The sequence below is a fragment of the Ascaphus truei genome, chromosome 4, assembly GCF_040206685.1.
Source record: "Ascaphus truei isolate aAscTru1 chromosome 4, aAscTru1.hap1, whole genome shotgun sequence".
Classification (NCBI taxonomy): Eukaryota; Metazoa; Chordata; class Amphibia; order Anura; family Ascaphidae; genus Ascaphus; species Ascaphus truei.
In genome coordinates this window covers 183,457,905-183,529,993 of record NC_134486.1, presented here as the reverse complement: position 1 = coordinate 183,529,993, position 72,089 = coordinate 183,457,905, and positions in this window count along the sequence as shown.

Sequence of the window (72,089 nt, the reverse complement as noted above, 5' to 3'; positions counted from 1 at the left end):
GTTTCAGAGTTGCTTCTAATGTACCAAAGCTGGAATTAGACATAATTTCACTCTCACAACATTATGGCTGGTTGGAGACAGTCCGAACCACAAGTACCGGGTCCATGGTTCTGGGCGTATACTGGGGGGACGGGGACGACTCCCATTAACCCCTGACTATACCGGGGATACGCTTATCACAATGCCTTTCTGGTCTGTGCTGAAGCAGGGCATTCTGGCAGCCAAGTGGCTTGACCTTTATTAGTGAGCCTGGTTACCCCCTCTCGGAACAACAGACTTAGAAATCGCCAGCTCATATACAGTGCATAAAATATATTTATATATATACCCTTATACACCATTTTAATAAAAAAATCACAAAATTCTTCTAAGTCCCTCGGGAAGAGTGAAAGACGCGCACGTTCATTTTCAGAGCTCCTAGACCTTCCCATAAGAAGTTAGCCAAAAAGTAGCTTCGAAAAACGCTTAGGTGAAGTTTCAGAGTTGCTTCTAATGTACCGAAGCTGGACTTAGACATAATTTCACTCTCACAACATTATGGCTGGTTGGAGACAGTCCGAACCACAAGTACCGGGTCCATGGTTCTGGGCGTATACTGGGGGGACGGGGACGACTCCCATTAACCCCTGACTATACCGGGGATACACTTATCACAATGCCTTTCCTGTCTGTGCTGAAGCAGGGCATTCTGGCAGCCAAGTGGCTTGACCTTTATTAGTGAGCCTGGTTACCCCCTCTCGGAACCACAGACTTAGAAATCGCCAGCTCATATACAGTGCATAAAATATATTTATATATATACCCTTATACACCATTTTAATAAAAAATATCACAAAATTCTTCTAAGTCCCTCGGGAAGAGTGAAAGACGCGCACGTTCATTTTCAGAGCTCCTAGACCTTCCCATAAGAAGTTTGCCAAAAAGTAGCTTCGAAAAACGCTTAGGTGAAGTTTCAGAGTTGCTTCTAATGTACCAAAGCTGGACTTGGACATAATTTCACTCTCACAACATTATGGCTGGTTGGAGACAGTCCGAACCACAAGTACCGGGTCCATGGTTCTGGGCGTATACTGGGGGGACGGGGACGACTCCCATTAACCCATGACTATACCGGGGATACGCTTATCACAATGCCTTTCTGGTCTGTGCTGAAGCAGGGCATTCTGGCAGCCAAGTGGCTTGACCTTTATTAGTGAGCCTGGTTACCCCCTCTCGGAACAACAGACTTAGAAATCGCCAGCTCATATACAGTGCATAAAATATATTTATATATATACCCTTATACACCATTTTAATAAAAAATATCACAAAATTCTTCTAAGTCCCTCGGGAAGAGTGAAAGACGCGCACGTTCATTTTCATGGCTCCTAGACCTTCCTATAAGAAGTTAGGCAAAAAAAGTAGCTTCGAAAAACGCTTAGGTTAAGTTTCAGAGTTGCTTCTAATGTACCGAAGCTGGACTTAGACATAATTTCACTCTCACAACATTATGGCTGGTTGGAGACAGTCCGAACCACAAGTACCGGGTCCATGGTTCTGGGCGTATACTGGGGGGATGGGGGGGACTCCCATTAACCCCTGACTATACCGGGGATACGCTTATCACAATGCCTTTCTGGTCTGTGCTGAAGCAGGGCATTCTGGCAGCCAAGTGGCTTGACCTTTATTAGTGAGCCTGGTTACCCCCTCTCGGAACCACAGACTTAGAAATCGCCAGCTCATATACAGTGCATAAAATATATTTATATATATACCCTTATACACCATTTTAATAAAAAATATCACAAAATTCTTCTAAGTCCCTCGGGAAGAGTGAAAGATGCGCACGTTCATTTTCAGAGCTCCTAGACCTTCCCATAAGAAGTTAGCCAAAAAGTAGCTTCGAAAAACGCTTAGGTGAAGTTTCAGAGTTGCTTCTAATGTACCAAAGCTGGACTTAGACATAATTTCACTCTCACAACATTATGGCTGGTTGGAGACAGTCCGAACCACAAGTACCGGGTCCATGGTTCTGGGCGTATACTGGGGGGACGGGGACGACTCCCATTAACCCCTGACTATACCGGGGATACGCTTATCACAATGCCTTTCTGGTCTGTGCTGAAGCAGGGCATTCTGGCAGCCAAGTGGCTTGACCTTTATTAGTGAGCCTGGTTACCCCCTCTCGGAACCACAGACTTAGAAATCGCCAGCTCATATACAGTGCATAAAATATATTTATATATATACCCTTATACACCATTTTAATAAAAAATATCACAAAATTCTTCTAAGTCCCTCGGGAAGAGTGAAAGACGCGCACGTTCATTTTCAGAGCTCCTAGACCTTCCCATAAGAAGTTAGCCAAAAAGTAGCTTCGAAAAACGCTTAGGTGAAGTTTCAGAGTTGCTTCTAATGTACCAAAGCTGGACTTAGACATAATTTCACTCTCACAACATTATGGCTGGTTGGAGACAGTCCGAACCACAAGTACCGGGTCCATGGTTCTGGGCGTATACTGGGGGGACGGGGACGACTCCCATTAACCCCTGACTATACCGGGGATACACTTATCACAATGCCTTTCCTGTCTGTGCTGAAGCAGGGCATTCTGGCAGCCAAGTGGCTTGACCTTTATTAGTGAGCCTGGTTACCCCCTCTCGGAACCACAGACTTAGAAATCGCCAGCTCATATACAGTGCATAAAATATATTTATATATATACCCTTATACACCATTTTAATAAAAAATATCACAAAATTCTTCTAAGTCCCTCGGGAAGAGTGAAAGACGCGCACGTTCATTTTCAGAGCTCCTAGACCTTCCCATAAGAAGTTTGCCAAAAAGTAGCTTCGAAAAACGCTTAGGTGAAGTTTCAGAGTTGCTTCTAATGTACCAAAGCTGGACTTGGACATAATTTCACTCTCACAACATTATGGCTGGTTGGAGACAGTCCGAACCACAAGTACCGGGTCCATGGTTCTGGGCGTATACTGGGGGGACGGGGACGACTCCCATTAACCCATGACTATACCGGGGATACGCTTATCACAATGCCTTTCTGGTCTGTGCTGAAGCAGGGCATTCTGGCAGCCAAGTGGCTTGACCTTTATTAGTGAGCCTGGTTACCCCCTCTCGGAACAACAGACTTAGAAATCGCCAGCTCATATACAGTGCATAAAATATATTTATATATATACCCTTATACACCATTTTAATAAAAAATATCACAAAATTCTTCTAAGTCCCTCGGGAAGAGTGAAAGACGCGCACGTTCATTTTCATGGCTCCTAGACCTTCCTATAAGAAGTTAGGCAAAAAAAGTAGCTTCGAAAAACGCTTAGGTTAAGTTTCAGAGTTGCTTCTAATGTACCGAAGCTGGACTTAAACATAATTTCACTCTCACAACATTATGGCTGGTTGGAGACAGTCCGAACCACAAGTACCGGGTCCATGGTTCTGGGCGTATACTGGGGGGATGGGGGGGACTCCCATTAACCCCTGACTATACCGGGGATACGCTTATCACAATGCCTTTCTGGTCTGTGCTGAAGCAGGGCATTCTGGCAGCCAAGTGGCTTGACCTTTATTAGTGAGCCTGGTTACCCCCTCTCGGAACCACAGACTTAGAAATCGCCAGCTCATATACAGTGCATAAAATATATTTATATATATACCCTTATACACCATTTTAATAAAAAATATCACAAAATTCTTCTAAGTCCCTCGGGAAGAGTGAAAGACGCGCACGTTGATTTTCAGAGCTCCTAGACCTTCCTATAAGAAGTTAGCCAAAAAGTAGCTTCGAAAAACGCTTAGGTTATGTTTCAGAGTTGCTTCTAATGTACCAAAGCTGGACTTAGACATAATTTCACTCTCACAACATTATGGCTGGTTGGAGACAGTCCGAACCACAAGTACCGGGTCCATGGTTCTGGGCGTATACTGGGGGGACGGGGGGGACTCCCATTAACCCCTGACTATACCGGGGATACGCTTATCACAATGCCTTTCTGGTCTGTGCTGAAGCAGGGCATTCTAGCAGCCAAGTGGCTTGACCTTTATTAGTGAGCCTGGTTACCCCCTCTCGGAACAACAGACTTAGAAATCGCCAGCTCATATACAGTGCATAAAATATATTTATATATATACCCTTATACACCATTTTAATAAAAAATATCACAAAATTCTTCTAAGTCCCTCGGGAAGAGTGAAAGACGCGCACGTTCATTTTCAGAGCTCCTAGACCTTCCCATAAGAAGTTAGCCAAAAAGTAGCTTCGAAAAACGCTTAGGTGAAGTTTCAGAGTTGCTTCTAATGTACCAAAGCTGGACTTAGACATAATTTCACTCTCACAACATTATGGCTGGTTGGAGACAGTCCGAACCACAAGTACCGGGTCCATGGTTCTGGGCGTATACTGGGGGGACGGGGACGACTCCCATTAACCCCTGACTATACCGGGGATACGCTTATCACAATGCCTTTCTGGTCTGTGCTGAAGCAGGGCATTCTGGCAGCCAAGTGGCTTGACCTTTATTAGTGAGCCTGGTTACCCCCTCTCGGAACAACAGACTTAGAAATCGCCAGCTCATATACAGTGCATAAAATATATTTATATATATACCCTTATACACCATTTTAATAAAAAATATCACAAAATTCTTCTAAGTCCCTCGGGAAGAGTGAAAGACGCGCACGTTCATTTTCAGAGCTCCTAGACCTTCCCATAAGAAGTTAGCCAAAAAGTAGCTTCGAAAAACGCTTAGGTGAAGTTTCAGAGTTGCTTCTAATGTACCAAAGCTGGACTTAGACATAATTTCACTCTCACAACATTATGGCTGGTTGGAGACAGTCCGAACCACAAGTACCGGGTCCATGGTTCTGGGCGTATACTGGGGGGACGGGGGGGACTCCCATTAACCCCTGACTATACCTGGGATACGCTTATCACAATGCCTTTCTGGTCTGTGCTGAAGCAGGGCATTCTGGCAGCCAAGTGGCTTGACCTTTATTAGTGAGCCTGGTTACCCCCTCTCGGAACAACAGACTTAGAAATCGCCAGCTCATATACAGTGCATAAAATATATTTATATATATACCCTTATACACCATTTTAATAAAAAATATCACAAAATTCTTCTAAGTCCCTCGGGAAGAGTGAAAGACGCGCACGTTCATTTTCATGACTCCTAGACCTTCCTATAAGAAGTTAGGCAAAAAAAGTAGCTTCGAAAAACGCTTAGGTTAAGTTTCAGAGTTGCTTCTAATGTACCAAAGCTGGACTTAGACATAATTTCACTCTCACAACATTATGGCTGGTTGGAGACAGTCCGAACCACAAGTACCGGGTCCATGGTTCTGGGCGTATACTGGGGGGACGGGGGGGACTCCCATTAACCCCTGACTATACCGGGGATACGCTTATCACAATGCCTTTCTGGTCTGTGCTGAAGCAGGGCATTCTGGCAGCCAAGAGCCTTGACCTTTATTAGTGAGCCTGGTTACCCCCTCTCGGAACAACAGACTTAGAAATCGCCAGCTCATATACAGTGCATAAAATATATTTATATATATACCCTTATACACCATTTTTATAAAAAATATCACAAAATTCTTCTAAGTCCCTCAGGAAGAGTGAAAGACGCGCACGTTCATTTTCAGAGCTTCTAGACCTTCCTATAAGAAGTTAGGCAAAAAAAGTAGCTTCGAAAAACGCTTAGGTTAAGTTTCAGAGTTGCTTCTAATGTACCGAAGCTGGACTTAGACATAATTTCACTCTCACAACATTATGGCTGGTTGGAAACAGTCCGAACCACAAGTACCGGGTCCATGGTTCTGGGCGTATACTGGGGGGACGGGGGGGACTCCCATTAACCCCTGACTATACCGGGGATACGCTTATCACAATGCCTTTCTGGTCTGTGCTGAAGCAGGGCATTCTGGCAGCCAAGTGGCTTGACCTTAATTAGTGAGCCTGGTTACCCCCTCTCGGAACCACAGACTTAGAAATCGCCAGCTTATATACAGTGCATAAAATATATTTATATATATACCCTTATACACCATTTTAATAAAAAATATCACAAAATTCTTCTAAGTCCCTCGGGAAGAGTGAAAGACGCGCACGTTCATTTTCAGAGCTCCTAGACCTTCCCATAAAAAGTTAGCCAAAAAGTAGCTTCGAAAAACGCTTAGGTGAAGTTTCAGAGTTGCTTCTAATGTACCAAAGCTGGACTTAGACATAATTTCACTCTCACAACATTATGGCTGGTTGGAGACAGTCCGAACCACAAGTACCGGGTCCATGGTTCTGGGCGTATACTGGGGGGACGGGGACGACTCCCATTAACCCCTGACTATACCGGGGATACGCTTATCACAATGCCTATCCTCTCTGTGCTGAAGCAGGGCATTCTGGCAGCCAAGTGGCTTGACCTTTATTAGTGAGCCTGGTTACCCCCTCTCGGAACCACAGACTTAGAAATCGCCAGCTCATATACAGTGCATAAAATATATTTATATATATACCCTTATACACCATTTTTATAAAAAATATCACAAAATTCTTCTAAGTCCCTCGGGAAGAGTGAAAGACGCGCACGTTCATTTTCAGAGCTCCTAGACATTCCCATAAGAAGTTAGCCAAAAAGTAGCTTCGAAAAACGCTTAGGTGAAGTTTCAGAGTTGCTTCTAATGTACCAAAGCTGGACTTAGACATAATTTCACTCTCACAACATTATGGCTGGTTGGAGACAGTCCGAACCACAAGTACCGGGTCCATGGTTCTGGGCGTATACTGGGGGGACGGGGACGACTCCCATTAACCCCTGACTATACCGGGGATACGCTTATCACAATGCCTTTCTGGTCTGTGCTGAAGCAGGGCATTCTGGCAGCCAAGTGGCTTGACCTTTATTAGTGAGCCTGGTTACCCCCTCTCGGAACAACAGACTTAGAAATCGCCAGCTCATATACAGTGCATAAAATATATTTATATATATACCCTTATACACCATTTTAATAAAAAAAATCACAAAATTCTTCTAAGTCCCTCGGGAAGAGTGAAAGTAGCGCACGTTCATTTTCATGGCTCCTAGACCTTCCTATAAGAAGTTAGGCAAAAAAAGTAGCTTCGAAAAACGCTTAGGTTAAGTTTCAGAGTTGCTTCTAATGTACCGAAGCTGGACTTAGACATAATTTCACTCTCACAACATTATGGCTGGTTGGAGACAGTCCGAACCACAAGTACCGGGTCCATGGTTCTGGGCGTATACTGGGGGGACGGGGGGGACTCCCATTAACCCCTGACTATACCGGGGATACGCTTATCACAATGCCTTTCTGGTCTGTGCTGAAGCAGGGCATTCTGGCAGCCAAGTGGCTTGACCTTAATTAGTGAGCCTGGTTACCCCCTCTCGGAACCACAGACTTAGAAATCGCCAGCTTATATACAGTGCATAAAATATATTTATATATATACCCTTATACACCATTTTAATAAAAAATATCACAAAATTCTTCTAAGTCCCTCGGGAAGAGTGAAAGACGCGCACGTTCATTTTCAGAGCTCCTAGACCTTCCCATAAGAAGTTAGCCAAAAAGTAGCTTCGAAAAACGCTTAGGTGAAGTTTCAGAGTTGCTTCTAATGTACCAAAGCTGGACTTAGACATAATTTCACTCTCACAACATTATGGCTGGTTGGAGACAGTCCGAACCACAAGTACCGGGTCCATGGTTCTGGGCGTATACTGGGGGGACGGGGGGGACTCCCATTAACCCCTGACTATACCGGGGATACGCTTATCACAATGCCTTTCTGGTCTGTGCTGAAGCAGGGCATTCTGGCAGCCAAGAGGCTTGACCTTAATTAGTGAGCCTGGTTACCCCCTCTCGGAACCACAGACTTAGAAATCGCCAGCTTATATACAGTGCATAAAATATATTTATATATATACCCTTATACACCATTTTAATAAAAAATATCACAAAATTCTTCTAAGTCCCTCGGGAAGAGTGAAAGACGCGCACGTTCATTTTCAGAGCTCCTAGACCTTCCCATAAGAAGTTAGCCAAAAAGTAGCTTCGAAAAACGCTTAGGTGAAGTTTCAGAGTTGCTTCTAATGTACCAAAGCTGGACTTAGACATAATTTCACTCTCACAACATTATGGCTGGTTGGAGACAGTCCGAACCACAAGTACCGGGTCCATGGTTCTGGGCGTATACTGGGGGGACGGGGACGACTCCCATTAACCCCTGACTATACCGGGGATACGCTTATCACAATGCCTTTCCTCTCTGTGCTGAAGCAGGGCATTCTGGCAGCCAAGTGGCTTGACCTTTATTAGTGAGCCTGGTTACCCCCTCTCGGAACCACAGACTTAGAAATCGCCAGCTCATATACAGTGCATAAAATATATTTATATATATACCCTTATACACCATTTTAATAAAAAATATCACAAAATTCTTCTAAGTCCCTCGGGAAGAGTGAAAGACGCGCACGTTCATTTTCAGAGCTCCTAGACCTTCCTATAAGAAGTTAGGCAAAAAAAGTAGCTTCGAAAAACGCTTAGGTTAAGTTTCAGAGTTGCTTCTAATGTACCGAAGCTGGACTTAGACATAATTTCACTCTCACAACATTATGGCTGGTTGGAAACAGTCCGAACCACAAGTACCGGGTCCATGGTTCTGGGCGTATACTGGGGGGACGGGGGGGACTCCCATTAACCCCTGACTATACCGGGGATACGCTTATCACAATGCCTTTCTGGTCTGTGCTGAAGCAGGGCATTCTGGCAGCCAAGTGGCTTGACCTTTATTAGTGAGCCTGGTTACCCCCTCTCGGAACCACAGACTTAGAAATCGCCAGCTCATATACAGTGCATAAAATATATTTATATATATACCCTTATACACCATTTTAATAAAAAATATCACAAAATTCTTCTAAGTCCCTCGGGAAGAGTGAAAGACGCGCACGTTCATTTTCAGAGCTCCTAGACATTCCCATAAGAAGTTAGCCAAAAAGTAGCTTCGAAAAATGCTTAGGTGAAGTTTCAGAGTTGCTTCTAATGTACCAAAGCTGGACTTAGACATAATTTCACTCTCACAACATTATGGCTGGTTGGAGACAGTCCGAACCACAAGTACCGGGTCCATGGTTCTGGGCGTATACTGGGGGGACGGGGACGACTCCCATTAACCCCTGACTATACCGGGGATACGCTTATCACAATGCCTTTCTGGTCTGTGCTGAAGCAGGGCATTCTGGCAGCCAAGTGGCTTGACCTTTATTAGTGAGCCTGGTTACCCCCTCTCGGAACCACAGACTTAGAAATCGCCAGCTCATATACAGTGCATAAAATATATTTATATATATACCCTTATACACCATTTTAATAAAAAAAATCACAAAATTCTTCTAAGTCCCTCGGGAAGAGTGAAAGTAGCGCACGTTCATTTTCATGGCTCCTAGACCTTCCTATAAGAAGTTAGGCAAAAAAAGTAGCTTCGAAAAACGCTTAGGTTAAGTTTCAGAGTTGCTTCTAATGTACCGAAGCAGGACTTAGACATAATTTCACTCTCACAACATTATGGCTGGTTGGAGACAGTCCGAACCACAAGTACCGGGTCCATGGTTCTGGGCGTATACTGGGGGGACGGGGGGGACTCCCATTAACCCCTGACTATACCGGGGATACGCTTATCACAATGCCTTTCTGGTCTGTGCTGAAGCAGGGCATTCTGGCAGCCAAGTGGCTTGACCTTAATTAGTGAGCCTGGTTACCCCCTCTCGGAACCACAGACTTAGAAATCGCCAGCTTATATACAGTGCATAAAATATATTTATATATATACCCTTATACACCATTTTAATAAAAAATATCACAAAATTCTTCTAAGTCCCTCGGGAAGAGTGAAAGACGCGCACGTTGATTTTCAGAGCTCCTAGACCTTCCTATAAGAAGTTAGCCAAAAAGTAGCTTCGAAAAACGCTTAGGTTAAGTTTCAGAGTTGCTTCTAATGTACCAAAGCTGGACTTAGACATAATTTCACTCTCACAACATTATGGCTGGTTGGAGACAGTCCGAACCACAAGTACCGGGTCCATGGTTCTGGGCGTATACTGGGGGGACGGGGACGACTCCCATTAACCCCTGACTATACCGGGGATACGCTTATCACAATGCCTATCCTCTCTGTGCTGAAGCAGGGCATTCTGGCAGCCAAGTGGCTTGACCTTTATTAGTGAGCCTGGTTACCCCCTCTCGGAACCACAGACTTAGAAATCGCCAGCTCATATACAGTGCATAAAATATATTTATATATATACCCTTATACACCATTTTAATAAAAAATATCACAAAATTCTTCTAAGTCCCTCGGGAAGAGTGAAAGTAGCGCACGTTCATTTTCATGGCTCCTAGACCTTCCTATAAGAAGTTAGGCAAAAAAAAGTAGCTTCGAAAAACGCTTAGGTTAAGTTTCAGAGTTGCTTCTAATGTACCGAAGCTGGACTTAGACATAATTTCACTCTCACAACATTATGGCTGGTTGGAGACAGTCCGAACCACAAGTACCGGGTCCATGGTTCTGGGCGTATACTGGGGGGACGGGGGGGACTCCCATTAACCCCTGACTATACCGGGGATACGCTTATCACAATGCCTTTCTGGTCTGTGCTGAAGCAGGGCATTCTGGCAGCCAAGTGGCTTGACCTTAATTAGTGAGCCTGGTTACCCCCTCTCGGAACCACAGACTTAGAAATCGCCAGCTTATATACAGTGCATAAAATATATTTATATATATACCCTTATACACCATTTTAATAAAAAATATCACAAAATTCTTCTAAGTCCCTCGGGAAGAGTGAAAGACGCGCACGTTCATTTTCAGAGCTCCTAGACCTTCCCATAAGAAGTTAGCCAAAAAGTAGCTTCGAAAAACGCTTAGGTGAAGTTTCAGAGTTGCTTCTAATGTACCAACGCTGGACTTAGACATAATTTCACTCTCACAACATTATGGCTGGTTGGAGACAGTCCGAACCACAAGTACCGGGTCCATGGTTCTGGGCGTATACTGGGGGGACGGGGACGACTCCCATTAACCCCTGACTATACCGGGGATACGCTTATCACAATGCCTTTCTGGTCTGTGCTGAAGCAGGGCATTCTGGCAGCCAAGTGGCTTAACCTTTATTAGTGAGCCTGGTTACCCCCTCTCGGAACAACAGACTTAGAAATCGCCAGCTCATATACAGTGCATAAAATATATTTATATATATACCCTTATACACCATTTTAATAAAAAAAATCACAAAATTCTTCTAAGTCCCTCGGGAAGAGTGAAAGTAGCGCACGTTCATTTTCATTTCTCCTAGACCTTCCTATAAGAAGTTAGGCAAAAAAAGTAGCTTCGAAAAACGCTTAGGTTAAGTTTCAGAGTTGCTTCTAATGTACCGAAGCAGGACTTAGACATAATTTCACTCTCACAACATTATGGCTGGTTGGAGACAGTCCGAACCACAAGTACCGGGTCCATGGTTCTGGGCGTATACTGGGGGGACGGGGGGGACTCCCATTAACCCCTGACTATACCGGGGATACGCTTATCACAATGCCTTTCTGGTCTGTGCTGAAGCAGGGCATTCTGGCAGCCAAGTGGCTTGACCTTAATTAGTGAGCCTGGTTACCCCCTCTCGGAACCACAGACTTAGAAATCGCCAGCTTATATACAGTGCATAAAATATATTTATATATATACCCTTATACACCATTTTAATAAAAAATATCACAAAATTCTTCTAAGTCCCTCGGGAAGAGTGAAAGACGCGCACGTTGATTTTCAGAGCTCCTAGACCTTCCTATAAGAAGTTAGCCAAAAAGTAGCTTCGAAAAACGCTTAGGTTAAGTTTCAGAGTTGCTTCTAATGTACCAAAGCTGGACTTAGACATAATTTCACTCTCACAACATTATGGCTGGTTGGAGACAGTCCGAACCACAAGTACCGGGTCCATGGTTCTGGGCGTATACTGGGGGGACGGGGACGACTCCCATTAACCCCTGACTATACCGGGGATACGCTTATCACAATGCCTATCCTCTCTGTGCTGAAGCAGGGCATTCTGGCAGCCAAGTGGCTTGACCTTTATTAGTGAGCCTGGTTACCCCCTCTCGGAACCACAGACTTAGAAATCGCCAGCTCATATACAGTGCATAAAATATATTTATATATATACCCTTATACACCATTTTAATAAAAAATATCACAAAATTCTTCTACTGTAAGTCCCTCGGGAAGAGTGAAAGTAGCGCACGTTCATTTTCATGGCTCCTAGACCTTCCTATAAGAAGTTAGGCAAAAAAAAGTAGCTTCGAAAAACGCTTAGGTTAAGTTTCAGAGTTGCTTCTAATGTACCGAAGCTGGACTTAGACATAATTTCACTCTCACAACATTATGGCTGGTTGGAGACAGTCCGAACCACAAGTACCGGGTCCATGGTTCTGGGCGTATACTGGGGGGACGGGGGGGACTCCCATTAACCCCTGACTATACCGGGGATACGCTTATCACAATGCCTTTCTGGTCTGTGCTGAAGCAGGGCATTCTGGCAGCCAAGTGGCTTGACCTTAATTAGTGAGCCTGGTTACCCCCTCTCGGAACCACAGACTTAGAAATCGCCAGCTTATATACAGTGCATAAAATATATTTATATATATACCCTTATACACCATTTTAATAAAAAATATCACAAAATTCTTCTAAGTCCCTCGGGAAGAGTGAAAGACGCGCACGTTCATTTTCAGAGCTCCTAGACCTTCCCATAAGAAAATAGCCAAAAAGTAGCTTCGAAAAACGCTTAGGTGAAGTTTCAGAGTTGCTTCTAATGTACCAAAGCTGGACTTAGACATAATTTCACTCTCACAACATTATGGCTGGTTGGAGACAGTCCGAACCACAAGTACCGGGTCCATGGTTCTGGGCGTATACTGGGGGGACGGGGGGGACTCCCATTAACCCCTGACTATACCGGGGATACGCTTATCACAATGCCTTTCTGGTCTGTGCTGAAGCAGGGCATTCTGGCAGCCAAGAGGCTTGACCTTAATTAGTGAGCCTGGTTACCCCCTCTCGGAACCACAGACTTAGAAATCGCCAGCTTATATACAGTGCATAAAATATATTTATATATATACCCTTATACACCATTTTAATAAAAAATATCACAAAATTCTTCTAAGTCCCTCGGGAAGAGTGAAAGACGCGCACGTTCATTTTCAGAGCTCCTAGACCTTCCCATAAGAAGTTAGCCAAAAAGTAGCTTCGAAAAACGCTTAGGTGAAGTTTCAGAGTTGCTTCTAATGTACCAAAACTGGACTTAGACATAATTTCACTCTCACAACATTATGGCTGGTTGGAGACAGTCCGAACCACAAGTACCGGGTCCATGGTTCTGGGCGTATACTGGGGGGACGGGGACGACTCCCATTAACCCCTGACTATACCGGGGATACGCTTATCACAATGCCTTTCCTCTCTGTGCTGAAGCAGGGCATTCTGGCAGCCAAGTGGCTTGACCTTTATTAGTGAGCCTGGTTACCCCCTCTCGGAACCACAGACTTAGAAATCGCCAGCTCATATACAGTGCATAAAATATATTTATATATATACCCTTATACACCATTTTAATAAAAAATATCACAAAATTCTTCTAAGTCCCTCGGGAAGAGTGAAAGACGCGCACGTTCATTTTCAGAGCTCCTAGACCTTCCTATAAGAAGTTAGGCAAAAAAAGTAGCTTCGAAAAACGCTTAGGTTAAGTTTCAGAGTTGCTTCTAATGTACCGAAGCTGGACTTAGACATAATTTCACTCTCACAACATTATGGCTGGTTGGAAACAGTCCGAACCACAAGTACCGGGTCCATGGTTCTGGGCGTATACTGGGGGGACGGGGGGGACTCCCATTAACCCCTGACTATACCGGGGATACGCTTATCACAATGCCTTTCTGGTCTGTGCTGAAGCAGGGCATTCTGGCAGCCAAGTGGCTTGACCTTTATTAGTGAGCCTGGTTACCCCCTCTCGGAACCACAGACTTAGAAATCGCCAGCTCATATACAGTGCATAAAATATATTTATATATATACCCTTATACACCATTTTAATAAAAAATATCACAAAATTCTTCTAAGTCCCTCGGGAAGAGTGAAAGACGCGCACGTTCATTTTCAGAGCTCCTAGACATTCCCATAAGAAGTTAGCCAAAAAGTAGCTTCGAAAAATGCTTAGGTGAAGTTTCAGAGTTGCTTCTAATGTACCAAAGCTGGACTTAGACATAATTTCACTCTCACAACATTATGGCTGGTTGGAGACAGTCCGAACCACAAGTACCGGGTCCATGGTTCTGGGCGTATACTGGGGGGACGGGGACGACTCCCATTAACCCCTGACTATACCGGGGATACGCTTATCACAATGCCTTTCTGGTCTGTGCTGAAGCAGGGCATTCTGGCAGCCAAGTGGCTTGACCTTTATTAGTGAGCCTGGTTACCCCCTCTCGGAACCACAGACTTAGAAATCGCCAGCTCATATACAGTGCATAAAATATATTTATATATATACCCTTATACACCATTTTAATAAAAAAAATCACAAAATTCTTCTAAGTCCCTCGGGAAGAGTGAAAGTAGCGCACGTTCATTTTCATGGCTCCTAGACCTTCCTATAAGAAGTTAGGCAAAAAAAGTAGCTTCGAAAAACGCTTAGGTTAAGTTTCAGAGTTGCTTCTAATGTACCGAAGCAGGACTTAGACATAATTTCACTCTCACAACATTATGGCTGGTTGGAGACAGTCCGAACCACAAGTACCGGGTCCATGGTTCTGGGCGTATACTGGGGGGACGGGGGGGACTCCCATTAACCCCTGACTATACCGGGGATACGCTTATCACAATGCCTTTCTGGTCTGTGCTGAAGCAGGGCATTCTGGCAGCCAAGTGGCTTGACCTTAATTAGTGAGCCTGGTTACCCCCTCTCGGAACCACAGACTTAGAAATCGCCAGCTTATATACAGTGCATAAAATATATTTATATATATACCCTTATACACCATTTTAATAAAAAATATCACAAAATTCTTCTAAGTCCCTCGGGAAGAGTGAAAGACGCGCACGTTGATTTTCAGAGCTCCTAGACCTTCCTATAAGAAGTTAGCCAAAAAGTAGCTTCGAAAAACGCTTAGGTTAAGTTTCAGAGTTGCTTCTAATGTACCAAAGCTGGACTTAGACATAATTTCACTCTCACAACATTATGGCTGGTTGGAGACAGTCCGAACCACAAGTACCGGGTCCATGGTTCTGGGCGTATACTGGGGGGACGGGGACGACTCCCATTAACCCCTGACTATACCGGGGATACGCTTATCACAATGCCTATCCTCTCTGTGCTGAAGCAGGGCATTCTGGCAGCCAAGTGGCTTGACCTTTATTAGTGAGCCTGGTTACCCCCTCTCGGAACCACAGACTTAGAAATCGCCAGCTCATATACAGTGCATAAAATATATTTATATATATACCCTTATACACCATTTTAATAAAAAATATCACAAAATTCTTCTAAGTCCCTCGGGAAGAGTGAAAGTAGCGCACGTTCATTTTCATGGCTCCTAGACCTTCCTATAAGAAGTTAGGCAAAAAAAAGTAGCTTCGAAAAACGCTTAGGTTAAGTTTCAGAGTTGCTTCTAATGTACCGAAGCTGGACTTAGACATAATTTCACTCTCACAACATTATGGCTGGTTGGAGACAGTCCGAACCACAAGTACCGGGTCCATGGTTCTGGGCGTATACTGGGGGGACGGGGGGGACTCCCATTAACCCCTGACTATACCGGGGATACGCTTATCACAATGCCTTTCTGGTCTGTGCTGAAGCAGGGCATTCTGGCAGCCAAGTGGCTTGACCTTAATTAGTGAGCCTGGTTACCCCCTCTCGGAACCACAGACTTAGAAATCGCCAGCTTATATACAGTGCATAAAATATATTTATATATATACCCTTATACACCATTTTAATAAAAAATATCACAAAATTCTTCTAAGTCCCTCGGGAAGAGTGAAAGACGCGCACGTTCATTTTCAGAGCTCCTAGACCTTCCCATAAGAAGTTAGCCAAAAAGTAGCTTCGAAAAACGCTTAGGTGAAGTTTCAGAGTTGCTTCTAATGTACCAACGCTGGACTTAGACATAATTTCACTCTCACAACATTATGGCTGGTTGGAGACAGTCCGAACCACAAGTACCGGGTCCATGGTTCTGGGCGTATACTGGGGGGACGGGGACGACTCCCATTAACCCCTGACTATACCGGGGATACGCTTATCACAATGCCTTTCTGGTCTGTGCTGAAGCAGGGCATTCTGGCAGCCAAGTGGCTTAACCTTTATTAGTGAGCCTGGTTACCCCCTCTCGGAACAACAGACTTAGAAATCGCCAGCTCATATACAGTGCATAAAATATATTTATATATATACCCTTATACACCATTTTAATAAAAAAAATCACAAAATTCTTCTAAGTCCCTCGGGAAGAGTGAAAGTAGCGCACGTTCATTTTCATTTCTCCTAGACCTTCCTATAAGAAGTTAGGCAAAAAAAGTAGCTTCGAAAAACGCTTAGGTTAAGTTTCAGAGTTGCTTCTAATGTACCGAAGCAGGACTTAGACATAATTTCACTCTCACAACATTATGGCTGGTTGGAGACAGTCCGAACCACAAGTACCGGGTCCATGGTTCTGGGCGTATACTGGGGGGACGGGGGGGACTCCCATTAACCCCTGACTATACCGGGGATACGCTTATCACAATGCCTTTCTGGTCTGTGCTGAAGCAGGGCATTCTGGCAGCCAAGTGGCTTGACCTTAATTAGTGAGCCTGGTTACCCCCTCTCGGAACCACAGACTTAGAAATCGCCAGCTTATATACAGTGCATAAAATATATTTATATATATACCCTTATACACCATTTTAATAAAAAATATCACAAAATTCTTCTAAGTCCCTCGGGAAGAGTGAAAGACGCGCACGTTGATTTTCAGAGCTCCTAGACCTTCCTATAAGAAGTTAGCCAAAAAGTAGCTTCGAAAAACGCTTAGGTTAAGTTTCAGAGTTGCTTCTAATGTACCAAAGCTGGACTTAGACATAATTTCACTCTCACAACATTATGGCTGGTTGGAGACAGTCCGAACCACAAGTACCGGGTCCATGGTTCTGGGCGTATACTGGGGGGACGGGGACGACTCCCATTAACCCCTGACTATACCGGGGATACGCTTATCACAATGCCTATCCTCTCTGTGCTGAAGCAGGGCATTCTGGCAGCCAAGTGGCTTGACCTTTATTAGTGAGCCTGGTTACCCCCTCTCGGAACCACAGACTTAGAAATCGCCAGCTCATATACAGTGCATAAAATATATTTATATATATACCCTTATACACCATTTTAATAAAAAATATCACAAAATTCTTCTAAGTCCCTCGGGAAGAGTGAAAGTAGCGCACGTTCATTTTCATGGCTCCTAGACCTTCCTATAAGAAGTTAGGCAAAAAAAAGTAGCTTCGAAAAACGCTTAGGTTAAGTTTCAGAGTTGCTTCTAATGTACCGAAGCTGGACTTAGACATAATTTCACTCTCACAACATTATGGCTGGTTGGAGACAGTCCGAACCACAAGTACCGGGTCCATGGTTCTGGGCGTATACTGGGGGGACGGGGGGGACTCCCATTAACCCCTGACTATACCGGGGATACGCTTATCACAATGCCTTTCTGGTCTGTGCTGAAGCAGGGCATTCTGGCAGCCAAGTGGCTTGACCTTAATTAGTGAGCCTGGTTACCCCCTCTCGGAACCACAGACTTAGAAATCGCCAGCTTATATACAGTGCATAAAATATATTTATATATATACCCTTATACACCATTTTAATAAAAAATATCACAAAATTCTTCTAAGTCCCTCGGGAAGAGTGAAAGACGCGCACGTTCATTTTCAGAGCTCCTAGACCTTCCCATAAGAAGTTAGCCAAAAAGTAGCTTCGAAAAACGCTTAGGTGAAGTTTCAGAGTTGCTTCTAATGTACCAACGCTGGACTTAGACATAATTTCACTCTCACAACATTATGGCTGGTTGGAGACAGTCCGAACCACAAGTACCGGGTCCATGGTTCTGGGCGTATACTGGGGGGACGGGGACGACTCCCATTAACCCCTGACTATACCGGGGATACGCTTATCACAATGCCTTTCTGGTCTGTGCTGAAGCAGGGCATTCTGGCAGCCAAGTGGCTTAACCTTTATTAGTGAGCCTGGTTACCCCCTCTCGGAACAACAGACTTAGAAATCGCCAGCTCATATACAGTGCATAAAATATATTTATATATATACCCTTATACACCATTTTAATAAAAAAAATCACAAAATTCTTCTAAGTCCCTCGGGAAGAGTGAAAGTAGCGCACGTTCATTTTCATTTCTCCTAGACCTTCCTATAAGAAGTTAGGCAAAAAAAGTAGCTTCGAAAAACGCTTAGGTTAAGTTTCAGAGTTGCTTCTAATGTACCGAAGCTGGACTTAGACATAATTTCACTCTCACAACATTATGGCTGGTTGGAGACAGTCCGAACCACAAGTACCGGGTCCATGGTTCTGGGCGTATACTGGGGGGACGGGGGGGACTCCCATTAACCCCTGACTATACCGGGGATACGCTTATCACAATGCCTTTCTGGTCTGTGCTGAAGCAGGGCATTCTGGCAGCCAAGTGGCTTGACCTTAATTAGTGAGCCTGGTTACCCCCTCTCGGAACCACAGACTTAGAAATCGCCAGCTTATATACAGTGCATAAAATATATTTATATATATACCCTTATACACCATTTTAATAAAAAATATCACAAAATTCTTCTAAGTCCCTCGGGAAGAGTGAAAGACGCGCACGTTCATTTTCAGAGCTCCTAGACCTTCCCATAAGAAGTTAGCCAAAAAGTAGCTTCGAAAAAAGCTTAGGTGAAGTTTCAGAGTTGCTTCTAATGTACCAAAGCTGGACTTAGACATAATTTCACTCTCACAACATTATGGCTGGTTGGAGACAGTCCGAACCACAAGTACCGGGTCCATGGTTCTGGGCGTATACTGGGGGGACGGGGACGACTCCCATTAACCCCTGACTATACCGGGGATACGCTTATCACAATGCCTTTCCTCTCTGTGCTGAAGCAGGGCATTCTGGCAGCCAAGTGGCTTGACCTTTATTAGTGAGCCTGGTTACCCCCTCTCGGAACCACAGACTTAGAAATCGCCAGCTCATATACAGTGCATAAAATATATTTATATATATACCCTTATACACCATTTTAATAAAAAATATCACAAAATTCTTCTAAGTCCCTCGGGAAGAGTGAAAGACGCGCACGTTGATTTTCAGAGCTCCTAGACCTTCCTATAAGAAGTTAGCCAAAAAGTAGCTTCGAAAAACGCTTAGGTTAAGTTTCAGAGTTGCTTCTAATGTACCAAAGCTGGACTTAGACATAATTTCACTCTCACAACATTATGGCTGGTTGGAGACAGTCCGAACCACAAGTACCGGGTCCATGGTTCTGGGCGTATTCTGGGGGGACGGGGGGGACTCCCATTAACCCCTGACTATACCGGGGATACGCTTATCACAATGCCTTTCTGGTCTGTGCTGAAGCAGGGCATTCTGGCAGCCAAGTGGCTTGACCTTTATTAGTGAGCCTGGTTACCCCCTCTCGGAACAACAGACTTAGAAATCGCCAGCTCATATACAGTGCATAAAATATATTTATATATATACCCTTATACACCATTTTTATAAAAAATATCACAAAATTCTTCTAAGTCCCTCAGGAAGAGTGAAAGACGCGCACGTTCATTTTCAGAGCTCCTAGACCTTCCCATAAGAAGTTAGCCAAAAAGTAGCTTCGAAAAACGCTTAGGTGAAGTTTCAGAGTTGCTTCTAATGTACCAAAGCTGGACTTAGACATAATTTCACTCTCACAACATTATGGCTGGTTGGAGACAGTCCGAACCACAAGTACCGGGTCCATGGTTCTGGGCGTATACTGGGGGGACGGGGACGACTCCCATTAACCCCTGACTATACCGGGGATACGCTTATCACAATGCCTTTCCTCTCTGTGCTGAAGCAGGGCATTCTGGCAGCCAAGTGGCTTGACCTTTATTAGTGAGCCTGGTTACCCCCTCTCGGAACCACAGACTTAGAAATCGCCAGCTCATATACAGTGCATAAAATATATTTATATATATACCCTTATACACCATTTTAATAAAAAATATCACAAAATTCTTCTAAGTCCCTCGGGAAGAGTGGAAGACACGCACGTTGATTTTCAGTGCTCCTAGACCTTCCTATAAGAAGTTAGCCAAAAAGTAGCTTCGAAAAACGCTTAGGTTAAGTTTCAGAGTTGCTTCTAATGTACCGAAGCTGGACTTAGACATAATTTCACTCTCACAACATTATGGCTGGTTGGAGACAGTCCGAACCACAAGTACCGTGTCCATGGTTCTGGGCGTATACTGGGGGGACGGGGGGGACTCCCATTAACCCCTGACTATACCGGGGATACGCTTATCACAATGCCTTTCTGGTCTGTGCTGAAGCAGGGCATTCTGGCAGCCAAGAGGCTTGACCTTAATTAGTGAGCCTGGTTACCCCCTCTCGGAACCACAGACTTAGAAATCGCCAGCTTATATACAGTGCATAAAATATATTTATATATATACCCTTATACACCATTTTAATAAAAAATATCACAAAATTCTTCTAAGTCCCTCGGGAAGAGTGAAAGACGCGCACGTTCATTTTCAGAGCTCCTAGACCTTCCCATAAGAAGTTAGCCAAAAAGTAGCTTCGAAAAACGCTTAGGTGAAGTTTCAGAGTTGCTTCTAATGTACCAAAGCTGGACTTAGACATAATTTCACTCTCACAACATTATGGCTGGTTGGAGACAGTCCGAACCACAAGTACCGGGTCCATGGTTCTGGGCGTATACTGGGGGGACGGGGACGACTCCCATTAACCCCTGACTATACCGGGGATACGCTTATCACAATGCCTTTCCTCTCTGTGCTGAAGCAGGGCATTCTGGCAGCCAAGTGGCTTGACCTTTATTAGTGAGCCTGGTTACCCCCTCTCGGAACCACAGACTTAGAAATCGCCAGCTCATATACAGTGCATAAAATATATTTATATATATACCCTTATACACCATTTTAATAAAGAATATCACAAAATTCTTCTAAGTCCCTCGGGAAGAGTGAAAGACGCGCACGTTCATTTTCAGAGCTCCTAGACCTTCCTATAAGAAGTTAGGCAAAAAAAGTAGCTTCGAAAAACGCTTAGGTTAAGTTTCAGAGTTGCTTCTAATGTACCGAAGCTGGACTTAGACATAATTTCACTCTCACAACATTATGGCTGGTTGGAAACAGTCCGAACCACAAGTACCGGGTCCATGGTTCTGGGCGTATACTGGGGGGACGGGGGGGACTCCCATTAACCCCTGACTATACCGGGGATACGCTTATCACAATGCCTTTCTGGTCTGTGCTGAAGCAGGGCATTCTGGCAGCCAAGTGGCTTGACCTTTATTAGTGAGCCTGGTTACCCCCTCTCGGAACAACAGACTTAGAAATCGCCAGCTCATATACAGTGCATAAAATATATTTATATATATACCCTTATACACCATTTTTATAAAAAATATCACAAAATTCTTCTAAGTCCCTCGGGAAGAGTGAAAGACGCGCACGTTCATTTTCAGAGCTCCTAGACCTTCCCATAAGAAGTTAGCCAAAAAGTAGCTTCGAAAAACGCTTAGGTGAAGTTTCAGAGTTGCTTCTAATGTACCAAAGCTGGACTTAGACATAATTTCACTCTCACAACATTATGGCTGGTTGGAGACAGTCCGAACCACAAGTACCGGGTCCATGGTTCTGGGCGTATACTGGGGGGACGGGGACGACTCCCATTAACCCCTGACTATACCGGGGATACGCTTATCACAATGCCTTTCCTCTCTGTGCTGAAGCAGGGCATTCTGGCAGCCAAGTGGCTTGACCTTTATTAGTGAGCCTGGTTACCCCCTCTCGGAACCACAGACTTAGAAATCGCCAGCTCATATACAGTGCATAAAATATATTTATATATATACCCTTATACACCATTTTAATAAAAAATATCACAAAATTCTTCTAAGTCCCTCGGGAAGAGTGAAAGACGCGCACGTTCATTTTCAGAGCTCCTAGACCTTCCTATAAGAAGTTAGGCAAAAAAAGTAGCTTCGAAAAACGCTTAGGTTAAGTTTCAGAGTTGCTTCTAATGTACCGAAGCTGGACTTAGACATAATTTCACTCTCACAACATTATGGCTGGTTGGAAACAGTCCGAACCACAAGTACCGGGTCCATGGTTCTGCGCGTATACTGGGGGGACGGGGGGGACTCCCATTAACCCCTGACTATACCGGGGATACGCTTATCACAATGCCTTTCTGGTCTGTGCTGAAGCAGGGCATTCTGGCAGCCAAGTGGCTTGACCTTTATTAGTGAGCCTGGTTACCCCCTCTCGGAACAACAGACTTAGAAATCGCCAGCTCATATACAGTGCATAAAATATATTTATATATATACCCTTATACACCATTTTTATAAAAAATATCACAAAATTCTTCTAAGTCCCTCGGGAAGAGTGAAAGACGCGCACGTTCATTTTCAGAGCTCCTAGACCTTCCCATAAGAAGTTAGCCAAAAAGTAGCTTCGAAAAACGCTTAGGTGAAGTTTCAGAGTTGCTTCTAATGTACCAAAGCTGGACTTAGACATAATTTCACTCTCACAACATTATGGCTGGTTGGAGACAGTCCGAACCACAAGTACCGGGTCCATGGTTCTGGGCGTATACTGGGGGGACGGGGACGACTCCCATTAACCCCTGACTATACCGGGGATACGCTTATCACAATGCCTTTCCTCTCTGTGCTGAAGCAGGGCATTCTGGCAGCCAAGTGGCTTGACCTTTATTAGTGAGCCTGGTTACCCCCTCTCGGAACCACAGACTTAGAAATCGCCAGCTCATATACAGTGCATAAAATATATTTATAAATATACCCTTATACACCATTTTAATAAAAAATATCACAAAATTCTTCTAAGTCCCTCGGGAAGAGTGAAAGACACGCACGTTGATTTTCAGTGCTCCTAGACCTTCCTATAAGAAGTTAGCCAAAAAGTAGCTTCGAAAAACGCTTAGGTTAAGTTTCAGAGTTGCTTCTAATGTACCAAAGCTGGACTTAGACATAATTTCACTCTCACAACATTATGGCTGGTTGGAGACAGTCCGAACCACAAGTACCGGGTCCATGGTTCTGGGCGTATACTGGGGGGACGGGGGGGACTCCCATTAACCCCTGACTATACCGGGGATACGCTTATCACAATGCCTTTCTGGTCTGTGCTGAAGCAGGGCATTCTGGCAGCCAAGTGGCTTGACCTTTATTAGTGAGCCTGGTTACCCCCTCTCGGAACCACAGACTTAGAAATCGCCAGCTCATATACAGTGCATAAAATATATTTATATATATACCCTTATACACCATTTTAATAAAAAATATCACAAAATTCTTCTAAGTCCCTCGGAAAGAGTGAAAGACGCGCACGTTGATTTTCAGAGCTCCTAGACCTTCCTATAAGAAGTTAGCCAAAAAGTAGCTTCGAAAAACGCTTAGGTTAAGTTTCAGAGTTGCTTCTAATGTACCAAAGCTGGACTTAGACATAATTTCACTCTCACAACATTATGGCTGGTTGGAGACAGTCCGAACCACAAGTACCGGGTCCATGGTTCTGGGCGTATACTGGGGGGACGGGGACGACTCCCATTAACCCCTGACTATACCGGGGATACGCTTATCACAATGCCTATCCTCTCTGTGCTGAAGCAGGGCATTCTGGCAGCCAAGTGGCTTGACCTTTATTAGTGAGCCTGGTTACCCCCTCTCGGAACCACAGACTTAGAAATCGCCAGCTCATATACAGTGCATAAAATATATTTATATATATACCCTTATACACCATTTTAATAAAAAATATCACAAAATTCTTCTAAGTCCCTCGGGAAGAGTGAAAGTAGCGCACGTTCATTTTCATGGCTCCTAGACCTTCCTATAAGAAGTTAGGCATAAAAAGTAGCTTCGAAAAACGCTTAGGTTAAGTTTCAGAGTTGCTTCTAATGTACCGAAGCTGGACTTAGACATAATTTCACTCTCACAACATTATGGCTGGTTGGAGACAGTCCGAACCACAAGTACCGGGTCCATGGTTCTGGGCGTATACTGGGGGGACGGGGGGGACTCCCATTAACCCCTGACTATACCGGGGATACGCTTATCACAATGCCTTTCTGGTCTGTGCTGAAGCAGGGCATTCTGGCAGCCAAGTGGCTTGACCTTTATTAGTGAGCCTGGTTACCCCCTCTCGGAACAACAGACTTAGAAATCGCCAGCTCATATACAGTGCATAAAATATATTTATATATATACCCTTATACACCATTTTTATAAAAAATATCACAAAATTCTTCTAAGTCCCTCGGGAAGAGTGAAAGACGCGCACGTTGATTTTCAGAGCTCCTAGACCTTCCTATAAGAAGTTAGCCAAAAAGTAGCTTCGAAAAACGCTTAGGTTAAGTTTCAGAGTTGCTTCTAATGTACCAAAGCTGGACTTAGACATAATTTCACTCTCACAACATTATGGCTGGTTGGAGACAGTCCGAACCACAAGTACCGGGTCCATGGTTCTGGGCGTATACTGGGGGGACGGGGGGGACTCCCATTAACCCCTGACTATACCGGGGATACGCTTATCACAATGCCTTTCTGGTCTGTGCTGAAGCAGGGCATTCTGGCAGCCAAGTGGCTTGACCTTTATTAGTGAGCCTGGTTACCCCCTCTCGGAACCACAGACTTAGAAATCGCCAGCTCATATACAGTGCATAAAATATATTTATATATATACCCTTATACACCATTTTAATAAAAAATATCACAAAATTCTTCTAAGTCCCTCGGGAAGAGTGAAAGTAGCGCACGTTCATTTTCATGGCTCCTAGACCTTCCTATAAGAAGTTAGGCATAAAAAGTAGCTTCGAAAAACGCTTAGGTTAAGTTTCAGAGTTGCTTCTAATGTACCGAAGCTGGACTTAGACATAATTTCACTCTCACAACATTATGGCTGGTTGGAGACAGTCCGAACCACAAGTACCGGGTCCATGGTTCTGGGCGTATACTGGGGGGACGGGGGGGACTCCCATTAACCCCTGACTATACCGGGGATACGCTTATCACAATGCCTTTCTGGTCTGTGCTGAAGCAGGGCATTCTGGCAGCCAAGTGGCTTGACCTTTATTAGTGAGCCTGGTTACCCCCTCTCGGAACAACAGACTTAGAAATCGCCAGCTCATATACAGTGCATAAAATATATTTATATATATACCCTTATACACCATTTTTATAAAAAATATCACAAAATTCTTCTAAGTCCCTCGGGAAGAGTGAAAGACGCGCACGTTCATTTTCAGAGCTCCTAGACCTTCCCATAAGAAGTTAGCCAAAAAGTAGCTTCGAAAAACGCTTAGGTGAAGTTTCAGAGTTGCTTCTAATGTACCGAAGCTGGACTTAGACATAATTTCAATCTCACAACATTATGGCTGGTTGGAGACAGTCCGAACCACAAGTACCGGGTCCATGGTTCTGGGCGTATACTGGGGGGACGGGGACGACTCCCATTAACCCCTGACTATACCGGGGATACGCTTATCACAATGCCTTTCCTCTCTGTGCTGAAGCAGGGCATTCTGGCAGCCAAGTGGCTTGACCTTTATTAGTGAGCCTGGTTACCCCCTCTCGGAACCACAGACTTAGAAATCGCCAGCTCATATACAGTGCATAAAATATATTTATATATATACCCTTATACACCATTTTAATAAAAAATATCACAAAATTCTTCTAAGTCCCTCGGGAAGAGTGAAAGACGCGCACGTTGATTTTCAGAGCTCCTAGACCTTCCTATAAGAAGTTAGCCAAAAAGTAGCTTCGAAAAACGCTTAGGTTAAGTTTCAGAGTTGCTTCTAATGTACCAAAGCTGGACTTAGACATAATTTCACTCTCACAACATTATGGCTGGTTGGAGACAGTCCGAACCACAAGTACCGGGTCCATGGTTCTGGGCGTATACTGGGGGGACGGGGGGGACTCCCATTAACCCCTGACTATACCGGGGATACGCTTATCACAATGCCTTTCTGGTCTGTGCTGAAGCAGGGCATTCTGGCAGCCAAGTGGCTTGACCTTTATTAGTGAGCCTGGTTACCCCCTCTCGGAACAACAGACTTAGAAATCGCCAGCTCATATACAGTGCATAAAATATATTTATATATATACCCTTATACACCATTTTTATAAAAAATATCACAAAATTCTTCTAAGTCCCTCAGGAAGAGTGAAAGACGCGCACGTTCATTTTCAGAGCTCCTAGACCTTCCTATAAGAAGTTAGGCAAAAAAAGTAGCTTCGAAAAACGCTTAGGTTAAGTTTCAGAGTTGCTTCTAATGTACCGAAGCTGGACTTAGACATAATTTCACTCTCACAACATTATGGCTGGTTGGAAACAGTCCGAACCACAAGTACCGGGTCCATGGTTCTGGGCGTATACTGGGGGGACGGGGGGGACTCCCATTAACCCCTGACTATACCGGGGATACGCTTATCACAATGCCTTTCTGGTCTGTGCTGAAGCAGGGCATTCTGGCAGCCAAGTGGCTTGACCTTTATTAGTGAGCCTGGTTACCCCCTCTCGGAACCACAGACTTAGAAATCGCCAGCTCATATACAGTGCATAAAATATATTTATATATATACCCTTATACACCATTTTAATAAAAAATATCACAAAATTCTTCTAAGTCCCTCGGGAAGAGTGAAAGTAGCGCACGTTCATTTTCATGGCTCCTAGACCTTCCTATAAGAAGTTAGGCATAAAAAGTAGCTTCGAAAAACGCTTAGGTTAAGTTTCAGAGTTGCTTCTAATGTACCGAAGCTGGACTTAGACATAATTTCACTCTCACAACATTATGGCTGGTTGGAGACAGTCCGAACCACAAGTACCGGGTCCATGGTTCTGGGCGTATACTGGGGGGACGGGGGGGACTCCCATTAACCCCTGACTATACCGGGGATACGCTTATCACAATGCCTTTCTGGTCTGTGCTGAAGCAGGGCATTCTGGCAGCCAAGTGGCTTGACCTTTATTAGTGAGCCTGGTTACCCCCTCTCGGAACAACAGACTTAGAAATCGCCAGCTCATATACAGTGCATAAAATATATTTATATATATACCCTTATACACCATTTTTATAAAAAATATCACAAAATTCTTCTAAGTCCCTCGGGAAGAGTGAAAGACGCGCACGTTCATTTTCAGAGCTCCTAGACCTTCCCATAAGAAGTTAGCCAAAAAGTAGCTTCGAAAAACGCTTAGGTGAAGTTTCAGAGTTGCTTCTAATGTACCGAAGCTGGACTTAGACATAATTTCAATCTCACAACATTATGGCTGGTTGGAGACAGTCCGAACCACAAGTACCGGGTCCATGGTTCTGGGCGTATACTGGGGGGACGGGGACGACTCCCATTAACCCCTGACTATACCGGGGATACGCTTATCACAATGCCTTTCCTCTCTGTGCTGAAGCAGGGCATTCTGGCAGCCAAGTGGCTTGACCTTTATTAGTGAGCCTGGTTACCCCCTCTCGGAACCACAGACTTAGAAATCGCCAGCTCATATACAGTGCATAAAATATATTTATATATATACCCTTATACACCATTTTAATAAAAAATATCACAAAATTCTTCTAAGTCCCTCGGGAAGAGTGAAAGACGCGCACGTTGATTTTTAGAGCTCCTAGACCTTCCTATAAGAAGTTAGCCAAAAAGTAGCTTCGAAAAACGCTTAGGTTAAGTTTCAGAGTTGCTTCTAATGTACCAAAGCTGGACTTAGACATAATTTCACTCTCACAACATTATGGCTGGTTGGAGACAGTCCGAACCACAAGTACCGGGTCCATGGTTCTGGGCGTATACTGGGGGGACGGGGGGGACTCCCATTAACCCCTGACTATACCGGGGATACGCTTATCACAATGCCTTTCTGGTCTGTGCTGAAGCAGGGCATTCTGGCAGCCAAGTGGCTTGACCTTTATTAGTGAGCCTGGTTACCCCCTCTCGGAACAACAGACTTAGAAATCGCCAGCTCATATACAGTGCATAAAATATATTTATATATATACCCTTATACACCATTTTTATAAAAAATATCACAAAATTCTTCTAAGTCCCTCAGGAAGAGTGAAAGACGCGCACGTTCATTTTCAGAGCTCCTAGACCTTCCTATAAGAAGTTAGGCAAAAAAAGTAGCTTCGAAAAACGCTTAGGTTAAGTTTCAGAGTTGCTTCTAATGTACCGAAGCTGGACTTAGACATAATTTCACTCTCACAACATTATGGCTGGTTGGAAACAGTCCGAACCACAAGTACCGGGTCCATGGTTCTGGGCGTATACTGGGGGGACGGGGGGGACTCCCATTAACCCCTGACTATACCGGGGATACGCTTATCACAATGCCTTTCTGGTCTGTGCTGAAGCAGGGCATTCTGGCAGCCAAGTGGCTTGACCTTTATTAGTGAGCCTGGTTACCCCCTCTCGGAACAACAGACTTAGAAATCGCCAGCTCATATACAGTGCATAAAATATATTTATATATATACCCTTATACACCATTTTTATAAAAAATATCACAAAATTCTTCTACAGTAAGTCCCTCGGGAAGAGTGAAAGACGCGCACGTTCATTTTCAGAGCTCCTAGACCTTCCCATAAGAAGTTAGCCAAAAAGTAGCTTCGAAAAACGCTTAGGTGAAGTTTCAGAGTTGCTTCTAATGTACCAAAGCTGGACTTAGACATAATTTCACTCTCACAACATTATGGCTGGTTGGAGACAGTCCGAACCACAAGTACCGGGTCCATGGTTCTGGGCGTATACTGGGGGGACGGGGACGACTCCCATTAACCCCTGACTATACCGGGGATACGCTTATCACAATGCCTTTCTGGTCTGTGCTGAAGCAGGGCATTCTGGCAGCCAAGTGGCTTGACCTTTATTAGTGAGCCTGGTTACCCCCTCTCGGAACCACAGACTTAGAAATCGCCAGCTCATATACAGTGCATAAAATATATTTATATATATACCCTTATACACCATTTTTATAAAAAATATCACAAAATTCTTCTAAGTCCCTCAGGAAGAGTGAAAGACGCGCACGTTCATTTTCAGAGCTCCTAGACCTTCCTATAAGAAGTTAGGCAAAAAAAGTAGCTTCGAAAAACGCTTAGGTTAAGTTTCAGAGTTGCTTCTAATGTACCGAAGCTGGACTTAGACATAATTTCACTCTCACAACATTATGGCTGGTTGGAAACAGTCCGAACCACAAGTACCGGGTCCATGGTTCTGGGCGTATACTGGGGGGACGGGGGGGACTCCCATTAACCCCTGACTATACCGGGGATACGCTTATCACAATGCCTTTCTGGTCTGTGCTGAAGCAGGGCATTCTGGCAGCCAAGTGGCTTGACCTTTATTAGTGAGCCTGGTTACCCCCTCTCGGAACAACAGACTTAGAAATCGCTAGCTCATATACAGTGCATAAAATATATTTATATATATACCCTTATACACCATTTTTATAAAAAATATCACAAAATTCTTCTACACTGGCGACACACTTTATTCGAGCTTGGCTAGTCCCACGAATTCGGGTATACCCGGGTGTATTGAGGTTTGTGACTGTTTTCTGCCCGAGTGCATTGAGTTATTTTCCAAGCAGGGATTGAAGCATTTTATTCCCGCTGGCTGCAATACTGCACAGTATATATATATATACTGCATTACAATTCATGAATTTATGCCATCTGGTAGACACGCGAAGCATTGCAGCCTATTAAATCCTAATCATTATCATTTAACAGATAAGCCGCCCATCAGCCAGGCATGAACCCAGGCTGGGAAGGCAAATGCAACGGGGCTTGTCAGAGGTGAGGAGTGGCGCATTCCAGGTATCTGCCAGGTACATACCGGGTATTTGCTCGAATAAAGTGTGTCGGTGCAGTAAGTCCCTCGGGAAGAGTGAAAGACGCGCACGTTCATTTTCAGAGCTCCTAGACCTTCCCATAAGAAGTTAGCCAAAAAGTAGCTTCGAAAAACGCTTAGGTGAAGTTTCAGAGTTGCTTCTAATGTACCAAAGCTGGACTTAGACATAATTTCACTCTCACAACATTATGGCTGGTTGGAGACAGTCCGAACCACAAGTACCGGGTCCATGGTTCTGGGTGTATACTGGGGGGACGGGGACGACTCCCATTAACCCCTGACTATACCGGGGATACGCTTATCACAATGCCTTTCCTCTCTGTGCTGAAGCAGGGCATTCTGGCAGCCAAGTGGCTTGACCTTTATTAGTGAGCCTGGTTACCCCCTCTCGGAACCACAGACTTAGAAATCGCCAGCTCATATACAGTGCATAAAATATATTTATATATATACCCTTATACACCATTTTAATAAAAAATATCACAAAATTCTTCTAAGTCCCTCGGGAAGAGTGAAAGACGCGCACGTTGATTTTCAGTGCTCCTAGACCTTCCTATAAGAAGTTAGGCAAAAAAAGTAGCTTCGAAAAACGCTTAGGTTAAGTTTCAGAGTTGCTTCTAATGTACCGAAGCTGGACTTAGACATAATTTCACTCTCACAACATTATGGCTGGTTGGAAACAGTCCGAACCACAAGTACCGGGTCCATGGTTCTGGGCGTATACTGGGGGGACGGGGGGGACTCCCATTAACCCCTGACTATACCGGGGATACGCTTATCACAATGCCTTTCTGGTCTGTGCTGAAGCAGGGCATTCTGGCAGCCAAGTGGCTTGACCTTTATTAGTGAGCCTGGTTACCCCCTCTCGGAACAACAGACTTAGAAATCGCTAGCTCATATACAGTGCATAAAATATATTTATATATATACCCTTATACACCATTTTTATAAAAAATATCACAAAATTCTTCTACAGTAAGTCCCTCGGGAAGAGTGAAAGACGCGCACGTTCATTTTCAGAGCTCCTAGACCTTCCCATAAGAAGTTAGCCAAAAAGTAGCTTCGAAAAACGCTTAGGTGAAGTTTCAGAGTTGCTTCTAATGTACCAAAGCTGGACTTAGACATAATTTCACTCTCACAACATTATGGCTGGTTGGAGACAGTCCGAACCACAAGTACCGGGTCCATGGTTCTGGGCGTATACTGGGGGGACGGGGACGACTCCCATTAACCCCTGACTATACCGGGGATACGCTTATCACAATGCCTTTCTGGTCTGTGCTGAAGCAGGGCATTCTGGCAGCCAAGTGGCTTGACCTTTATTAGTGAGCCTGGTTACCCCCTCTCGGAACCACAGACTTAGAAATCGCCAGCTCATATACAGTGCATAAAATATATTTATATATATACCCTTATACACCATTTTAATAAAAAATATCACAAAATTCTTCTAAGTCCCTCGGGAAGAGTGAAAGACGCGCACGTTGATTTTCAGTGCTCCTAGACCTTCCTATAAGAAGTTAGCCAAAAAGTAGCTTCGAAAAACGCTTAGGTTAAGTTTCAGAGTTGCTTCTAATGTACCAAAGCTGGACTTAGACATAATTTCACTCTCACAACATTATGGCTGGTTGGAGACAGTCCGAACCACAAGTACCGGGTCCATGGTTCTGGGTGTATACTGGGGGGACGGGGACGACTCCCATTAACCCCTGACTATACCGGGGATACGCTTATCACAATGCCTTTCCTCTCTGTGCTGAAGCAGGGCATTCTGGCAGCCAAGTGGCTTGACCTTTATTAGTGAGCCTGGTTACCCCCTCTCGGAACCACAGACTTAGAAATCGCCAGCTCATATACAGTGCATAAAATATATTTATATATATACCCTTATACACCATTTTAATAAAAAATATCACAAAATTCTTCTAAGTCCCTCGGGAAGAGTGAAAGACGCGCACGTTGATTTTCAGTGCTCCTAGACCTTCCTATAAGAAGTTAGGCAAAAAAAGTAGCTTCGAAAAACGCTTAGGTTAAGTTTCAGAGTTGCTTCTAATGTACCGAAGCTGGACTTAGACATAATTTCACTCTCACAACATTATGGCTGGTTGGAAACAGTCCGAACCACAAGTACCGGGTCCATGGTTCTGGGCGTATACTGGGGGGACGGGGGGGACTCCCATTAACCCCTGACTATACCGGGGATACGCTTATCACAATGCCTTTCTGGTCTGTGCTGAAGCAGGGCATTCTGGCAGCCAAGTGGCTTGACCTTTATTAGTGAGCCTGGTTACCCCCTCTCGGAACAACAGACTTAGAAATCGCTAGCTCATATACAGTGCATAAAATATATTTATATATATACCCTTATACACCATTTTTATAAAAAATATCACAAAATTCTTCTACAGTAAGTCCCTCGGGAAGAGTGAAAGACGCGCACGTTCATTTTCAGAGCTCCTAGACCTTCCCATAAGAAGTTAGCCAAAAAGTAGCTTCGAAAAACGCTTAGGTGAAGTTTCAGAGTTGCTTCTAATGTACCAAAGCTGGACTTAGACATAATTTCACTCTCACAACATTATGGCTGGTTGGAGACAGTCCGAACCACAAGTACCGGGTCCATGGTTCTGGGCGTATACTGGGGGGACGGGGACGACTCCCATTAACCCCTGACTATACCGGGGATACGCTTATCACAATGCCTTTCTGGTCTGTGCTGAAGCAGGGCATTCTGGCAGCCAAGTGGCTTGACCTTTATTAGTGAGCCTGGTTACCCCCTCTCGGAACCACAGACTTAGAAATCGCCAGCTCATATACAGTGCATAAAATATATTTATATATATACCCTTATACACCATTTTAATAAAAAATATCACAAAATTCTTCTAAGTCCCTCGGGAAGAGTGAAAGACGCGCACGTTGATTTTCAGTGCTCCTAGACCTTCCTATAAGAAGTTAGCCAAAAAGTAGCTTCGAAAAACGCTTAGGTTAAGTTTCAGAGTTGCTTCTAATGTACCAAAGCTGGACTTAGACATAATTTCACTCTCACAACATTATGGCTGGTTGGAGACAGTCCGAACCACAAGTACCGGGTCCATGGTTCTGGGCGTATACTGGGGGGACGGGGGGGACTCCCATTAACCACTGACTATACCGGGGATACGCTTATCACAATGCCTTTCTGGTCTGTGCTGAAGCAGGGCATTCTGGCAGCCAAGTGGCTTGACCTTAATTAGTGAGCCTGGTTACCCCCTCTCGGAACCACAGACTTAGAAATCGCCAGCTTATATACAGTGCATAAAATATATTTATATATATACCCTTATACACCATTTTAATAAAAAATATCACAAAATTCTTCTAAGTCCCTCGGGAAGAGTGAAAGACGCGCACGTTGATTTTCAGAGCTCCTAGACCTTCCTATAAGAAGTTAGCCAAAAAGTAGCTTCGAAAAACGCTTAGGTTAAGTTTCAGAGTTGCTTCTAATGTACCAAAGCTGGACTTAGACATAATTTCACTCTCACAACATTATGGCTGGTTAGAGACAGTCCGAACCAAAAGTACCGGGTCCATGGTTCTGGGCGTATACTGGGGGGACGGGGGGGACTCCCATTAACCCCTGACTATACCGGGGATACGCTTATCACAATGCCTTTCTGGTCTGTGCTGAAGCAGGGCATTCTGGCAGCCAAGTGGCTTGACCTTTATTAGTGAGCCTGGTTACCCCCTCTCGGAACAACAGACTTAGAAATCGCCAGCTCATATACAGTGCATAAAATATATTTATATATATACCCTTATACACCATTTTTATAAAAAATATCACAAAATTCTTCTAAGTCCCTCAGGAAGAGTGAAAGACGCGCACGTTCATTTTCAGAGCTCCTAGACCTTCCTATAAGAAGTTAGGCAAAAAAAGTAGCTTCGAAAAACGCTTAGGTTAAGTTTCAGAGTTGCTTCTAATGTACCGAAGCTGGACTTAGACATAATTTCACTCTCACAACATTATGGCTGGTTGGAAACAGTCCGAACCACAAGTACCGGGTCCATGGTTCTGGGCGTATACTGGGGGGACGGGGGGGACTCCCATTAACCCCTGACTATACCGGGGATACGCTTATCACAATGCCTTTCTGGTCTGTGCTGAAGCAGGGCATTCTGGCAGCCAAGTGGCTTGACCTTTATTAGTGAGCCTGGTTACCCCCTCTCGGAACAACAGACTTAGAAATCGCTAGCTCATATACAGTGCATAAAATATATTTATATATATACCCTTATACACCATTTTTATAAAAAATATCACAAAATTCTTCTACACTGGCGACACACTTTATTCGAGCTTGGCTAGTCCCACGAATTCGGGTATACCCGGGTGTATTGAGGTTTGTGACTGTTTTCTGCCCGAGTGCATTGAGTTATTTTCCAAGCAGGGATTGAAGCATTTTATTCCCGCTGGCTGCAATACTGCACAGTATATATATATATACTGCATTACAATTCATGAATTTATGCCATCTGGTAGACACGCGAAGCATTGCAGCCTATTAAATCCTAATCATTATCATTTAACAGATAAGCCGCCCATCAGCCAGGCATGAACCCAGGCTGGGAAGGCAAATGCAACGGGGCTTGTCAGAGGTGAGGAGTGGCGCATTCCAGGTATCTGCCAGGTACATACCGGGTATTTGCTCGAATAAAGTGTGTCGGTGCAGTAAGTCCCTCGGGAAGAGTGAAAGACGCGCACGTTCATTTTCAGAGCTCCTAGACCTTCCCATAAGAAGTTAGCCAAAAAGTAGCTTCGAAAAACGCTTAGGTGAAGTTTCAGAGTTGCTTCTAATGTACCAAAGCTGGACTTAGACATAATTTCACTCTCACAACATTATGGCTGGTTGGAGACAGTCCGAACCACAAGTACCGGGTCCATGGTTCTGGGTGTATACTGGGGGGACGGGGACGACTCCCATTAACCCCTGACTATACCGGGGATACGCTTATCACAATGCCTTTCCTCTCTGTGCTGAAGCAGGGCATTCTGGCAGCCAAGTGGCTTGACCTTTATTAGTGAGCCTGGTTACCCCCTCTCGGAACCACAGACTTAGAAATCGCCAGCTCATATACAGTGCATAAAATATATTTATATATATACCCTTATACACCATTTTAATAAAAAATATCACAAAATTCTTCTAAGTCCCTCGGGAAGAGTGAAAGACGCGCACGTTGATTTTCAGTGCTCCTAGACCTTCCTATAAGAAGTTAGGCAAAAAAAGTAGCTTCGAAAAACGCTTAGGTTAAGTTTCAGAGTTGCTTCTAATGTACCGAAGCTGGACTTAGACATAATTTCACTCTCACAACATTATGGCTGGTTGGAAACAGTCCGAACCACAAGTACCGGGTCCATGGTTCTGGGCGTATACTGGGGGGACGGGGGGGACTCCCATTAACCCCTGACTATACCGGGGATACGCTTATCACAATGCCTTTCTGGTCTGTGCTGAAGCAGGGCATTCTGGCAGCCAAGTGGCTTGACCTTTATTAGTGAGCCTGGTTACCCCCTCTCGGAACAACAGACTTAGAAATCGCTAGCTCATATACAGTGCATAAAATATATTTATATATATACCCTTATACACCATTTTAATAAAAAATATCACAAAATTCTTCTAAGTCCCTCGGGAAGAGTGAAAGACACGCACGTTGATTTTCAGTGCTCCTAGACCTTCCTATAAGAAGTTAGCCAAAAAGTAGCTTCGAAAAACGCTTAGGTTAAGTTTCAGAGTTGCTTCTAATGTACCAAAGCTGGACTTAGACATAATTTCACTCTCACAACATTATGGCTGGTTGGAGACAGTCCGAACCACAAGTACCGGGTCCATGGTTCTGGGCGTATACTGGGGGGACGGGGGGGACTCCCATTAACCCCTGACTATACCGGGGATACGCTTATCACAATGCCTTTCTGGTCTGTGCTGAAGCAGGGCATTCTGGCAGCCAAGTGGCTTGACCTTTATTAGTGAGCCTGGTTACCCCCTCTCGGAACAACAGACTTAGAAATCACCAGCTCATATACAGTGCATAAAATATATTTATATATATACCCTTATACACAATTTTAATAAAAAATATCACAAAATTCTTCTAAGTCCCTCGGGAAGAGTGAAAGACGCGCACGTTCATTTTCAGAGCTCCTAGACCTTCCTATAAGAAGTTAGGCAAAAAAAGTAGCTTCGAAAAACGCTTAGGTTAAGTTTCAGAGTTGCTTCTAATGTACCGAAGCTGGACTTAGACATAATTTCACTCTCACAACATTATGGCTGGTTGGAGACAGTCCGAACCACAAGTACCGGGTCCATGGTTCTGGGCGTATACTGGGGGGACGGGGACGACTCCCATTAACCCCTGACTATACCGGGGATACGCTTATCACAATGCCTTTCCTCTCTGTGCTGAAGCAGGGCATTCTGGCAGCCAAGTGGCTTGACCTTTATTAGTGAGCCTGGTTACCCCCTCTCGGAACCACAGACTTAGAAATCGCCAGCTCATATACAGTGCATAAAATATATTTATATATATACCCTTATACACCATTTTAATAAAAAATATCACAAAATTCTTCTAAGTCCCTCGGGAAGAGTGAAAGACACGCACGTTGATTTTCAGTGCTCCTAGACCTTCCTATAAGAAGTTAGCCAAAAAGTAGCTTCGAAAAACGCTTAGGTGAAGTTTCAGAGTTGCTTCTAATGTACCAAAGCTGGACTTAGACATAATTTCACTCTAACAACATTATGGCTGGTTGGAGACAGTCCGAACCACAAGTACCGGGTCCATGGTTCTGGGCGTATACTGGGGGGACGGGGGGGACTCCCATTAACCCCTGACTATACCGGGGATACGCTTATCACAATGCCTTTCTGGTCTGTGCTGAAGCAGGGCATTCTGGCAGCCAAGTGGCTTGACCTTTATTAGTGAGCCTGGTTTCCCCCTCTCGGAACAACAGACTTAGAAATCGCCAGCTCATATACAGTGCATAAAATATATTTATATATATACCCTTATACACCATTTTTATAAAAAATATCACAAAATTCTTCTAAGTCCCTCAGGAAGAGTGAAAGACGCGCACGTTCATTTTCAGAGTTCATAGACCTTCCTATAAGAAGTTAGGCAAAAAAAGTAGCTTCGAAAAACGCTTAGGTTAAGTTTCAGAGTTGCTTCTAATGTACCGAAGCTGGACTTAGACATAATTTCACTCTCACAACATTATGGCTGGTTGGAAACAGTCCGAACCACAAGTACCGGGTCCATGGTTCTGGGCGTATACTGGGGGGACGGGGGGGACTCCCATTAACCCCTGACTATACCGGGGATACGCTTATCACAATGCCTTTCTGGTCTGTGCTGAAGCAGGGCATTCTGGCAGCCAAGTGGCTTGACCTTAATTAGTGAGCCTGGTTACCCCCTCTCGGAACCACAGACTTAGAAATCGCCAGCTTATATACAGTGCATAAAATATATTTATATATATACCCTTATACACCATTTTAATAAAAAAAATCACAAAATTCTTCTAAGTCCCTCGGGAAGAGTGAAAGACGCGCACGTTCATTTTCATGGCTCCTAGACCTTCCTATAAGAAGTTAGGCAAAAAAAGTAGCTTCGAAAAACGCTTAGGTTAAGTTTCAGAGTTGCTTCTAATGTACCGAAGCTGGACTTAGACATAATTTCACTCTCACAACATTATGGCTGGTTGGAGACAGTCCGAACCACAAGTACCGGGTCCATGGTTCTGGGCGTATACTGGGGGGACGGGGGGGACTCCCATTAACCCCTGACTATACCGGGGATACGCTTATCACAATGCCTTTCCTCTCTGTGCTGAAGCAGGGCATTCTGGCAGCCAAGTGGCTTGACCTTTATTAGTGAGCCTGGTTACCCCCTCTCGGAACCACAGACTTAGAAATCGCCAGCTCATATACAGTGCATAAAATATATTTATATATATACCCTTATACACCATTTTAATAAAAAATATCACAAAATTCTTCTAAGTCCCTCGGGAAGAGTGAAAGACACGCACGTTGATTTTCAGTGCTCCTAGACCTTCCTATAAGAAGTTAGCCAAAAAGTAGCTTCGAAAAACGCTTAGGTTAAGTTTCAGAGTTGCTTCTAATGTACCAAAGCTGGACTTAGACATAATTTCACTCTCACAACATTATGGCTGGTTGGAGACAGTCCGAACCACAAGTACCGGGTCCATGGTTCTGGGCGTATACTGGGGGGATGGGGGGGACTCCCATTAACCCCTGACTATACCGGGGATACGCTTATCACAAAGCCTTTCTGGTCTGTGCTGAAGCAGGGCATTCTGGCAGCCAAGTGGCTTGACCTTTATTAGTGAGCCTGGTTACCCCCTCTCGGAACAACAGACTTAGAAATCGCCAGCTCATATACAGTGCATAAAATATATTTATATATATACCCTTATACACCATTTTTATAAAAAATATCACAAAATTCTTCTAAGTCCCTCAGGAAGAGTGAAAAACGCGCACGTTCATTTTCAGAGCTCCTAGACCTTCCTATAAGAAGTTAGGCAAAAAAAGTAGCTTCGAAAAACGCTTAGGTTAAGTTTCAGAGTTGCTTCTAATGTACCGAAGCTGGACTTAGACATAATTTCACTCTCACAACATTATGGCTGGTTGGAAACAGTCCGAACCACAAGTACCGGGTCCATGGTTCTGGGCGTATACTGGGGGGACGGGGGGGACTCCCATTAACCCCTGACTATACCGGGGATACGCTTATCACAATGCCTTTCTGGTCTGTGCTGAAGCAGGGCATTCTGGCAGCCAAGTGGCTTGACCTTAATTAGTGAGCCTGGTTACCCCCTCTCGGAACCACAGACTTAGAAATCGCCAGCTTATATACAGTGCATAAAATATATTTATATATATACCCTTATACACCATTTTAATAAAAAATATCACAACATTCTTCTAAGTCCCTCGGGAAGAGTGAAAGACACGCACGTTGATTTTCAGTGCTCCTAGACCTTCCTATAAGAAGTTAGCCAAAAAGTAGCTTCGAAAAACGCTTAGGTTAAGTTTCAGAGTTGCTTCTAATGTACCAAAGCTGGACTTAGACATAATTTCACTCTCACAACATTATGGCTGGTTGGAGACAGTCCGAACCACAAGTACCGGGTCCATGGTTCTGGGCGTATACTGGGGGGACGGGGGGGACTCCCATTAACCCCTGACTATACCGGGGATACGCTTATCACAATGCCTTTCTGGTCTGTGCTGAAGCAGGGCATTCTGGCAGCCAAGTGGCTTGACCTTTATTAGTGAGCCTGGTTACCCCCTCTCGGAACAACAGACTTAGAAATCGCCAGCTCATATACAGTGCATAAAATATATTTATATATATACCCTTATACACCATTTTAATAAAAAAAATCACAAAATTCTTCTAAGTCCCTCGGGAAGAGTGAAAGTAGCGCACGTTCATTTTCATGGCTCCTAGACCTTCCTATAAGAAGTTAGGCAAAAAAAGTAGCTTCGAAAAACGCTTAGGTTAAGTTTCAGAGTTGCTTCTAATGTACCAAAGCTGGACTTAGACATAATTTCACTCTCACAACATTATGGCTGGTTGGAGACAGTCCGAACCACAAGTACCGGGTCCATGGTTCTGGGCGTATACTGGGGGGACGGGGGGGACTCCCATTAACCCCTGACTATACCGGGGATACGCTTATCACAATGCCTTTCTGGTCTGTGCTGAAGCAGGGCATTCTGGCAGCCAAGTGGCTTGACCTTAATTAGTGAGCCTGGTTACCCCCTCTCGGAACCACAGACTTAGAAATCGCCAGCTTATATACAGTGCATAAAATATATTTATATATATACCCTTATACACCATTTATTAAAAAATATCACAAAATTCTTCTAAGTCCCTCGGGAAGAGTGAAAGACGCGCACGTTCATTTTCAGAGCTCCTAGACTTTCCCATAAGAAGTTAGCCAAAAAGTAGCTTCGAAAAACGCTTAGGTGAAGTTTCAGAGTTGCTTCTAATGTACCAAAGCTGGACTTAGACATAATTTCACTCTCACAACATTATGGCTGGTTGGAGACAGTCCGAACCACAAGTACCGGGTCCATGGTTCTGGGCGTATACTGGGGGGACGGGGACGACTCCCATTAACCCCTGACTATACCGGGGATACGCTTATCACAATGCCTTTCTGGTCTGTGCTGAAGCAGGGCATTCTGGCAGCCAAGTGGCTTGACCTTTATTAGTGAGCCTGGTTACCCCCTCTCGGAACAACAGACTTAGAAATCGCCAGCTCATATACAGTGCATAAAATATATTTATATATATACCCTTATACACCATTTTAATAAAAAAAATCACAAAATTCTTCTAAGTCCCTCGGGAAGAGTGAAAGTAGCGCACGTTCATTTTCATGGCTCCTAGACCTTCCTATAAGAAGTTAGGCAAAAAAAGTAGCTTCGAAAAACGCTTAGGTTAAGTTTCAGAGTTGCTTCTAATGTACCGAAGCTGGACTTAGACATAATTTCACTCTCACAACATTATGGCTGGTTGGAGACAGTCCGAACCACAAGTACCGGGTCCATGGTTCTGGGCGTATACTGGGGGGACGGGGGGGACTCCCATTAACCCCTGACTATACCGGGGATACGCTTATCACAATGCCTTTCTGGTCTGTGCTGAAGCAGGGCATTCTGGCAGCCAAGTGGCTTGACCTTAATTAGTGAGCCTGGTTACCCCCTCTCGGAACCACAGACTTAGAAATCGCCAGCTTATATACAGTGCATAAAATATATTTATATATATACCCTTATACACCATTTTAATAAAAAATATCACAAAATTCTTCTAAGTCCCTCGGGAAGAGTGAAAGACGCGCACGTTCATTTTCAGAGCTCCTAGACCTTCCCATAAGAAGTTAGCCAAAAAGTAGCTTCGAAAAACGCTTAGGTGAAGTTTCAGAGTTGCTTCTAATGTACCAAAGCTGGACTTAGACATAATTTCACTCTCACAACATTATGGCTGGTTGGAGACAGTCCGAACCACAAGTACCGGGTCCATGGTTCTGGGCGTATACTGGGGGGACGGGGACGACTCCCATTAACCCCTGACTATACCGGGGATACGCTTATCACAATGCCTTTCCTCTCTGTGCTGAAGCAGGGCATTCTGGCAGCCAAGTGGCTTGACCTTTATTAGTGAGCCTGGTTACCCCCTCTCGGAACAACAGACTTAGAAATCGCCAGCTCATATACAGTGCATAAAATATATTTATATATATACCCTTATACACCATTTTAATAAAAAAAATCACAAAATTCTTCTAAGTCCCTCGGGAAGAGTGAAAGTAGCGCACGTTCATTTTCATGGCTCCTAGACCTTCCTATAAGAAGTTAGGCAAAAAAAGTAGCTTCGAAAAACGCTTAGGTTAAGTTTCAGTGTTGCTTCTAATGTACCGAAGCTGGACTTAGACATAATTTCACTCTCACAACATTATGGCTGGTTGGAGACAGTCCGAACCACAAGTACCGGGTCCATGGTTCTGGGCGTATACTGGGGGGACGGGGGGGACTCCCATTAACCCCTGACTATACCGGGGATACGCTTATCACAATGCCTTTCTGGTCTGTGCTGAAGCAGGGCATTCTGGCAGCCAAGTGGCTTGACCTTAATTAGTGAGCCTGGTTACCCCCTCTCGGAACAACAGACTTAGAAATCGCCAGCTCATATACAGTGCATAAAATATATTTATATATATACCCTTATACACCATTTTAATAAAAAAAATCACAAAATTCTTCTAAGTCCCTCGGGAAGAGTGAAAGTAGCGCACGTTCATTTTCATGGCTCCTAGACCTTCCTATAAGAAGTTAGGCAAAAAAAGTAGCTTCGAAAAACGCTTAGGTTAAGTTTCAGAGTTGCTTCTAATGTACCAAAGCTGGACTTAGACATAATTTCACTCTCACAACATTATGGCTGGTTGGAGACAGTCCGAACCACAAGTACCGGGTCCATGGTTCTGGGCGTATACTGGGGGGACGGGGGGGACTCCCATTAACCCCTGACTATACCGGGGATACGCTTATCACAATGCCTTTCTGGTCTGTGCTGAAGCAGGGCATTCTGGCAGCCAAGTGGCTTGACCTTAATTAGTGAGCCTGGTTACCCCCTCTCGGAACCACAGACTTAGAAATCGCCAGCTTATATACAGTGCATAAAATATATTTATATATATACCCTTATACACCATTTTAATAAAAAAAATCACAAAATTCTTCTAAGTCCCTCGGGAAGAGTGAAAGTAGCGCACGTTCATTTTCATGGCTCCTAGACCTTCCTATAAGAAGTTAGGCAAAAAAAGTAGCTTCGAAAAACGCTTAGGTTAAGTTTCAGAGTTGCTTCTAATGTACCGAAGCTGGACTTAGACATAATTTCACTCTCACAACATTATGGCTGGTTGGAGACAGTCCGAACCACAAGTACCGGGTCCATGGTTCTGGGCGTATACTGGGGGGACGGGGGGGACTCCCATTAACCCCTGACTATACCGGGGATATGCTTATCACAATGCCTTTCTGGTCTGTGCTGAAGCAGGGCATTCTGGCAGCCAAGTGGCTTGACCTTAATTAGTGAGCCTGGTTACCCCCTCTCGGAACCACAGACTTAGAAATCGCCAGCTTATATACAGTGCATAAAATATATTTATATATATACCCTTATACACCATTTTAATAAAAAATATCACAAAATTCTTCTAAGTCCCTCGGGAAGAGTGAAAGACGCGCACGTTCATTTTCAGAGCTCCTAGACCTTCCCATAAGAAGTTAGCCAAAAAGTAGCTTCGAAAAACGCTTAGGTGAAGTTTCAGAGTTGCTTCTAATGTACCAAAGCTGGACTTAGACATAATTTCACTCTCACAACATTATGGCTGGTTGGAGACAGTCCGAACCACAAGTACCGGGTCCATGGTTCTGGGCGTATACTGGGGGGACGGGGACGACTCCCATTAACCCCTGACTATACCGGGGATACGCTTATCACAATGCCTTTCCTCTCTGTGCTGAAGCAGGGCATTCTGGCAGCCAAGTGGCTTGACCTTTATTAGTGAGCCTGGTTACCCCCTCTCGGAACAACAGACTTAGAAATCGCCAGCTCATATACAGTGCATAAAATATATTTATATATATACCCGTATACACCATTTTAATAAAAAAAATCACAAAATTCTTCTAAGTCCCTCGGGAAGAGTGAAAGTAGCGCACGTTCATTTTCATGGCTCCTAGACCTTCCTATAAGAAGTTAGGCAAAAAAAGTAGCTTCGAAAAACGCTTAGGTTAAGTTTCAGAGTTGCTTCTAATGTACCGAAGCTGGACTTAGACATAATTTCACTCTCACAACATTATGGCTGGTTGGAGACAGTCCGAACCACAAGTACCGGGTCCATGGTTCTGGGCGTATACTGGGGGGACGGGGGGGACTCCCATTAACCCCTGACTATACCGGGGATACGCTTATCACAATGCCTTTCTGGTCTGTGCTGAAGCAGGGCATTCTGGCAGCCAAGTGGCTTGACCTTTATTAGTGAGCCTGGTTACCCCCTCTCGGAACAACAGACTTAGAAATCGCCAGCTCATATACAGTGCATAAAATATATTTATATATATACCCTTATACACCATTTTTATAAAAAATATCACAAAATTCTTCTAAGTCCCTCGGGAAGAGTGAAAGACGCGCACGTTCATTTTCAGAGCTCCTAGACCTTCCCATAAGAAGTTAGCCAAAAAGTAGCTTCGAAAAACGCTTAGGTGAAGTTTCAGAGTTGCTTCTAATGTACCAAAGCTGGACTTAGACATAATTTCAATCTCACAACATTATGGCTGGTTGGAGACAGTCCGAACCACAAGTACCGGGTCCATGGTTCTGGGCGTATACTGGGGGGACGGGGACGACTCCCATTAACCCCTGACTATACCGGGGATACGCTTATCACAATGCCTTTCCTCTCTGTGCTGAAGCAGGGCATTCTGGCAGCCAAGTGGCTTGACCTTAATTAGTGAGCCTGGTTACCCCCTCTCGGAACCACAGACTTAGAAATCGCCAGCTTATATACAGTGCATAAAATATATTTATATATACTGTATACCCTTATACACCATTTATTAAAAAATATCACAAAATTCTTCTAAGTCCCTCAGGAAGAGTGAAAGACGCGCACGTTCATTTTCAGAGCTCCTAGACCTTCCCATAAGAAGTTAGCCAAAAAGTAGCTTCGAAAAACGCTTAGGTTAAGTTTCAGAGTTGCTTCTAATGTACCGAAGCTGGACTTAGACATAATTTCACTCTCACAACATTTTGGCTGGTTGGAGACAGTCCGAACCACAAGTACCGGGTCCATGGTTCTGGGCGTATACTGGGGGGACGGGGGGGACTCCCATTAACCCCTGACTATACCGGGGATACGCTTATCACAATGCCTTTCTGGTCTGTGCTGAAGCAGGGCATTCTGGCAGCCAAGTGGCTTGACCTTAATTAGTGAGCCTGGTTACCCCCTCTCGGAACCACAGACTTAGAAATCGCCAGCTTATATACAGTGCATAAAATATATTTATATATATACCCTTATACACCATTTTAATAAAAAATATCACAAAATTCTTCTAAGTCCCTCGGGAAGAGTGAAAGACGCGCACGTTCATTTTCAGAGCTCCTAGACCTTCCCATAAGAAGTTAGCAAAAAAGTAGCTTCGAAAAACGCTTAGGTGAAGTTTCAGAGTTGCTTCTAATGTACCAAAGCTGGACTTAGACATAATTTCACTCTCACAACATTATGGCTGGTTGGAGACAGTCCGAACCACAAGTACCGGGTCCATGGTTCTGGGCGTATACTGGGGGGACGGGGACGACTCCCATTAACCCCTGACTATACCGGGGATACGCTTATCACAATGCCTTTCCTCTCTGTGCTGAAGCAGGGCATTCTGGCAGCCAAGTGGCTTGACCTTTATTAGTGAGCCTGGTTACCCCCTCTCGGAACAACAGACTTAGAAATCGCCAGCTCATATACAGTGCATAAAATATATTTATATATATACCCTTATACACCATTTTAATAAAAAAAATCACAAAATTCTTCTAAGTCCCTCGGGAAGAGTGAAAGTAGCGCACGTTCATTTTCATGGCTCCTAGACCTTCCTATAAGAAGTTAGGCAAAAAAAGTAGCTTCGAAAAACGCTTAGGTTAAGTTTCAGTGTTGCTTCTAATGTACCGAAGCTGGACTTAGACATAATTTCACTCTCACAACATTATGGCTGGTTGGAGACAGTCCGAACCACAAGTACCGGGTCCATGGTTCTGGGCGTATACTGGGGGGACGGGGGGGACTCCCATTAACCCCTGACTATACCGGGGATACGCTTATCACAATGCCTTTCTGGTCTGTGCTGAAGCAGGGCATTCTGGCAGCCAAGTGGCTTGACCTTTATTAGTGAGCCTGGTTACCCCCTCTCGGAACCACAGACTTAGAAATCGCCAGCTCATATACAGTGCATAAAATATATTTATATATATACCCTTATACACCATTTTAATAAAAAATATCACAAAATTCTTCTAAGTCCCTCGGGAAGAGTGAAAGACGCGCACGTTCATTTTCAGAGCTCCTAGACCTTCCTATAAGAAGTTAGCCAAAAAGTAGCTTCGAAAAACGCTTAGGTTAAGTTTCAGAGTTGCTTCTAATGTACCAAAGCTGGACTTAGACATAATTTCACTCTCACAACATTATGGCTGGTTGGAGACAGTCCGAACCACAAGTACCGGGTCCATGGTTCTGGGCGTATACTGGGGGGACGGGGGGGACTCCCATTAACCCCTGACTATACCGGGGATACGCTTATCACAATGCCTTTCTGGTCTGTGCTGAAGCAGGGCATTCTGGCAGCCAAGTGGCTTGACCTTTATTAGTGAGCCTGGTTACCCCCTCTCGGAACAACAGACTTAGAAATCGCCAGCTCATATACAGTGCATAAAATATATTTATATATATACCCTTATACACCATTTTTATAAAAAATATCACAAAATTCTTCTAAGTCCCTCAGGAAGAGTGAAAGACGCGCACGTTCATTTTCAGAGCTCCTAGACCTTCCTATAAGAAGTTAGGCAAAAAAAGTAGCTTCGAAAAACGCTTAGGTTAAGTTTCAGAGTTGCTTCTAATGTACCGAAGCTGGACTTAGACATAATTTCACTCTCACAACATTATGGCTGGTTGGAGACAGTCCGAACCACAAGTACCGGGTCCATGGTTCTGGGCGTATACTGGGGGGACGGGGGGGACTCCCATTAACCCCTGACTATACCGGGGATACGCTTATCACAATGCCTTTCTGGTCTGTGCTGAAGCAGGGCATTCTGGCAGCCAAGTGGCTTGACCTTTATTAGTGAGCCTGGTTACCCCCTCTCGGAACAACAGACTTAGAAATCGCCAGCTCATATACAGTGCATAAAATATATTTATATATATACCCTTATACACCATTTTTATAAAAAATATCACAAAATTCTTCTAAGTCCCTCGGGAAGAGTGAAAGACGCGCACGTTCATTTTCAGAGCTCCTAGAACTTCCCATAAGAAGTTAGCCAAAAAGTAGCTTCGAAAAACGCTTAGGTGAAGTTTCAGAGTTGCTTCTAATGTACCAAAGCTGGACTTAGACATAATTTCAATCTCACAACATTATGGCTGGTTGGAGACAGTCCGAACCACAAGTACCGGGTCCATGGTTCTGGGCGTATACTGGGGGGACGGGGACGACTCCCATTAACCCCTGACTATACCGGGGATACGCTTATCACAATGCCTTTCCTCTCTGTGCTGAAGCAGGGCATTCTGGCAGCCAAGTGGCTTGACCTTTATTAGTGAGCCTGGTTACCCCCTCTCGGAACCACAGACTTAGAAATCGCCAGCTCATATACAGTGCATAAAATATATTTATATATATACCCTTATACACCATTTTAATAAAAAATATCACAAAATTCTTCTAAGTCCCTCGGGAAGAGTGAAAGACGCGCACGTTGATTTTCAGAGCTCCTAGACCTTCCTATAAGAAGTTAGCCAAAAAGTAGCTTCGAAAAACGCTTAGGTTAAGTTTCAGAGTTGCTTCTAATGTACCAAAGCTGGACTTAGACATAATTTCACTCTCACAACATTATGGCTGGTTGGAGACAGTCCGAACCACAAGTACCGGGTCCATGGTTCTGGGCGTATACTGGGGGGACGGGGGGGACTCCCATTAACCCCTGACTATACCGGGGATACGCTTATCACAATGCCTTTCTGGTCTGTGCTGAAGCAGGGCATTCTGGCAGCCAAGTGGCTTGACCTTTATTAGTGAGCCTGGTTACCCCCTCTCGGAACAACAGACTTAGAAATCGCCAGCTCATATACAGTGCATAAAATATATTTATATATATACCCTTATACACCATTTTTATAAAAAATATCACAAAATTCTTCTAAGTCCCTCAGGAAGAGTGAAAGACGCGCACGTTCATTTTCAGAGCTCCTAGACCTTCCTATAAGAAGTTAGGCAAAAAAAGTAGCTTCGAAAAACGCTTAGGTTAAGTTTCAGAGTTGCTTCTAATGTACCGAAGCTGGACTTAGACATAATTTCACTCTCACAACATTATGGCTGGTTGGAAACAGTCCGAACCACAAGTACCGGGTCCATGGTTCTGGGCGTATACTGGGGGGACGGGGGGGACTCCCATTAACCCCTGACTATACCGGGGATACGCTTATCACAATGCCTTTCTGGTCTGTGCTGAAGCAGGGCATTCTGGCAGCCAAGTGGCTTGACCTTTATTAGTGAGCCTGGTTACCCCCTCTCGGAACAACAGACTTAGAAATCGCCAGCTCATATACAGTGCATAAAATATATTTATATATATACCCTTATACACCATTTTTATAAAAAATATCACAAAATTCTTCTAAGTCCCTCGGGAAGAGTGAAAGACGCGCACGTTCATTTTCAGAGCTCCTAGACCTTCCCATAAGAAGTTAGCCAAAAAGTAGCTTCGAAAAACGCTTAGGTGAAGTTTCAGAGTTGCTTCTAATGTACCAAAGCTGGACTTAGACATAATTTCAATCTCACAACATTATGGCTGGTTGGAGACAGTCCGAACCACAAGTACCGGGTCCATGGTTCTGGGCGTATACTGGGGGGACGGGGACGACTCCCATTAACCCCTTACTATACCGGGGATACGCTTATCACAATGCCTTTCCTCTCTGTGCTGAAGCAGGGCATTCTGGCAGCCAAGTGGCTTGACCTTTATTAGTGAGCCTGGTTACCCCCTCTCGGAACCACAGACTTAGAAATCGCCAGCTCATATACAGTGCATAAAATATATTTATATATATACCCTTATACACCATTTTAATAAAAAATATCACAAAATTCTTCTAAGTCCCTCGGGAAGAGTGAAAGACGCGCACGTTGATTTTCAGAGCTCCTAGACCTTCCTATAAGAAGTTAGCCAAAAAGTAGCTTCGAAAAACGCTTAGGTTAAGTTTCAGAGTTGCTTCTAATGTACCAAAGCTGGACTTAGACATAATTTCACTCTCACAACATTATGGCTGGTTGGAGACAGTCCGAACCACAAGTACCGGGTCCATGGTTCTGGGCGTATACTGGGGGGACGGGGGGGACTCCCATTAACCCCTGACTATACCGGGGATACGCTTATCACAATGCCTTTCTGGTCTGTGCTGAAGCAGGGCATTCTGGCAGCCAAGTGGCTTGACCTTTATTAGTGAGCCTGGTTACCCCCTCTCGGAACAACAGACTTAGAAATCGCTAGCTCATATACAGTGCATAAAATATATTTATATATATACCCTTATACACCATTTTTATAAAAAATATCACAAAATTCTTCTAAGTCCCTCGGGAAGAGTGAAAGACGCGCACGTTCATTTTCAGAGCTCCTAGACCTTCCCATAAGAAGTTAGCCAAAAAGTAGCTTCGAAAAACGCTTAGGTGAAGTTTCAGAGTTGCTTCTAATGTACAGTACCAAAGCTGGACTTAGACATAATTTCAATCTCACAACATTATGGCTGATTGGAGACAGTCCGAACCACAAGTACCGGGTCCATGGTTCTGGGCGTATACTGGGGGGACGGGGACGACTCCCATTAACCCCTGACTATACCGGGGATACGCTTATCACAATGCCTTTCCTCTCTGTGCTGAAGCAGGGCATTCTGGCAGCCAAGTGGCTTGACCTTTATTAGTGAGCCTGGTTACCCCCTCTCGGAACCACAGACTTAGAAATCGCCAGCTCATATACAGTGCATAAAATATATTTATATATATACCCTTATACACCATTTTAATAAAAAATATCACAAAATTCTTCTAAGTCCCTCGGGAAGAGTGAAAGACGCGCACGTTGATTTTCAGAGCTCCTAGACCTTCCTATAAGAAGTTAGCCAAAAAGTAGCTTCGAAAAACGCTTAGGTTAATTTTCAGAGTTGCTTCTAATGTTCCAAAGCTGGACTTAGACATAATTTCACTCTCACAACATTATGGCTGGTTGGAGACAGTCCGAACCACAAGTACCGGGTCCATGGTTCTGGGCGTATACTGGGGGGACGGGGGGGGACTCCCATTAACCCCTGACTATACCGGGGATACGCTTATCACAATGCCTTTCTGGTCTGTGCTGAAGCAGGGCATTCTGGCAGCCAAGTGGCTTGACCTTTATTAGTGAGCCTGGTTACCCCCTCTCGGAACAACAGACTTAGAAATCGCCAGCTCATATACAGTGCATAAAATATATTTATATATATACCCTTATACACCATTTTTATAAAAAATATCACAAAATTCTTCTAAGTCCCTCGGGAAGAGTGAAAGACGCGCACGTTCATTTTCAGAGCTCCTAGACCTTCCCATAAGAAGTTAGCAAAAAAGTAGCTTCGAAAAACGCTTAGGTGAAGTTTCAGAGTTGCTTCTAATGTACCAAAGCTGGACTTAGACATAATTTCACTCTCACAACATTATGGCTGGTTGGAGACAGTCCGAACCACAAGTACCGGGTCCATGGTTCTGGGCGTATACTGGGGGGACGGGGACGACTCCCATTAACCCCTGACTATACCGGGGATACGCTTATCACAATGCCTTTCCTCTCTGTGCTGAAGCAGGGCATTCTGGCAGCCAAGTGGCTTGACCTTTATTAGTGAGCCTGGTTACCCCCTCTCGGAACCACAGACTTAGAAATCGCCAGCTCATATACAGTGCATAAAATATATTTATATATATACCCTTATACACCATTTTAATAAAAAATATCACAAATTTCTTCTAAGTCCCTCGGAAAGAGTGAAAGACGCGCACGTTGATTTTCAGTGCTCCTAGACCTTCCTATAAGAAGTTAGCCAAAAAGTAGCTTCGAAAAACGCTTAGGTTAAGTTTCAGAGTTGCTTCTAATGTACCAAAGCTGGACTTAGACATAATTTCACTCTCACAACATTATGGCTGGTTGGAGACAGTCCGAACCACAAGTACCGGGTCCATGGTTCTGGGCATATACTGGGGGGACGGGGGGGACTCCCATTAACCCCTGACTATACCGGGGATACGCTTATCACAATGCCTTTCTGGTCTGTGCTGAAGCAGGGCATTCTGGCAGCCAAGTGGCTTGACCTTTATTAGTGAGCCTGGTTACCCCCTCTCGGAACAACAGACTTAGAAATCGCCAGCTCATATACAGTGCATAAAATATATTTATATATATACCCTTATACACCATTTTTATAACAAATATCACAAAATTCTTCTAAGTCCCTCAGGAAGAGTGAAAGACGCGCACGTTCATTTTCAGAGCTCCTAGACCTTCCTATAAGAAGTTAGGCAAAAAAAGTAGCTTCGAAAAACGCTTAGGTTAAGTTTCAGAGTTGCTTCTAATGTACCGAAGCTGGACTTAGACATAATTTCACTCTCACAACATTATGGCTGGTTGGAAACAGTCCGAACCACAAGTACCGGGTCCATGGTTCTGGGCGTATACTGGGGGGACGGGGGGGACTCCCATTAACCCCTGACTATACCGGGGATACGCTTATCACAATGCCTTTCTGGTCTGTGCTGAAGCAGGGCATTCTGGCAGCCAAGTGGCTTGACCTTAATTAGTGAGCCTGGTTACCCCCTCTCGGAACCACAGACTTAGAAATCGCCAGCTTATATACAGTGCATAAAATATATTTATATATACCCTTATACACCATTTTAATAAAAAATATCACAAAATTCTTCTAAGTCCCTCGGGAAGAGTGAAAGACGCGCACGTTCATTTTCAGAGCTCCTAGACCTTCCCATAAGAAGTTAGCCAAAAAGTAGCTTCGAAAAACGCTTAGGTGAAGTTTCAGAGTTGCTTCTAATGTACCAAAGCTGGACTTAGACATAATTTCACTCTCACAACATTATGGCTGGTTGGAGACAGTCCGAACCACAAGTACCGGGTCCATGGTTCTGGGCGTATACTGGGGGGACGGGGACGACTCCCATTAACCCCTGACTATACCGGGGATACGCTTATCACAATGCCTTTCCTCTCTGTGCTGAAGCAGGGCATTCTGGCAGCCAAGAGGCTTGAACTTTATTAGTGAGCCTGGTTACCCCCTCTCGGAACCACAGACTTAGAAATCGCCAGCTCATATACAGTGCATAAAATATATTTATATATATACCCTTATACACCATTTTAATAAAAAATATCACAAATTTCTTCTAAGTCCCTCGGAAAGAGTGAAAGACGCGCACGTTGATTTTCAGTGCTCCTAGACCTTCCTATAAGAAGTTAGCCAAAAAGTAGCTTCGAAAAACGCTTAGGTTAAGTTTCAGAGTTGCTTCTAATGTACCAAAGCTGGACTTAGACATAATTTCACTCTCACAACATTATGGCTGGTTGGAGACAGTCCGAACCACAAGTACCGGGTCCATGGTTCTGGGCATATACTGGGGGGACGGGGGGGACTCCCATTAACCCCTGACTATACCGGGGATACGCTTATCACAATGCCTTTCCTCTCTGTGCTGAAGCAGGGCATTCTGGCAGCCAAGTGGCTTGACCTTTATTAGTGAGCCTGGTTACCCCCTCTCGGAACCACAGACTTAGAAATCGCCAGCTCATATACAGTGCATAAAATATATTTATATATATACCCTTATACACCATTTTAATAAAAAATATCACAAAATTCTTCTAAGTCCCTCGGGAAGAGTGAAAGACGCGCACGTTCATTTTCATGGCTCCTAGACCTTCCTATAAGAAGTTAGGCAAAAAAAGTAGCTTCGAAAAACGCTTAGGTTAAGTTTCAGAGTTGCTTCTAATGTACCGAAGCTGGACTTAGACATAATTTCACTCTCACAACATTACTGTATGGCTGGTTGGAAACAGTCCGAACCACAAGTACCGTGTCCATGGTTCTGGGCGTATACTGGGGGGACGGGGGGGACTCCCATTAACCCCTGACTATACCGGGGATACGCTTATCACAATGCCTTTCTGGTCTGTGCTGAAGCAGGGCATTCTGGCAGCCAAGTGGCTTGACCTTAATTAGTGAGCCTGGTTACCCCCTCTCGGAACCACAGACTTAGAAATCGCCAGCTCATATACAGTGCATAAAATATATTTATATATATACCCTTATACACCATTTTAATAAAAAATATCACAAAATTCTTCTAAGTCCCTCGGGAAGAGTGAAAGACGCGCACGTTCATTTTCAGAGCTCCTAGACCTTCCCATAAGAAGTTAGCCAAAAAGTAGCTTCGAAAAACGCTTAGGTGAAGTTTCAGAGTTGCTTCTAATGTACCAAAGCTGGACTTAGACATAATTTCACTCTCACAACATTATGGCTGGTTGGAGACAGTCCGAACCACAAGTACCGGGTCCATGGTTCTGGGCGTATACTGGGGGGACGGGGACGACTCCCATTAACCCCTGACTATACCGGGGATACGCTTATCACAATGCCTTTCCTCTCTGTGCTGAAGCAGGGCATTCTGGCAGCCAAGTGGCTTGACCTTTATTAGTGAGCCTGGTTACCCCCTCTCGGACCCACAGACTTAGAAATCGCCAGCTCATATACAGTGCATAAAATATATTTATATATATACCCTTATACACCATTTTAATAAAAAATATCACAAAATTCTTCTAAGTCCCTCGGGAAGAGTGAAAGACGCGCACGTTGATTTTCAGAGCTCCTAGACCTTCCTATAAGAAGTTAGCCAAAAAGTAGCTTCGAAAAACGCTTAGGTTAAGTTTCAGAGTTGCTTCTAATGTACCAAAGCTGGACTTAGACATAATTTCACTCTCACAACATTATGGCTGGTTGGAGACAGTCCGAACCACAAGTACCGGGTCCATGGTTCTGGGCGTATACTGGGGGGACGGGGACGACTCCCATTAACCCCTGACTATACCGGGGATACGCTTATCACAATGCCTTTCTGGTCTGTGCTGAAGCAGGGCATTCTGGCAGCCAAGTGGCTTGACCTTTATTAGTGAGCCTGGTTACCCCCTCTCGGAACAACAGACTTAGAAATCGCCAGCTCATATACAGTGCATAAAATATATTTATATATATACCCTTATACACCATTTTTATAAAAAATATCACAAAATTCTTCTAAGTCCCTCAGGAAGAGTGAAAGACGCGCACGTTCATTTTCAGAGCTCCTAGACCTTCATATAAGAAGTTAGGCAAAAAAAGTAGCTTCGAAAAACGCTTAGGTTAAGTTTCAGAGTTGCTTCTAATGTACCAAAGCTGGACTTAGACATAATTTCACTCTCACAACATTATGGCTGGTTGGAAACAGTCCGAACCACAAGTACCGGGTCCATGGTTCTGGGCGTATACTGGGGGGACGGGGGGGACTCCCATTAACCCCTGACTATACCGGGGATACGCTTATCACAATGCCTTTCTGGTCTGTGCTGAAGCAGGGCATTCTGGCAGCCAAGTGGCTTGACCTTAATTAGTGAGCCTGGTTACCCCCTCTCGGAACCACAGACTTAGAAATCGCCAGCTCATATACAGTGCATAAAATATATTTATATATATACCCTTATACACCATTTTAATAAAAAATATCACAAAATTCTTCTAAGTCCCTCGGGAAGAGTGAAAGACGCGCACGTTCATTTTCAGAGCTCCTAGACCTTCCCATAAGAAGTTAGCCAAAAAGTAGCTTCGAAAAACGCTTAGGTGAAGTTTCAGAGTTGCTCTAATGTACCAAAGCTGGACTTAGACATAATTTCACTCTCACAACATTATGGCTGGTTGGAGACAGTCCGAACCACAAGTACCGGGTCCATGGTTCTGGGCGTATACTGGGGGGACGGGGGGGACTCCCATTAACCCCTGACTATACCGGGGATACGCTTATCACAATGCCTTTCTGGTCTGTGCTGAAGCAGGGCATTCTGGCAGCCAAGTGGCTTGACCTTAATTAGTGAGCCTTGTTACCCCCTCTCGGAACCACAGACTTAGAAATCGCCAGCTCATATACAGTGCATAAAATATATTTATATATATACCCTTATACACCATTTTAATAAAAAATATCACAAAATTCTTCTAAGTCCCTCTGGAAGAGTGAAAGACGCGCACGTTCATTTTCAGAGCTCCTAGACCTTCCCATAAGAAGTTAGCCAAAAAGTAGCTTCGAAAAACGCTTAGGTGAAGTTTCAGAGTTGCTTCTAATGTACCAAAGCTGGACTTAGACATAATTTCACTCTCACAACATTATGGCTGGTTGGAGACAGTCCGAACCACAAGTACCGGGTCCATGGTTCTGGGCGTATACTGGGGGGACGGGGACGACTCCCATTAACCCCTGACTATACCGGGGATACGCTTATCACAATGCCTTTCCTGTCTGTGCTGAAGCAGGGCATTCTGGCAGCCAAGTGGCTTGACCTTTATTAGTGAGCCTGGTTACCCCCTCTCGGAACCACAGACTTAGAAATCGCCAGCTCATATACAGTGCATAAAATATATTTATATATATACCCTTATACACCATTTTAATAAAAAATATCACAAAATTCTTCTAAGTCCCTCGGGAAGAGTGAAAGACGCGCACGTTCATTTTCAGAGCTCCTAGACCTTCCTATAAGAAGTTAGCCAAAAAGTAGCTTCGAAAAACGCTTAGGTTAAGTTTCAGAGTTGCTTCTAATGTACCGAAGCAGGAATTAGACATAATTTCACTCTCACAACATTATGGCTGGTTGGAGACAGTCCGAACCACAAGTACCGGGTCCATGGTTCTGGGCGTATGCTGGGGGGACGGGGACGACTCCCATTAACCCCTGACTATACCGGGGATACACTTATCTCAATGCCTTTCTGGTCTGTGCTGAAGCAGGGCATTCTGGCAGCCAAGTGGCTTGACCTTTATTAGTGAGCCTGGTTACCCCCTCTCGGAACAACAGACTTAGAAATCGCCAGCTCATATACAGTGCATAAAATATATTTATATATATACCCTTATACACCATTTTAATAAAAAATATCACAAAATTCTTCTAAGTCCCTCGGGAAGAGTGAAAGACGCGCACGTTCATTTTCAGAGCTCCTAGACCTTCCTATAAGAAGTTAGCCAAAAAGTAGCTTCGAAAAACGCTTAGGTTAAGTTTCAGAGTTGCTTCTAATGTACCGAAGCTGGACTTAGACATAATTTCACTCTCACAACATTATGGCTGGTTGGAGACAGTCCGAACCACAAGTACCGGGTCCATGGTTCTGGGCGTATACTGGGGGGACGGGGACGACTCCCATTAACCCCTGACTATACCGGGGATACGCTTATCACAATGCCTTTCCTGTCTGTGCTGAAGCAGGGCATTCTGGCAGCCAAGTGGCTTGACCTTTATTAGTGAGCCTGGTTACCCCCTCTCGGAACCACAGACTTAGAAATCGCCAGCTCATATACAGTGCATTAAATATATTTATATATATACCCTTATACACCATTTTAATAAAAAATATCACAAAATTCTTCTAAGTCCCTCGGGAAGAGTGAAAGACGCGCACGTTCATTTTCAGAACTCCTAGACCTTCCTATAAGAAGTTAGCCAAAAAGTAGCTTCGAAAAACGCTTAGGTTAAGTTTCAGAGTTGCTTCTAATGTACCGAAGCTGGAATTAGACATAATTTCACTCTCACAACATTATGGCTGGTTGGAGACAGTCCGAACCACAAGTACCGGGTCCATGGTTCTGGGCGTATACTGGGGGGACGGGGACGACTCCCATTAACCCCTGACTATACCGGGGATACACTTATCTCAATGCCTTTCTGGTCTGTGCTGAAGCAGGGCATTCTGGCAGCCAAGTGGCTTGACCTTTATTAGTGAGCCTGGTTACCCCCTCTCGGAACAACAGACTTAGAAATCGCCAGCTCATATACAGTGCATAAAATATATTTATATATATACCCTTATACACCATTTTAATAAAAAATATCACAAAATTCTTCTAAGTCCCTCGGGAAGAGTGAAAGACGCGCACGTTCATTTTCAGAGCTCCTAGACCTTCCTATAAGAAGTTAGCCAAAAAGTAGCTTCGAAAAACGCTTAGGTTAAGTTTCAGAGTTGCTTCTAATGTACCGAAGCTGGACTTAGACATAATTTCACTCTCACAACATTATGGCTGGTTGGAGACAGTCCGAACCACAAGTACCGGGTCCATGGTTCTGGGCGTATACTGGGGGGACGGGGACGACTCCCATTAACCCCTGACTATACCGGGGATACACTTATCACAATGCCTTTCTGGTCTGTGCTGAAGCAGGGCATTCTGGCAGCCAAGTGGCTTGACCTTTATTAGTGAGCCTGGTTACCCCCTCTCGGAACAACAGACTTAGAAATCGCCAGCTCATATACAGTGCATAAAATATATTTATATATATACCCTTATACACCATTTTAATAAAAAATATCACAAAATTCTTCTAAGTCCCTCGGGAAGAGTGAAAGACGCGCACGTTCATTTTCAGAGCTCCTAGACCTTCCTATAAGAAGTTAGCCAAAAAGTAGCTTCGAAAAACGCTTAGGTTAAGTTTCAGAGTTGCTTCTAATGTACCGAAGCTGGACTTAGACATAATTTCACTCTCACAACATTATGGCTGGTTGGAGACAGTCCGAACCACAAGTACCGGGTCCATGGTTCTGGGCGTATACTGGGGGGACGGGGACGACTCCCATTAACCCCTGACTATACCGGGGATACGCTTATCACAATGCCTTTCCTGTCTGTGCTGAAGCAGGGCATTCTGGCAGCCAAGTGGCTTGACCTTTATTAGTGAGCCTGGTTACCCCCTCTCGGAACCACAGACTTAGAAATCGCCAGCTCATATACAGTGCATAAAATATATTTATATATATACCCTTATACACCATTTTAATAAAAAATATCACAAAATTCTTCTAAGTCCCTCGGGAAGAGTGAAAGACGCGCACGTTCATTTTCAGAGCTCCTAGACCTTCCTATAAGAAGTTAGCCAAAAAGTAGCTTCGAAAAACGCTTAGGTTAAGTTTCAGAGTTGCTTCTAATGTACCGAAGCTGGAATTAGACATAATTTCACTCTCACAACATTATGGCTGGTTGGAGACAGTCCGAACCACAAGTACCGGGTCCATGGTTCTGGGCGTATACTGGGGGGACGGGGACGACTCCCATTAACCCCTGACTATACCGGGGATACACTTATCTCAATGCCTTTCTGGTCTGTGCTGAAGCAGGGCATTCTGGCAGCCAAGTGGCTTGACCTTTATTAGTGAGCCTGGTTACCCCCTCTCGGAACAACAGACTTAGAAATCGCCAGCTCATATACAGTGCATAAAATATATTTATATATATACCCTTATACACCATTTTAATAAAAAATATCACAAAATTCTTCTAAGTCCCTCGGGAAGAGTGAAAGACGCGCACGTTCATTTTCAGAGCTCCTAGACCTTCCTATAAGAAGTTAGCCAAAAAGTAGCTTCGAAAAACGCTTAGGTTAAGTTTCAGAGTTGCTTCTAATGTACCGAAGCTGGACTTAGACATAATTTCACTCTCACAACATTATGGCTGGTTGGAGACAGTCCGAACCACAAGTACCGGGTCCATGGTTCTGGGCGTATACTGGGGGGACGGGGACGACTCCCATTAACCCCTGACTATACCGGGAATACACTTATCACAATGCCTTTCTGGTCTGTGCTGAAGCAGGGCATTCTGGCAGCCAAGTGGCTTGACCTTTATTAGTGAGCCTGGTTACCCCCTCTCGGAACAACAGACTTAGAAATCGCCAGCTCATATACAGTGCATAAAATATATTTATATATATACCCTTATACACCATTTTAATAAAAAATATCACAAAATTCTTCTAAGTCCCTCGGGAAGAGTGAAAGACGCGCACGTTCATTTTCAGAGCTCCTAGACCTTCCTATAAGAAGTTAGCCAAAAAGTAGCTTCGAAAAACGCTTAGGTTAAGTTTCAGAGTTGCTTCTAATGTACCGAAGCTGGACTTAGACATAATTTCACTCTCACAACATTATGGCTGGTTGGAGACAGTCCGAACCACAAGTACCGGGTCCACGGTTCTGGGCGTATACTGGGGGGACGGGGGGGACTCCCATTAACCCCTGACTATACCGGGGATACGCTTATCACAATGCCTTTCTGGTCTGTGCTGAAGCAGGGCATTCTGGCAGCCAAGTGGCTTGACCTTAATTAGTGAGCCTGGTTACCCCCTCTCGGAACCACAGACTTAGAAATCGCCAGCTCATATACAGTGCATAAAATATATTTATATATATACCCTTATACACCATTTTAATCAAAAATATCACAAAATTCTTCTAAGTCCCTAGGGAAGAGTAAAAGACGCGCACGTTCATTTTCAGATCTCCTAGACCTTCCTATAAGAAGTTAACCAAAAAGTAGCTTCGAAAAACGCTTAGGTTAAGTTTCAGAGTTGCTTCTAATGTACCGAAGCTGGACTTAGACAAAATTTCACTCTCACAACATTATGGCTGGTTGGAGACAGTCCGAACCACAAGTACCGGGTCCATGGTTCTGGGCATATACTGGGGGGACGGGGACGACTCTCATTAACCCCTGACTATACCGGGGATACACTTATCTCAATGCCTTTCTGGTCTGTGCTGAAGCAGGGCATTCTGGCAGCCAAGTGGCTTGACCTTTATTAGTGAGCCTGGTTACCCCCTCTCGGAACCACAGACTTAGAAATCGCCAGCTCATATACAGTGCATAAAATATATTTATATATATACCCTTATACACCATTTTAATAAAAAATATCACAAAATTCTTCTAAGTCCCTCGGGAAGAGTGAAAGACGCGCACGTTCATTTTCAGAGCTCCTAGACCTTCCTATAAGAAGTTAGCCAAAAAGTAGCTTCGAAAAACGCTTAGGTTAAGTTTCAGAGTTGCTTCTAATGTACCGAAGCTGGACTTAGACATAATTTCACTCTCACAACATTATGGCTGGTTGGAGACAGTCCGAACCACAAGTACCGGGTCCATGGTTCTGGGCGTATACTGGGGGGACGGGGACGACTCCCATTAACCCCTGACTATACCGGGAATACACTTATCACAATGCCTTTCTGGTCTGTGCTGAAGCAGGGCATTCTGGCAGCCAAGTGGCTTGACCTTTATTAGTGAGCCTGGTTACCCCCTCTCGGAACAACAGACTTAGAAATCGCCAGCTCATATACAGTGCATAAAATATATTTATATATATACCCTTATACACCATTTTAATAAAAAATATCACAAAATTCTTCTAAGTCCCTCGGGAAGAGTGAAAGACGCGCACGTTCATTTTCAGAGCTCCTAGACCTTCCTATAAGAAGTTAGCCAAAAAGTAGCTTCGAAAAACGCTTAGGTTAAGTTTCAGAGTTGCTTCTAATGTACCGAAGCTGGACTTAGACATAATTTCACTCTCACAACATTATGGCTGGTTGGAGACAGTCCGAACCACAAGTACCGGGTCCACGGTTCTGGGCGTATACTGGGGGGACGGGGGGGACTCCCATTAACCCCTGACTATACCGGGGATACGCTTATCACAATGCCTTTCTGGTCTGTGCTGAAGCAGGGCATTCTGGCAGCCAAGTGGCTTGACCTTAATTAGTGAGCCTGGTTACCCCCTCTCGGAACCACAGACTTAGAAATCGCCAGCTCATATACAGTGCATAAAATATATTTATATATATACCCTTATACACCATTTTAATCAAAAATATCACAAAATTCTTCTAAGTCCCTCGGGAAGAGTAAAAGACGCGCACGTTCATTTTCAGATCTCCTAGACCTTCCTATAAGAAGTTAACCAAAAAGTAGCTTCGAAAAACGCTTAGGTTAAGTTTCAGAGTTGCTTCTAATGTACCGAAGCTGGACTTAGACATAATTTCACTCTCACAACATTATGGCTGGTTGGAGACAGTCCGAACCACAAGTACCGGGTCCATGGTTCTGGGCATATACTGGGGGGACGGGGACGACTCTCATTAACCCCTGACTATACCGGGGATACACTTATCTCAATGCCTTTCTGGTCTGTGCTGAAGCAGGGCATTCTGGCAGCCAAGTGGCTTGACCTTTATTAGTGAGCCTGGTTACCCCCTCTCGGAACCACAGACTTAGAAATCGCCAGCTCATATACAGTGCATAAAATATATTTATATATATACCCTTATACACCATTTTAATAAAAAATATCACAAAATTCTTCTAAGTCCCTCGGGAAGAGTGAAAGACGCGCACGTTCATTTTCAGAGCTCCTAGACCTTCCTATAAGAAGTTAGCCAAAAAGTAGCTTCGAAAAACGCTTAGGTTAAGTTTCAGAGTTGCTTCTAATGTACCGAAGCTGGACTTAGACATAATTTCACTTTCACAACATTATGGCTGGTTGGAGACAGTCCGAACCACAAGTACCGGGTCCATGGTTCTGGGCGTATACTGGGGGGACGGGGACGACTCCCATTAACCCCTGACTATACCGGGGATACACTTATCACAATGCCTTTCTGGTCTGTGCTGAAGCAGGGCATTCTGGCAGCCAAGTGGCTTGACCTTTATTAGTGAGCCTGGTTACCCCCTCTCGGAACAACAGACTTAGAAATCGCCAGCTCATATACAGTGCATAAAATATATTTATATATATACCCTTATACACCATTTTAATAAAAAATATCACAAAATTCTTCTAAGTCCCTCAGGAAGAGTGAAAGACGCGCACGTTCATTTTCAGATCTCCTAGACCTTCCTATAAGAAGTTAACCAAAAAGTAGCTTCGAAAAACGCTTAGGTTAAGTTTCAGAGTTGCTTCTAATGTACCGAAGCTGGACTTAGACATAATTTCACTCTCACAACATTATGGCTGGTTGGAGACAGTCCGAACCACAAGTACCGGGTCCATGGTTCTGGGCATATACTGGGGGGACGGGGACGACTCTCATTAACCCCTGACTATACCGGGGATACACTTATCTCAATGCCTTTCTGGTCTGTGCTGAAGCAGGGCATTCTGGCAGCCAAGTGGCTTGACCTTTATTAGTGAGCCTGGTTACCCCCTCTCGGAACCACAGACTTAGAAATCGCCAGCTCATATACAGTGCATAAAATATATTTATATATATACCCTTATACACCATTTTAATAAAAAATATCACAAAATTCTTCTAAGTCCCTCGGGAAGAGTGAAAGACGCGCACGTTCATTTTCAGAGCTCCTAGACCTTCCTATAAGAAGTTAGCCAAAAAGTAGCTTCGAAAAACGCTTAGGTTAAGTTTCAGAGTTGCTTCTAATGTACCGAAGCTGGACTTAGACATAATTTCACTTTCACAACATTATGGCTGGTTGGAGACAGTCCGAACCACAAGTACCGGGTCCATGGTTCTGGGCGTATACTGGGGGGACGGGGACGACTCCCATTAACCCCTGACTATACCGGGGATACACTTATCACAATGCCTTTCTGGTCTGTGCTGAAGCAGGGCATTCTGGCAGCCAAGTGGCTTGACCTTTATTAGTGAGCCTGGTTACCCCCTCTCGGAACAACAGACTTAGAAATCGCCAGCTCATATACAGTGCATAAAATATATTTATATATATACCCTTATACACCATTTTAATAAAAAATATCACAAAATTCTTCTAAGTCCCTCGGGAAGAGTGAAAGACGCGCACGTTCATTTTCAGAGCTCCTAGACCTTCCTATAAGAAGTTAGCCAAAAAGTAGCTTCGAAAAACGCTTAGGTTAAGTTTCAGAGTTGCTTCTAATGTACCGAAGCTGGACTTAGACATAATTTCACTCTCACAACATTATGGCTGGTTGGAGACAGTCCGAACCACAAGTACCGGGTCCATGGTTCTGGGCGTATACTGGGGGGACGGGGGGGACTCCCATTAACCCCTGACTATACCGGGGATACGCTTATCACAATGCCTTTCTGGTCTGTGCTGAAGCAGGGCATTCTGGCAGCCAAGTGGCTTGACCTTAATTAGTGAGCCTGGTTACCCCCTCTCAGAACCACAGACTTAGAAATCGCCAGCTCATATACAGTGCATAAAATATATTTATATATATACCCTTATACACCATTTTAATCAAAAATATCACAAAATTCTTCTAAGTCCCTCGGGAAGAGTAAAAGATGCGCACGTTCATTTTCAGAGCTCCTAGACCTTCCTATAAGAAGTTAACCAAAAAGTAGCTTCGAAAAACGCTTAGGTTAAGTTTCAGAGTTGCTTCTAATGTACCAAAGCTGGACTTAGACATAATTTCACTCTCACAACATTATGGCTGGTTGGAGACAGTCCGAACCACAAGTACCGGGTCAATGGTTCTGGGCGTATACTGGGGGGACGGGGACGACTCCCATTAACCCCTGACTATACCGGGGATACACTTATCACAATGCCTTTCTGGTCTGTGCTGAAGCAGGGCATTCTGGCAGCCAAGTGGCTTGACCTTTATTAGTGAGCCTGGTTACCCCCTCTCGGAACAACAGACTTAGAAATCGCCAGCTCATATACAGTGCATAAAATATATTTATATATATACCCTTATACACCATTTTAATAAAAAATATCACAAAATTCTTCTAAGTCCCTCGGGAAGAGTGAAAGACGCGCACGTTCATTTTCAGAGCTCCTAGACCTTCCTATAAGAAGTTAGCCAAAAAGTAGCTTCGAAAAACGCTTAGGTTAAGTTTCAGAGTTGCTTCTAATGTACCGAAGCTGGACTTAGACATAATTTCACTCTCACAACATTATGGCTGGTTGGAGACAGTCCGAACCACAAGTACCGGGTCCATGGTTCTGGGCGTATACTGGGGGGACGGGGGGGACTCCCATTAACCCCTGACTATACCGGGGATACGCTTATCACAATGCCTTTCTGGTCTGTGCTGAAGCAGGGCATTCTGGCAGCCAAGTGGCTTGACCTTAATTAGTGAGCCTGGTTACCCCCTCTCAGAACCACAGACTTAGAAATCGCCAGCTCATATACAGTGCATAAAATATATTTATATATATACCCTTATACACCATTTTAATCAAAAATATCACAAAATTCTTCTAAGTCCCTCGGGAAGAGTAAAAGATGCGCACGTTCATTTTCAGAGCTCCTAGACCTTCCTATAAGAAGTTAACCAAAAAGTAGCTTCGAAAAACGCTTAGGTTAAGTTTCAGAGTTGCTTCTAATGTACCGAAGCTGGACTTAGACATAATTTCACTCTCACAACATTATGGCTGGTTGGAGACAGTCCGAACCACAAGTACCGGGTCAATGGTTCTGGGCGTATACTGGGGGGACGGGGACGACTCCCATTAACCCCTGACTATACCGGGGATACACTTATCACAATGCCTTTCTGGTCTGTGCTGAAGCAGGGCATTCTGGCAGCCAAGTGGCTTGACCTTTATTAGTGAGCCTGGTTACCCCCTCTCGGAACAACAGACTTAGAAATCGCCAGCTCATATACAGTGCATAAAATATATTTATATATATACCCTTATACACCATTTTAATAAAAAATATCACAAAATTCTTCTAAGTCCCTCGGGAAGAGTGAAAGACGCGCACGTTCATTTTCAGAGCTCCTAGACCTTCCTATAAGAAGTTAGCCAAAAAGTAGCTTCGAAAAACGCTTAGGTTAAGTTTCAGAGTTGCTTCTAATGTACCGAAGCTGGACTTAGACATAATTTCACTCTCACAACATTATGGCTGGTTGGAGACAGTCCGAACCACAAGTACCGGGTCCACGGTTCTGGGCGTATACTGGGGGGACGGGGGGGACTCCCATTAACCCCTGACTATACCGGGGATACGCTTATCACAATGCCTTTCTGGTCTGTGCTGAAGCAGGGCATTCTGGCAGCCAAGTGGCTTGACCTTAATTAGTGAGCCTGGTTACCCCCTCTCGGAACCACAGACTTAGAAATCGCCAGCTCATATACAGTGCATAAAATATATTTATATATATACCCTTATACACCATTTTAATCAAAAATATCACAAAATTCTTCTAAGTCCCTCGGGAAGAGTAAAAGACGCGCACGTTCATTTTCAGATCTCCTAGACCTTCCTATAAGAAGTTAACCAAAAAGTAGCTTCGAAAAACGCTTAGGTTAAGTTTCAGAGTTGCTTCTAATGTACCGAAGCTGGACTTAGACATAATTTCACTCTCACAACATTATGGCTGGTTGGAGACAGTCCGAACCACAAGTACCGGGTCCATGGTTCTGGGCATATACTGGGGGGACGGGGACGACTCCCATTAACCCCTGACTATACCGGGGATACACTTATCTCAATGCCTTTCTGGTCTGTGCTGAAGCAGGGCATTCTGGCAGCCAAGTGGCTTGACCTTTATTAGTGAGCCTGGTTACCCCCTCTCGGAACCACAGACTTAGAAATCGCCAGCTCATATACAGTGCATAAAATATATTTATATATATACCCTTATACACCATTTTAATAAAAAATATCACAAAATTCTTCTAAGTCCCTCGGGAAGAGTGAAAGACGCGCACGTTCATTTTCAGAGCTCCTAGACCTTCCTATAAGAAGTTAGCCAAAAAGTAGCTTCGAAAAACGCTTAGGTTAAGTTTCAGAGTTGCTTCTAATGTACCGAAGCTGGACTTAGACATAATTTCACTTTCACAACATTATGGCTGGTTGGAGACAGTCCGAACCACAAGTACCGGGTCCATGGTTCTGGGCGTATACTGGGGGGACGGGGACGACTCCCATTAACCCCTGACTATACCGGGGATACACTTATCACAATGCCTTTCTGGTCTGTGCTGAAGCAGGGCATTCTGGCAGCCAAGTGGCTTGACCTTTATTAGTGAGCCTGGTTACCCCCTCTCGGAACAACAGACTTAGAAATCGCCAGCTCATATACAGTGCATAAAATATATTTATATATATACCCTTATACACCATTTTAATAAAAAATATCACAAAATTCTTCTAAGTCCCTCGGGAAGAGTGAAAGACGCGCACGTTCATTTTCAGAGCTCCTAGACCTTCCTATAAGAAGTTAGCCAAAAAGTAGCTTCGAAAAACGCTTAGGTTAAGTTTCAGAGTTGCTTCTAATGTACCGAAGCTGGACTTAGACATAATTTCACTCTCACAACATTATGGCTGGTTGGAGACAGTCCGAACCACAAGTACCGGGTCCATGGTTCTGGGCGTATACTGGGGGGACGGGGGGGACTCCCATTAACCCCTGACTATACCGGGGATACGCTTATCACAATGCCTTTCTGGTCTGTGCTGAAGCAGGGCATTCTGGCAGCCAAGTGGCTTGACCTTAATTAGTGAGCCTGGTTACCCCCTCTCAGAACCACAGACTTAGAAATCGCCAGCTCATATACAGTGCATAAAATATATTTATATATATACCCTTATACACCATTTTAATCAAAAATATCACAAAATTCTTCTAAGTCCCTCGGGAAGAGTAAAAGATGCGCACGTTCATTTTCAGAGCTCCTAGACCTTCCTATAAGAAGTTAACCAAAAAGTAGCTTCGAAAAACGCTTAGGTTAAGTTTCAGAGTTGCTTCTAATGTACCGAAGCTGGACTTAGACATAATTTCACTCTCACAACATTATGGCTGGTTGGAGACAGTCCGAACCACAAGTACCGGGTCAATGGTTCTGGGCGTATACTGGGGGGACGGGGGGGACTCCCATTAACCCCTGACTATACCGGGGATACGCTTATCACAATGCCTTTCTGGTCTGTGCTGAAGCAGGGCATTCTGGCAGCCAAGTGGCTTGACCTTAATTAGTGAGCCTGGTTACCCCCTCTCGGAACCACAGACTTAGAAATCGCCAGCTCATATACAGTGCATAAAATATATTTATATATATACCCTTATACACCATTTTAATCAAAAATATCACAAAATTCTTCTAAGTCCCTCGGGAAGAGCAAAAGACGCGCACGTTCATTTTCAGATCTCCTAGACCTTCCTATAAGAAGTTAACCAAAAAGTAGCTTCGAAAAACGCTTAGGTTAAGTTTCAGAGTTGCTTCTAATGTACCGAAGCTGGACTTAGACATAATTTCACTCTCACAACATTATGGCTGGTTGGAGACAGTCCGAACCACAAGTACCGGGTCCATGGTTCTGGGCATATACTGGGGGGACGGGGACGACTCCCATTAACCCCTGACTATACCGGGGATACACTTATCTCAATGCCTTTCTGGTCTGTGCTGAAGCAGGGCATTCTGGCAGCCAAGTGGCTTGACCTTTATTAGTGAGCCTGGTTACCCCCTCTCGGAACCACAGACTTAGAAATCGCCAGCTCATATACAGTGCATAAAATATATTTATATATATACCCTTATACACCATTTTAATAAAAAATATCACAAAATTCTTCTAAGTCCCTCGGGAAGAGTGAAAGACGCGCACGTTCATTTTCAGAGCTCCTAGACCTTCCTATAAGAAGTTAGCCAAAAAGTAGCTTCGAAAAACGCTTAGGTTAAGTTTCAGAGTTGCTTCTAATGTACCGAAGCTGGACTTAGACATAATTTCACTTTCACAACATTATGGCTGGTTGGAGACAGTCCGAACCACAAGTACCGGGTCCATGGTTCTGGGCGTATACTGGGGGGACGGGGACGACTCCCATTAACCCCTGACTATACCGGGGATACACTTATCACAATGCCTTTCTGGTCTGTGCTGAAGCAGGGCATTCTGGCAGCCAAGTGGCTTGACCTTTATTAGTGAGCCTGGTTACCCCCTCTCGGAACAACAGACTTAGAAATCGCCAGCTCATATACAGTGCATAAAATATATTTATATATATACCCTTATACACCATTTTAATAAAAAATATCACAAAATTCTTCTAAGTCCCTCGGGAAGAGTGAAAGACGCGCACGTTCATTTTCAGAGCTCCTAGACCTTCCTATAAGAAGTTAGCCAAAAAGTAGCTTCGAAAAACGCTTAGGTTAAGTTTCAGAGTTGCTTCTAATGTACCGAAGCTGGACTTAGACATAATTTCACTCTCACAACATTATGGCTGGTTGGAGACAGTCCGAACCACAAGTACCGGGTCCATGGTTCTGGGCGTATACTGGGGGGACGGGGGGGACTCCCATTAACCCCTGACTATACCGGGGATACGCTTATCACAATGCCTTTCTGGTCTGTGCTGAAGCAGGGCATTCTGGCAGCCAAGTGGCTTGACCTTAATTAGTGAGCCTGGTTACCCCCTCTCAGAACCACAGACTTAGAAATCGCCAGCTCATATACAGTGCATAAAATATATTTATATATATACCCTTATACACCATTTTAATCAAAAATATCACAAAATTCTTCTAAGTCCCTCGGGAAGAGTAAAAGATGCGCACGTTCATTTTCAGAGCTCCTAGACCTTCCTATAAGAAGTTAACCAAAAAGTAGCTTCGAAAAACGCTTAGGTTAAGTTTCAGAGTTGCTTCTAATGTACCGAAGCTGGACTTAGACATAATTTCACTCTCACAACATTATGGCTGGTTGGAGACAGTCCGAACCACAAGTACCGGGTCAATGGTTCTGGGCGTATACTGGGGGGACGGGGGGGACTCCCATTAACCCCTGACTATACCGGGGATACGCTTATCACAATGCCTTTCTGGTCTGTGCTGATGCAGGGCATTCTGGCAGCCAAGTGGCTTGACCTTAATTAGTGAGCCTGGTTACCCCCTCTCGGAACCACAGACTTAGAAATCGCCAGCTCATATACAGTGCATAAAATATATTTATATATATACCCTTATACACCATTTTAATAAAAAATATCACAAAATTCTTCTAAGTCCCTCGGGAAGAGTGAAAGACGCGCACGTTCATTTTCAGAGCTCCTAGACCTTCCTATAAGAAGTTAGCCAAAAAGTAGCTTCGAAAAACGCTTAGGTTAAGTTTCAGAGTTGCTTCTAATGTACCGAAGCTGGACTTAGACATAATTTCACTTTCACAACATTATGGCTGGTTGGAGACAGTCCGAACCACAAGTACCGGGTCCATGGTTCTGGGCGTATACTGGGGGGACGGGGACGACTCCCATTAACCCCTGACTATACCGGGGATACACTTATCACAATGCCTTTCTGGTCTGTGCTGAAGCAGGGCATTCTGGCAGCCAAGTGGCTTGACCTTTATTAGTGAGCCTGGTTACCCCCTCTCGGAACAACAGACTTAGAAATCGCCAGCTCATATACAGTGCATAAAATATATTTATATATATACCCTTATACACCATTTTAATAAAAAATATCACAAAATTCTTCTAAGTCCCTCGGGAAGAGTGAAAGACGCGCACGTTCATTTTCAGAGCTCCTAGACCTTCCTATAAGAAGTTAGCCAAAAAGTAGCTTCGAAAAACGCTTAGGTTAAGTTTCAGAGTTGCTTCTAATGTACCGAAGCTGGACTTAGACATAATTTCACTCTCACAACATTATGGCTGGTTGGAGACAGTCCGAACCACAAGTACCGGGTCCATGGTTCTGGGCGTATACTGGGGGGACGGGGGGGACTCCCATTAACCCCTGACTATACCGGGGATACGCTTATCACAATGCCTTTCTGGTCTGTGCTGAAGCAGGGCATTCTGGCAGCCAAGTGGCTTGACCTTAATTAGTGAGCCTGGTTACCCCCTCTCAGAACCACAGACTTAGAAATCGCCAGCTCATATACAGTGCATAAAATATATTTATATATATACCCTTATACACCATTTTAATCAAAAATATCACAAAATTCTTCTAAGTCCCTCGGGAAGAGTAAAAGATGCGCACGTTCATTTTCAGAGCTCCTAGACCTTCCTATAAGAAGTTAACCAAAAAGTAGCTTCGAAAAACGCTTAGGTTAAGTTTCAGAGTTGCTTCTAATGTACCGAAGCTGGACTTAGACATAATTTCACTCTCACAACATTATGGCTGGTTGGAGACAGTCCGAACCACAAGTACCGGGTCAATGGTTCTGGGCGTATACTGGGGGGACGGGGGGGACTCCCATTAACCCCTGACTATACCGGGGATACGCTTATCACAATGCCTTTCTGGTCTGTGCTGATGCAGGGCATTCTGGCAGCCAAGTGGCTTGACCTTAATTAGTGAGCCTGGTTACCCCCTCTCGGAACCACAGACTTAGAAATCGCCAGCTCATATACAGTGCATAAAATATATTTATATATATACCCTTATACACCATTTTAATAAAAATATCACAAAATTCTTCTAAGTCCCTCGGGAAGAGTGAAAGACGCGCACGTTCATTTTCAGAGCTCCTAGACCTTCTAATAAGAAGTTAGCCAAAAAGTAGCTTCGAAAAACGCTTAGGTGAAGTTTCAGAGTTGCTTCTAATGTACCAAAGCTGGAATTAGACATAATTTCACTCTCACAACATTATGGCTGGTTGGAGACAGTCCGAACCACAAGTACCGGGTCCATGGTTCTGGGCGTATACTGGGGGGACGGGGACGACTCCCATTAACCCCTGACTATACCGGGGATACGCTTATCACAATGCCTTTCTGGTCTGTGCTGAAGCAGGGCATTCTGGCAGCCAAGTGGCTTGACCTTTATTAGTGAGCCTGGTTACCCCCTCTCGGAACAACAGACTTAGAAATCGCCAGCTCATATACAGTGCATAAAATATATTTATATATATACCCTTATACACCATTTTAATAAAAAATATCACAAAATTCTTCTAAGTCCCTCGGGAAGAGTAAAAGACACGCACGTTCATTTTCAGAGCTCCTAGACCTTCCTATAAGAAGTTAGCCAAAAAGTAGCTTCGAAAAACGCTTAGGTTAAGTTTCAGAGTTGCTTCTAATGTACCGAAGCTGGACTTAGACATAATTTCACTCTCACAACATTATGGCTGGTTGGAGACAGTCCGAACCACAAGTACCGGGTCCATGGTTCTGGGCGTATACTGGGGGGACGGGGGGGACTCCCATTAACCCCTGACTATACCGGGGATACGCTTATCACAATGCCTTTCCTGTCTGTGCTGAAGCAGGGCATTCTGGCAGCCAAGTGGCTTGACCTTTATTAGTGAGCCTGGTTACCCCCTCTCGGAACCACAGACTTAGAAATCGCCAGCTCATATACAGTGCATAAAATATATTTATATATATACCCTTATACACCATTTTAATAAAAAATATCACAAAATTCTTCTAAGTCCCTCGGGAAGAGTGAAAGACGCGCACGTTCATTTTCAGAGCTCCTAGACCTTCCTATAAGAAGTTAGCCAAAAAGTAGCTTCGAAAAACGCTTAGGTTAAGTTTCAGAGTTGCTTCTAATGTACCGAAGCTGGACTTAGACATAATTTCACTCTCACAACATTATGGCTGGTTGGAGACAGTCCGAACCACAAGTACCGGGTCCATGGTTCTGGGCGTATACTGGGGGGACGGGGACGACTCCCATTAACCCCTGACTATACCGGGGATACGCTTATCACAATGCCTTTCTGGTCTGTGCTGAAGCAGGGCATTCTGGCAGCCAAGTGGCTTGACCTTAATTAGTGAGCCTGGTTACCCCCTCTCAGAACCACAGACTTAGAAATCGCCAGCTCATATACAGTGCATAAAATATATTTATATATATACCCTTATACACCATTTTAATCAAAAATATCACAAAATTCTTCTAAGTCCCTCGGGAAGAGTAAAAGATGCGCACGTTCATTTTCAGAGCTCCTAGACCTTCCTATAAGAAGTTAACCAAAAAGTAGCTTCGAAAAACGCTTAGGTTAAGTTTCAGAGTTGCTTCTAATGTACCGAAGCTGGACTTAGACATAATTTCACTCTCACAACATTATGGCTGGTTGGAGACAGTCCGAACCACAAGTACCGGGTCAATGGTTCTGGGCGTATACTGGGGGGACGGGGGGGACTCCCATTAACCCCTGACTATACCGGGGATACGCTTATCACAATGCCTTTCTGGTCTGTGCTGATGCAGGGCATTCTGGCAGCCAAGTGGCTTGACCTTAATTAGTGAGCCTGGTTACCCCCTCTCGGAACCACAGACTTAGAAATCGCCAGCTCATATACAGTGCATAAAATATATTTATATATATACCCTTATACACCATTTTAATAAAAATATCACAAAATTCTTCTAAGTCCCTCGGGAAGAGTGAAAGACG